The 72,089-nt window shown below is 43.4% G+C and overlaps 1 protein-coding gene across 18 annotated transcripts; it reads left to right on the top strand.

The window, feature by feature from the left end:
* The first annotated feature begins 4,231 nt into the window (after positions 1-4,231).
* LOC147465581 (uncharacterized) lies at positions 4,232-58,723 on the top strand. Of its 18 annotated transcripts, none has more exons than XM_086520651.1 (10): positions 4,235-4,467; positions 4,644-4,696; positions 28,178-28,238; positions 29,117-29,195; positions 56,002-56,081; positions 57,253-57,319; positions 57,480-57,551; positions 57,665-57,919; positions 58,016-58,193; positions 58,269-58,723. In XM_086520651.1, exons 1-10 carry the CDS (start codon positions 4,392-4,394, stop codon positions 58,275-58,277), a joined length of 930 nt encoding a protein of 309 aa, XP_086376777.1. In that variant the 5' UTR covers positions 4,235-4,391; the 3' UTR covers positions 58,278-58,723. The 18 variants fall into 18 exon arrangements, 17 of the variants coding, with proteins under 17 accessions (XP_086376806.1, XP_086376828.1, XP_086376777.1 ...); XM_086520647.1 differs by lacking the exon at positions 4,644-4,696 and adding an exon at positions 5,655-5,820 and having other exon boundaries at positions 4,237-4,467; XM_086520629.1 differs by lacking the exon at positions 4,235-4,467 and adding an exon at positions 5,655-5,820 and having other exon boundaries at positions 4,656-4,696.
* The last annotated feature ends 13,366 nt before the right edge of the window (positions 58,724-72,089 follow it).

Here is a 72,089-nt window from a genome sequence, read left to right on the forward strand (position 1 = left end):
AGAGAGAGAGAGAGAGAGTAAGTGATCTCGCTCGCAACTGTCAATGGCTTGAACATGAGTGAGTGAGTGAGTGAGTGAGTGAGTAAGTGTGTGTGTGTGTGTGTGTGTGTGTGTGTGTGTGTGTCAATGGCTTGAACATGAGTGAGTGAGTGAGTGTGTGTGTGTGTGTGTGTGTGTGTGTGTGTGTGTGTGTGTGTGTGTGAGAGAGAGAGAGAGAGAGAGAGAGAGAGAGAGAGAGAGAGAGAGAGAGAGAGATCTCACTCGCAACTTTCAATGGCTTGAACATGAGTGAGCTTGCAAGGCCTAGACATGAGGAAATGTAAGGATCGTGACCTCGATAGTTATGGGTAGTATGGTATGCAACCGATGGACTCAAAGTACAGGGAAAGATGACACAATGACAGAGGTGGGCCACAATCCATGCAACTTGTGGAGGACCATGTGAGAAGTTTGAGATATGAGGACAGGATGAGAGCAGACCTAAAGAGATGGCACTTAAAGGCATATTGATAACCCTAGAGAGAGAGAGAGAGAGAGAGAGAGAGAGAGAGAGAGAGATTTTATTATTATCCTCGGAGGTCAAATATGACCTATGGACCAAAGTTACATGTCATGTAGTATGTGTGTTGTAACATTTAATGGCCTAAAAACTTGTGTGTAGAGGAAATTAGCATGAACATGGTGGGCATTTCATTAGAATAGATTCCTAATGAGAATTACAAGAGTGCTTGGGTGGAGAGAGCAACAAAAATCATAACACCTAGTTAGATAGCATGAACAATACTTTCAAAAGAGAGAGAAATTAAGCTATTGACAATAGTTGAGGACCGGATTTACATGGAGCCGGTCCCCCCTCCAAAAGGCTTTGTATTATGGTTTCTCCCATCAAGAGAGACATTGTACAATACAATTCTTTGTGTTCCTTCAAGACTAGCTAGTGCAATGAAGATGAAAGCTTCATGCACTAAGCAAAACATTAGCAAACACAACATCAATTATCCGTGGTCTTAGACCCAAGACCTCACACACCTTCAAAGATGGTGAGAGCTAGCAGGGTATGAGAGTAGATTGAGAGGAAGTAGGAGTACTCTTACGAGAAAGATGTACATCTCCTCACATAATCACTCATATTAGCATAGCTTAGCTTAGTAATTAGCATGGTAGAGGAGATGAGCATGCATTGAAGCTTGGCTCTTGGTTGGATTTGCATCACAAAGCCAAGAGTTGTTGGTGTAGGCCTCCCTTCTCACAAGCTTGGAGTAGGTGGTAAGCTTTCCATTAAAGCTTGAGAAGGAGAGAGAGTCTTATTTTCTTCACACATGAGATTGTGTGAGTGTGTGTGTGATAATGCCTTGCAAAAATCAGCCCCCTCTCTCTCTTGGGCGAGCCCTCTTGCTATTTGCTCTTGCTATCCTCTCATTGGACCTCCCTAGGGCTAGCCAATGACAATTAAGCATCATAAGTGATAGCCTTCTGACATGTGTCCCCCTTTCCCCTTTTGTGAGAGCTTTAGGTAATTTAATAATTCAACTAAACTCTCATTGGACCCTTTGCCTCCTGGCCAATAGGAATCAGGCAAGCCATTGGGTTGCTGAATGCTCATTGGACCCCTTGGGAGACTGTCCAATAGTCTTCTAGAGGACTTAATTCTCATTGGTTCTTTTATTAAGTGTTTTTAAATTAATTAAACTAGATGTACTCTACCCTAATTCTCATTGGTCCACCTCCAAGGCCACCAATAGGAATTGGGTACACCTTGTGGGCATCTGGGCTAGGGAGCTGACATGTGTCCCTCATTCCCTTTGTGTAAAGGGAGCTTGTGTGTGTGTGTGTGTGTGTGTGTGTGACTTTCTCTCTCATCTCCTACTCCCAAGGCTCGCCCCCTCCTATGTAGGAATTTGTAAAGAATTTTTGGGTCACACACAAAGCATCCAATTCCCCCCATGGTTGACCTTTGGACACAACGTTTGAATTTTGGAACCTTAGCATTTTGGAAGTCTTAATGGACTGAACCTTAGGGTCTTTTTAGCCCATTGTTGCACATGGCTCTTTTGCAGATGGCCCCCCCTTTGGATCCCTATTTTCCCTCCTTTGGATCCCTATTGTGACCGGTCTGCTAGCTTAACCAATATTCTAGCTTTTTCTCCCTTGGCACTTCCCCATATTAAATGATCAGTTTAATCATTTAGGAGAATTAGATATTGATTATTATGACAAGTGTGGTTGATGAGTGACTCTCGAAGCTCCAAAATTGTGGTGATGAGAGTCGCAATGGAGAGCCCACATTGTGGTTGGGAGAGGAAAGTGTGTAGGTCTAAGTCATGGCTAAAAATGTGAGGGAAGAAAGTTTGGATGTGACCAAAAGTTGAGCACTCTAGTAGTGTGTGGTACTCAGACTCTCGAACTTGCAGTGAGCATAATGTGCACAATCGATTTGACTCTTCTCCATTGCCCCAATGCCCTGTCTCCCATCGAAGGGAGTGGGAGCTAAGTTGAATGGCTGCGATAGTGCGTATCGCTGGCAAGGGGATAGGCTCAAGCATGTAAGTATAGTTTTTCCTTTCAGCGAAGAACATGGTTTTTGTAGTTGGGGGCAATATAGATGGTGTAATGTATGAAGTGTGACCCACCGGATTCCTCCCAAGCTGTAATACATTGGCGTTGTAAAAAGCTTCATTCACTTGCGAGTCAAGTCAGGCATCATGTAGCAAGTAGGATGCATTGCTAGAGATTGCTACACAAACAACCCATGTCCTCACTATGGAAGGGGAAATGACCCAAAATTCAGATGCTATTACAAGGAAAAGAAGAAGAACATCCAAGGCACTGAACAAGGTGAATATAGAAGAAGAAGAACAACCATGTGTATGCATTTGGTAATGATGTTTTGTAGAGGAAATATGACACTTTCAACTCTTTGCCACCATCAGAATTATATTGTTGGGATATGCCTTGTCATAATGGGATGGTGCTATTATGTTAGCCTATTTTTGGAGTTCTTATTGTGTTATTAGCTAGTCTACTCGAAGGAGCGAGTAATAAACGTTACCCTTTGCTTATATACCCCATGTGTATCCCCCTCCTTCCCCCCTGCGTGCCCCCCCTCTCTCTCTTTGTGCAGATCAAGAATTGTATATCTGTTGCATATAGTCTTGTATTCAGAGCCGCTAGTAATAGAGCTTCATCATCCCTCTATCCATCATGGTTGCCACTCATTGTACACCCCATATCACCACTTTATCACTTAGCTTTAGACACACTCTTTAGTTTCACTTAATATTTCCTTTTTTTTTTTTGGAGATGATAGAGGATACACCACATATGCACATCAATTTGTCTCATAGGCCAAGTTGAGCCTTTCGAAGACGCTAATAAAATCTCTCTCTCTCTCTCTCTCTCTCTCTCTCTCTCGTGTCTCTCCATTTTTTGGACTGCATAAGGCCCTACGAAAGGGTTGCCTTTTGAGTGCAATTGCGGACCATTGGATAAAGCGTGCTGATTAGTGCTACATGGCAACAAACTTTCTTTTTACCATTTCTTAAAGGCTTTTGTGAGAGGCTGTTGACATTTGTTTACCTCTCTTTAAAAAGGGGCATTAAGTAGTCCGTCACACACAATCTTTCTCATCCTCTTTCATCTTGTTTGTGCTCAATTTCTTAGAATGCTTCGAAGTGTTTTGTTAGTCATTAGTTCTTATGCTTTTGAAATATATTGTAATTTCAATAATTCATTGTTACACGTGTTTTAAAACTACATATTATTCCATTGTAACAACAAACATTTTTAATGTTTGTTTACTGTTTTCTCTCTTACTCTTATTTTTAAATTCTTGTTGATTGTCTGAGGCCCCTGTCACACTGGGCCGCCTGCCCCAACATGGATTTTTTGGGTGGGCGCCCAGTTTCAATCACATTGGGATTTAGCCTAAAAGATGTCATCCGGATTCAACCAACCCCCGTAGGCCAGGTGGTAGACCATCCGCCTCTCGCGTCGATTGTCAGAGCTCAGTGCCCACGGCGTGCATTCGTGCGCTCCCTTTTGAGGGTTGTCCATCACTTTCGAAAGTGTGCCGGGTTGGTGAGGCCGGCCATCTAACAAAGCCTCTAGACCAAAACTACTTTTTGGCGGACGAATGAGGAGGCGCCACATTTGATTGTCCGCGCATTGGGTGCCCCAGTGTGACAGGGGCCTGATATAGGCCATAGTGAACTTGTCTTGTCTTCTCTTCGTCTTCTTAATCTGGAGGTGACTTAACACATGCCACCCTGATCTACAAGATTGGATCGACGGTCACGCAGCGCCTAGAACGGTTAAAGAAAGAACTGAGTCAAACAAGAGTAGAACAGATAGAGCCACGGCCATAGCTTTCTTCAGCGAAGAAGGAGGTTGCCATGTCTCACTTTGGGCGATCGGGTCCTCCGGACATTCGCGACACATACTCCCTCCTCGTCCTCAACATCAGTTTCAGTAAGTGCACATACTATTCGAGAAGGAACTTTGTGATAAAGAGAGCGCACTTTAGAGAGTGCATTGTGTCATCATCAACCTTTTATTATTTGCAAGTGTCTTTGGACATCCATTTTGAGCAATGGCTTCCGAAGTACAGTTCCTCCTGAAAAATAGGTGTTTTCCTTGCCTGGCAGACAACTACCTCAGCCTCAAAACTTCTAATGGAAACAGCCTTTATAATGGTTGGGTAAGAACCCTAAAGTCTGTGGCGAAACTGCAAAAGAATCAGCATTGTCTGTATGGAAGTTTAATCTATTATGAATCTAAGCATAGCAATGAGGTAAGATCCATGGATGTCAGAACTTTATGAGTGGTAGGCAGTGGGTGTTATAACTCGTGGTAGGCTGTGGATGGTGGTTGACTTCATCAATGATGTGGAATTTTAGTTGTAGACCTCATTTATAGAGCTCGAAGATCTTGTTGGAGATTCATTCATCATCAAGATTAGTGTAGTCAAGAAGTTCTGGGCGTGCATCATTATGAGCAAACCATTGCAATGCTGATTGTCTTAAAGTTTGGCATAGTTATGAGCAAACCGTTACGATGCTGATTGTCTTAAAGTTTGGCAAATTGACATTGGGATATAGTTTTTTCGGGGGGAGAAGTGTTATCGCGAGGTAATAATGGACATATTTTCATGTGGAGAATCAGAAGCAGGCCAATTCTAAGTATGTAAATGGTTGGGAAATCTGCAAGATTCATACAGCTTGTTGCTCCTTATTGTCTGAACATAGAATTTAGTTGATATCTTTTAGCTTGTTTGAATTGTTCTATTCACACGATGATAAATTAGAGTACAATGAATGCTTAAGAGGATGCACGTCTAAAATAACTTCTTATGCTTATAGAATGATTCATTGGGAGTGCTTTCAAGTTTCCTTTACTAGAATTTCACCTGCTTTTGTTAGCAAAGACCATGCTACTTTTTTAAATTGAGTGAATTCGTGAAGGAAAATTGTGCCATTTGTGACACACAATTGGATTAGTCAAGAGTCTTGGAAGCATTACAATATTGCATTTCTGTAGTGATAGAAATTTAGAGTGAGCTTGCTTGTGTCCTCCTTGTTATCTCATTCAAGTGGGGAGGAGTTTTCATTTTCTAGGGATAACTGTAGCAACTTCATGAAACGGTTGTGTACTTGAAGGTTCAAATGCGTTGCAACGCTAAGGATGCGTAACTTGGAAAATCAGAGGCAGTTCATGCAAGGCAAGATGTCACAAATGGGAGCGGAGCCCACACGAATAATCAACAAGCTTCTTTCAACTAAAATAGTCAAGGGAGAAGATCGACACAGTATTTGGGACCCGAAGGTGAGATGGGTCTCCCCCCTTAAAGAGAATCTTTGTGACAGGCTTGGGCACCCCAAGTCGAGAATCCGACACGACACACGAGAGAATCACTTAAAATATTTCACAACTTTAAAATCATAGTTCAATTTGGTCGACACGGCCCGGCGTAGATCGGTGCCCAGAGAGATTGGCCCCAAAGACTGGCGCCCCTTTTGGTATTTCTTTTATATTAATGCTTGATCAAAGTACAACTCCCACGGGTTCTCGACTCTCAAACTCTGTGTCTAGATGCTATATGGAGTGAGGCCCTTGGGTCCTATTTATTCTTACAAGGGATGCGAAAAGCAGAGCCCCAAAAGCAGTTAAACTCTATAGCAATGAGTCCTAAAAGTAATAATCTCAAAAGCAACTGGCTCCAAAAGTTGCCATACAAAGCACCAGCGCAATTTGCGGCAGCCCTGCAACGTCAAGAGCCAACGTGAAATACGGAAATCCGTAGAATCTGCCACGTCAGCTTGTTTGTACAGCTCTCTGCCACGTCATCAAGTCTGCACTATCCTCTGCTATGTAAGCATTTCTGTCTGGTGGTCATGCCACGTCATCATTTTGTGACATACCCCCCTCTTGAAAGAATTGTAATCGCCCTCGATTACGCCTGCAAAATCAAACATAAGTCATAAACCAGTTTAGTAGACATTGACTCTAAGTACCGATGCACTAGACGACACAAATTAGCACTTGTACAAAGACGAGTCACATTACACCACATCACATGACATATCAAATCAATCACAGAAAAATTCATTCCAAATCTCAGACCATGATTGCGAGCAACGTATTTAGTAATCGCATCTAGATCCATCCCGGACCTCACTGATGTCGAAGTAATTAAATCCTTATTGGGATCATGTCTATAGAGATTTTCAAGACCGAAATGCTGGAGTCATTCCGTCAGTTATTCCACTCAAGCACTGTCGTGTGCGAGTAATCATTTTTGGGATCCCATTTCGAAGTACTTCTTTCATAAAGTCATCCAGCGGAATACTGTCAGCACATCAATATCCCCGAAGTCCAGAGGGGAAAATCAGTGACTTTATTCCATCCAGGTAATTTGTGACAACTGAGCGGAGTAACTCCCCTCTTGTGCAGTCCCACATGCACTAGATTCAACTCGCTGACTTTTGGGAACTCTTGGAATAGCCAAAGCTAGACCAAAAGCGTCGAGGTAAAGTTCTAAATCTGAGGAGTATCTGCTAGGTCCTTCTCCTTCATTCATTCCGGCAGTCAATGCCGGATGGTTCTCAACTAAGAATCACCGTTCACTTTACCTTTTCTCTTTCCTTTCCACTATCTGTTCCTGAACGAGTATCTACGTTCATTCGGGAGCTGTCACTGCTCCAAAATCATCATTTCATTCTTAACCCTATTATCTGTTCACAAATAGGAGGTACTTCCATACAACATTAGTTTCATACTTAAATCAAGATCATCTTCCAAAATGTCCTATTTTATAAATTCACAAAGCAAAACAATGCTAGTTCATCCATAATTTTTTTTAAAAAATCTGTTTTGGAACGAGTATCTCCTCGTCCCGTTGTCCTTTCAATCTGTCAGTCATCTTTATTCTTGTGCCCCTTTTTGGGGCACCGTGCGGCAATATGTCCTTGTTCTCCAGATTCAAAACATTTTCTTGCTTTGAAATATTCCTCTCGTTGTTCTTCTGTCAGCCTCTGTTCCTCTTCCAATCGAGATCGTGTATCTCTTTGTCATATGTCTTTGTTCTGACTTGTCGAAGGTTCATCTGGTGGGTAAGTCAAGTTACCCGAATGCATAGCGAATCCCCGCTTAGCATGTCCCATCAATTGTTGAATGGACTTTGACTTCTTCTCCAGATAGTACTCTTGAATTTCTTTAGGAAGTCTAGAATAAAACCTCTCACTCTGCTCCTTAAAACTAATCTTCTTGAAAGAAGAGGCCGGAAAGGAAAGCATCCCAAAAATTTTCACAGTAAGTGTAACAAACTCGGACACTCCAAGTCAAGATTCTACCGCGACACAGCAGAGATTCACTTCAAAAACAATTCCCAAAAGACGACATGGACTGGCGTGGCCAAGAGGTATTGGCCCCAAAGATTGGCGCCCCTTTCGGTATTTCTTTTTATATTAATCTGTGTGCAAAGTACAAGAGAGTCCGCAGGTACTCTCTTAGACTCTGCGTCCAGATGCTCTAAGGGGTGAGTCCCAAAGGACTTATTTATTCTTACAAGGGATGCCCAAAAGCAGAGCCCCAAAATCAGTTAAGTTTCAAAAGCAAAGTTTCCAAAAGCAAATGATCTTCCAAAACAGCCAGCATAATTTTTGAAAATCCGTACGTACTGCCATGTCAGGCAAATTAGTGCGTTTTGCAAAAATCTGCCACGTTAGCAGTCAGCGCAAATTGCGGAGGTTTGCCACGTCAACCTATTGGCGCATAATACTACTCAGCCCTTTAGTATCCCTGAAACCCAAAGGGGACATCAATGACTCTATTCAAAAATGGGGGTAATCCGTTGACAAAGAAGCGGAGTGACTCCCCTCTTGTGCAAACCCGCTGCAATAGATTCACTCTCGCTGAAATCGGGGTTCTATCGGAGTAGACTATGCTAAACCGAATGCTTCAAGGATCCCGTTTGATCGTTTTCTTGACTGGAATAAAGTGAGCTTGCTTGCTAAATCTGTCCACCATGGTCCAAATTGCATCATTTCCAGTCCGAGTCCTTGCGAGATCCATAATAAAATCCATGGCAATACACTCCCAGGGTTGATCAGGCACAAACAAAGGTTGGAGTAACCCAGGCGTCTTATGCTGATCGTACTTTACCTTTTGGCAAACTAAACATTCTTTGACATATTGATCAATGTCTGCTCTAAGGCTTGGCAAAAGAAATACCTTGCCAATGCTAAAGTGGTAGGGAGAATTCCCTGATGACTTGCACAAGGTGAAGCATGTGCTTCTTCCATGATTTTGTTCCTCAATGGTTCCGCTAGGCAAATTGCTTGGTGGTGATAGAGGTAACCTTCCGGAATGGAATAGGGATATTCATATTCTTCGTTCTGTAACTTACTCCAAATGGAGGACAACTTTGGGTCGTTTGGATTCTGGAAGTGATTCCAAGTTGTTGGTGATATACAAAAGTAAATGCATTAATCCTAGGCCGTCTAGACAATGGTCTACATCCACATTCTTACTCCCAGTTGTGTGAAGGATGTGGAAGTGAAACATGGACAAAAAGTTAGCCCATCTTATCTGCTTTTCAGGTAATGTCCGTTGCGTAAGGAAATATCGCAAACTTTGATGACCGGTTTTGATCACAAAATTTGTTGCTAGAAGATAATGCTTCCAGGTAGACAAGACATGAATCACAGCCATAAGTTCCTTCTTGAGATCGAGGCATGCAATTCTGCATACTTTAGTCTATCAAAGGCACCTTGTTGTCTCGATCCCTATTTGAAAGGGATCTTCTTCCTTGTTAGGTCATGGAGTGGTCCTGCTACTTGAGCAAAGCCTTCGATAAACCTCTGATAATAGGAACACAATCCCAAAAAGCTACGTACATCATCGTAGTGGGATTTGGCTAATCTTGTACGACCTGACTCACTTGGTTGTGTGAGACTATATGGTCGAGATAGTGTATCCCAGTGAGAAAGAACTCACCCTTCTTTGCATTCACATGCAACTCATGCTTTCGCGATTCTTGAAACACTATGTCCAAGTGCTTCCAATGTTCTTCTGCGGTCTTCGAAAAGACGAGTGTCACAAACTGATGACGTGGCATGCTAATAAGTGTCCCAACTTATGGGCACCTGTCGACAGGGCCCTGGGGACACCATGATAATTAAAAAGTGGCGAGCGGCTGGCTGTGCGGATTTTCGAATATCGCGTTGAACTCCTGACGTGGTTGGCCTTACGGATTTTCGGAAAATGCACTGCTGTGCTGACATGGCAGGTTGTACGGAATTCAGTCTTTTGCGCTGGCTGCTTTTGAGAGCCAAGTTCTTTTGATTTTGAAAGCTTTTCATGCTTTGCTTTGCCCATGGCCAAGGGCCTTAAAAAAAAGTCCCTTGGGCTCTCTCGAGCTCAGCGTGCGTTGAGCGCTGTTGACGAGCCAGTGAGCAGAGGAGTCCCAAGGGCAATTGTACTCTGCTTAAGCATCAATATGAAAATAAATACCGAAAGGGGCGCCAGTCTTTGAGGCCAATATCTCTAGGCACGGCACTACACCGGGCCGTGTCAACTCTATTGAAATGTGAATTAAGTGTGAAGTATTTTAAAGTTATTCTCTCTCGTGTGTGGTGCTAAATTCCATACTTGGGGTGTCCAAGTTTGTTACAATGCCATCAAAGAATACTCTTGTAAAACCCTACCCGACTCCGAAAACAAAGAAATACTCCTGTGAAAGCTCGGTGTGGGTTGAAAATTCGATCCATCATTCGATTGAATTTGGCAGGAGCCTTGGTCAAGCCTGTTGGAATTAGGGTTGCAGAGAAACGCACAACTTGGAGAAGACGAAGAAAGCTCTAGGCACACAATAGAGAGTGTGTTACTTAGTGTGCGATGGAAAGATAGATAGCCCTAGAGAGATGGGCGTATATACAATGCTCGGGGGAAAAAACCTCCTAAAGAGGGAAAAAATGCCCGGGCGGTCCTAGTGTGTTCACACACATCACTACCACATGTATATGGTAACAAACCCCCCCTGGAGTGATGCGGTGAATGAGAGCTGCACATGAGTAAAGGAAAGTGCCATGCCCTGAGGACATGATCAGTCCACAAAGGGGAGTAAGCCCAAAGCTTTGCGGAAAGCTTCAAGCTTCTCACGACACAATGCCTTTCTGAAAAGATCTACAAGGTTGTCCTGTGTTGGAACATAAGCCAAGCTGATCACTCTTGCTGAGAGCCTCTCCCTGACATAGTGGTAATGCACCTCAATGTGCTTTGTGCGAGCATGAAAAACTTGGTTCCTCGCAATTGCCAATGCGCTCTGATTGTCAGTGTAGATAGTGCTGGCAGTGTCGTGTCCAACACCCAAATCAGCCATAAGGCGTCTGAGCCATATACACTCAACCATAGCCCTGTACTCAGCCTCACAACTCGAAGTGGCCACAGTAGGTTGCTTCTTGCTCAACCATGATATACATGAACTGCCAAGCATGAAACAAAAACCACTTGTGGACACTCGCGTGTCAAAACAACCAGCCCAATCTGAGTCTGAAAAAGCATGTAAGTCTGGCGGCAATGATCCCCCCTTGGGATAAAACAAGCCAAGATGTAAAGTGCCATTAAGGTAGCGGAAAATCCTCTTGACAACCTGCCAATGCTTAGACCCTGGGCTATGCATAAATCTGCTAACCTGTGAGACTGCAAACTGAATATCTGGCCTCGTGTTGCATACATAAATGAGACAGCCAACAACAGTTTGGTAAAGAGTGACATTAGCAGGATTGCCAGCATCATGTAGACTCAACTTCAAACGTGTTTTCATGGGAGTGGCAATAGGTTTGCAATCCTCAAGTCCAAACTTGCATAGCAATGTCTCTATGTAACTTTTCTGACACAAGGCAAGACCACCATCACACTGCTCAAATTGTATACCCAAGTAATGATGCAACAGTCCCAAATCTTTCATCTTGAAAGTGGCATTCAAATCAGCCTTAAATTCAGCAATATGACTCTCATTTGGTCTAGTGATCAGCAAATCATCGACATAAAGAACCACAATGAGAAGTACATCACTCTCACGCTTTAGATACAATGTGCGTTCTGTTGGACTATTACGAAAGCCTCGTTTGACCAAATGAGTGTCAACTTTCTCATACCAAGCACGAGGAGATTGCTTCAACCCATACAAAGCCTTCTTACATGTGCACACTTTGTCCTCTTGTCCTTTTATGACAAAACCGCGAGGCTGCGTTACATAAACTTCCTCAAATATGTCCCCATTCAAGAAAGCAGTAACAATGTCTGATTGATGTACATCCCAACCAAAATGAGATGCCAATGCACATAGAAAACGCACAGTAGTCATACGACAAGTGGGAGCAAAAGTCTCTTCATAATCAATGCCTTTTTGCTGTGCATAACCCTTTGCAACAAGTCGAGCCTTATGGCGATCGATCTCACCATCCGGCTTGCGTTTCAACTTGTAAACCCACTTCGTACCAATGGCCTTTTTGCCAGGAGGCAAATCACATAAAGTCCATGTGTCATTTTCTATAAGTGCATCATATTCTGATTGCATGGCAGCCATCCAATTTTCTGAATTCTGTGCTTCATCAAAAGACATAGGCTCGTCAACATCATGTAAGCTAGACACAGCCAAAGCATAACAATCTGATGCATAAGATGCATGGCGAGAGCCTGAACGAGTACGGCTAGACAAAGGTGCATCCAATTTACTGTCACGCAAAGTGTGCACCAGCCATTTTGGCATACCTCTAGCCTGCTCATTTTCAGCCCTTTCCTCATTAAGTACATCATGTACATCTGCATCAGTAATAGGCTGATCTATAACATTTTGAGAAACCCCCATAGGCTGCACATTTGCCTCATTGGAACTTACATTCGTATTTCCACCACTGAAAAGAGGCAACAAAATGTCATAAATGTCATGTGAGCTTACATTACTGTCTTTAGTACATGACAGCAAGGGCTGAACATAATCTTCCACAAACACTACATCCTGTGAAACGAGAATACGTTTTGTTTGCGGATGATACAACCTGTAACCTTTGCTTTCAGCACTATAACCAACAAAAATACATTTGAGAGCCTTATCATCCAATTTTCTGCATTGTGTTTGTGGCACCAAAGCATATGCCAAACAGCCAAAAACACGCATGTGCTCAATAGAAGGCTTTCTATCATGCCATGCTTCATATAGAGTAATAGACTGCAAAGCTTTCGTAAGACACCTGTTAAGTACATAAGTGGCACACATGATGGCCACAAGCCAAAAAGAATGCGGCAAAGCTTGACTTTTGACCATACATTGTGCCATTTCCGTAAGTGGACCTGTTCTTCCTCTCAGCAACACCATTTTGCTGAGGTGTATAAGGCACTGTACATTGGTGTTTTATCCCTCGACTAGCCAGAAATGCATTAAATTCATGAGACATATACTTCCCCCCTCGATCGGAACGGAGGGTGCCCATAGTACATTTCGAGACATTTTCAGCCATAGCCAGAAATTGTTTGAAGCACATAAAAACTTCGGACTTCGCTTTAAGTGGAAATACCCATGCATGCCTGGAGTAATCATCAATGAAAGTCACGAAGTAAAGGTAAGGACGGAGTTTGCATGGGCCCACAAACATCACTATGCACTAGCTGCAACCTGCATGTGGCCCGAACTGAACTATCCTTTGGAAACTTAGAACGCTGCATCTTACCCAAAATACAGCCTTCACAAACATGTTTGACAGGTGCTTCAAGAGGCGGCAAAGAAGCAACCATATGAGATTTCTGCAAACGCAGCAAACTGGAAAAATTCAGATGACCAAAACGTGCATGCCAAAGTTTTGCATCTGAAATAGCCCTTGAATCTGTAACAACATTTGCAAAATTTTTTGTCCACACTTGTCATACAAAGTGAGCTTATACAGCCCACGGCACAAAAGGCCAGATGCAACAATTTCATCACCAAAACTGAGATCATGAACTGTACATCTGTCATCCACAAATTTGACTACAAGTCCAAGTCTAGCAAGTGCGGATACAGACAAGAGATTCTTCTTGATCCCAGGTTCATAAAGTGTATCAACAAGTGCGAAAGAACTGCCAATATCAACAGTAAGCACAATCTTTCCAACTCCCTGAACTGGATAAGAGGCGTTGTTGGCACAAGTGACAGAATTCCCATGAGGGACAGACTCGAGAGAGGTAAACAATTCACGATGTGAGGGAATGTGCTTTGTAGCAGCACTATCGAAATACCACACATGTGAATCTGTAGCAACTGACAAGCATGCATCATGGACAGCAGGATTGTAAGTGCACTCTGGGCTAAAAGCCCATTCTGCATCAACATCAGCATTACAGTCTCCTTTCACAGAAGACTCAACAATGGCTGCATTTGTAGTGGAACCAGCATTTGCAGTGGAACCACCCTCTTTCTTCTTAGCCTGTTTGGCCTTCAACTTAGGACACGACTTGATCAAGTGATCATTAGCTTTACAATAATGGCAACGCAACTTCTTTTTGCCCTTGTCACCAGAATTGCCCGACGAAATGCTGCTAGCAGAAGCATTAGAAACAGAAGTTTTACCACTCGCAACAGAACCATAAGAAGTGGTTGCATTGCTGTTACCACCCTTTCTTTGAGAAGAAATAAAAGCCTGCTTAATTGCACGCTGTCTAGTCCTGTTTTTTCTGGAAAGTGACTCTTGCAACAACAATGTGCATAATGCATCAAACTTGACAACTTCTGGATTTCCTTTGGTCATAACTCTCCAAGTACTAGCAAAAGTCTGGTAAGAATCTAGTAAGAATCTAGTAAGGCATCAGGAATAGTCTGCACAAGGGAACTGTCTGAAATGACTTCTCCTTTAGAAATAAGTTGCTCATTGATATCCTTGACACTAGCAAGGAAAGTGTCCACCAGCCAAAATATCCCAAGCCTGTTTTGCAGATTTTGCTGAACGGATGTGAGGAACAATGGTGCGCTTCACAGACAACTCAATCAATGCATGAGCCTACGCATCCTTAACATCCCAACGAGCTTGTTCTGCCGTAGGCAAAACAACTCTAACAGCAGCAATCCTTGCAGCAAGACCTGCAACATCCTCAACATCGCCTACATCCTCAGAACCAGGACGTACATCAATGCCTGCACAATATTCCAGACGCCCTTTGACACAAGAACGTGTTGCATCATATAAGCCCACATAGGGTAATTGTCCCCATCCAACCTGTCCTCAACAGCAAACATCTTGAACACATCTGTGTTGTTGTTGTCAGCCATGGTAAATGCTGCACCTGATGTGAAAACTGCCCGAAAATAGGAGAAATGGAGCGGGAACAACACGTGCTATATAGCACAAACCGTAGAAGACTGTAAGGCACCTGATATGCAAAAAACAACACTAATAGAAATTCTGTACAAAATGACGAAATTGCGTGTGTAGACCTGCCTGTAGTGGAAACGGAGGCCGAAATGAGCCCGAATCAAAAAATCTGAGCAGACTAAGCTCTACGAGCTTACTCGAAATATTTGTCGACCTGCGAACGCTCGCCAAAGCTCACTGAAATCGGAGAAAGTGAGTAGGCGTGTGCTGGAGCAGTTGGCGACTAAGCCCGGGAGGATGCAACCTGCTCTGATACCAATTGTTGGAATTAGGGTTGCAGAGAAACGCACAGCTTGGAGAAGACGAAGGAAGCTCTAGGCACACAATAGAGAGTGTGTTACTTAGTGTGCAATGGAAAGATAGATAGCCCTAGAGTGATGGATGTATATACAATGGTCGGGGGAAAAAACCTCCTAAAGAGGGAAAAAATGCCCCAGCGGTCCTAGTGTGTTCACACACATCACTACCACATGTATATGGTAACAAAGCCGAAAGGCATTACCAAAAATTTATAAAGTCGGTTGTGCGAAAGGCAGTCTTATGGACATCCTTAGGGGCTATGTGTATTTGATGATACCCGCTCTTTAAGTCAATGCGACTAAAGATGCTTGCACCTTGTAGCTTATCAAAAATATCATTCAATGCGAGGAATCGGAAAGCGATTCTTGATAGTGATCTTGTTTCGAGATCGATAGTCTATGCACGTTTGAAATGTGCTGGCTTTCTTCTGCACCGGTATGACTGGAGAGTAGTAAGGCGAAGTACTCGGTCGTACTAGACCTTTTTCCAGAAGCTCGTTGACTTGCTTCAAAATTTTCTCTTGCTGAGGAAGACTTACCCTGTAAGGGGGTTGGTTCAGGGGAGAGCTACCCGATATGAGATCAATTTGATGATCTTTCGAATGTTCCGGAGGTAGCTTGTCCGGCATAGTATCCATGAAACAATCTTTATACTTTTCAAGAAACTGAAAACGTTCAATTTCGAGAGTAGAGAGCGAACTCTCCTTAGTTTTATCTTTTTCTCGTGGGAAAATCAAGTAGGCAGAAACACACTTCTTTATTTCCTTTTTAATGGAGATATGGCTTACAATAGGGAATAGTCGATCTCTTGCATCAACCAAAATTTTCTACATAATCTGGTACTGGTTGCATATGGTAGTGCCATGGCATACCCAAGATGATATCACATCCCTTGATGGGTGGCATAAAAAATGGTTCGCGGTCCTTGTACTCGATAATTCGAAGATTGAGCTGTCCTTGCAGAGGAGTTGCATTGGTGGTCAACTCCTCGAATGCCAATCTGGAAGTGACTGGAGTTCCAAGCTGAGCCCGTGTGAGGCCAAGCGTTCTGCAATTTCCAGTGAGATGAATTGTTCGTCAATTCAGGGTTGTAAAGGATCAACACCCGCTTGTTATTCACGGATCCCTAGCCTTTACGGAGCTGGCGCTTCCCTTTTTTGGTTTCTGTATTCCCTTGCATATCAAGAATAAAATTCAAGCTTGGTGGAGCGGGTTCCTTCTTCGATTGTTCCTTCTTCGAAGATGCTTGTTCTTGCCGTTGCTGCCGAACAGGGCAGTCATGCTTCATGTGTCCTTTCTTACCACAGTCGAAGCACCTTCCTTGCTCTTTGAAGGTCTATACTTGATTCGACATGAGATACTTGAGCCATTTGTCGGTACCCTCTGGCTTCTTAGGCTGATCTGCCTCCTCTGGGGGATGCTTTTTGCTTTGGTCGTCATGGTTATCATAAACTGTTCTTTGCCTTCGCACAGTACGTGCTATGTTCCATCTGTCTGAGGGTACCAATGGAATGTAGATCCTCGACAATATTGCCGACTCCATCATCCATTGAAGGGTGTCATGTGGGTACACCTTCATACTCTTCCGAAGCGGTGGTTGAAGGCCTGCTTAGAACTTTTGTATCTTTTCCCCATCGGAAATCTTCATGAAACACGTAACTTTCAAAAGAACCGACCAAAACTAGTAAACATAAGCAGTGACTTTCTCATGTTCCTTTTGGGCGAGCCAGTCCCATTCCTTTGGAATGTCCTTCTCGAAGTCAAACAAAAGAAATTGTTCTCAAAATTCAGCTTTAAATTGAGCCCACGTTCTAGCTTGGGTACCTTCTATAACAAACTTGGGCACCCGAAGTCTAGAATCTGTCGCAACACGAGAGAGGGATTCACTTATAACACTTCACATAATTAAATCACAGTTTAGTTGAGTCGACACAGCCTGGCGTAGTTCCGTGTCAAGAGAGATTGGCCCCAAATCCTGGCGCTCCTTTAGGCATTTCTTTTTGTATTGCAAGTACAATTTTGCCATGGCTCCCTTCTGCTCTCCGGCTCGTCAGCTCTGTCACATCTAACTCTATGTGCACATGGACAAGCTATCCCAGTTCTAGGGTTCAGGTTAGCCTAAGAAGTATTTTGGCACCCTTGTGAGACTGTGCGCAGGCCGTTCATGTCCAGGCACTTAGAATAGTTGCATATCCTCTGATTGCACACAACACGATCATTAGCATGAGATTCAATACCCATCATGAGCATTTTCCAGAGCATAGAACCCTTTTTGCCAAAGTACACATTTTTCACTTATTTATTAAAAGTGACTTTTGTTGGAAAGTAAGTAGGGCAATTTGCTAAGGAACTATAAAAGAAAATCATTGGGCACTCAGTACAAGCAGAAGAAGCAGGGACACAGAAAGGGCAGGCACCACAGCAAACCGGTAGGCAGCCTCACGCTCCCAAGCGTTTTCAGCATCAGCAGTTCAGTGTTTTCAGCCCACAGCCACCAGCGTTTCAGTTTTCAGCCCTTAGCTTCGCTGGACCGCAACTCCCCATTGCAATTCCTCGCCGCATTGACCAACTAGAAGTAGATCAGCCTGGTGTTTTCAGTTTTCAGCCAAGACAGCCAGCGTTTTGCAATTCCAGCCCAGATCAGCCAGCATTTTGCATTCTCAGCCCTTGCACGACTCGGCGGTTGCAGATCAGCCCCGCAGTACCGCCACAGTAGTAGATCCATAGCAGAGCATCTAGCGTTTTCAGTTTTCAGTCTTGACACCGTCGTCATCGACACCATCGTCATCGTCATCACAGATCCCTAGCTTGATGCCGACACCTTCGTCATCGTCATCGCAGATCCCTATCTTGACGACGACACCTTCGTCGCCATCGTCGCAGATCCCGGACTTGACGACGACACCATCGTCGTCATCATTATAGTCTCCATCGTCCATAGTCACATGGGGATGAGGACGGGTCTCGGGGACGTGACGGGTTCTATACTAGACAACACTAGGAGCACAAGATTGCAAAGAAAAAGTGGGGTTTGCACTCATTAATACCAAAATATAACATGCGGTAAGAACGCGGCGAGCACGTGCCGCACATGTTGACGTGATGATCAATCATCATACTCAAAGGGGAAAAAGTAATGATGTACAAGTGAAGAGTGGATTAGAAGAGTCTGGTGAGAGACATTGGCATATAGCTCAAGACTCTGAAAAGCCTAGAAAACAAGTGTGGGGTCCCCGGCTCGCTTGCAAGTGTCACCGGGGACCCGCGTCCTGGGACGCGTCCCCTCTGCGACCCATGTGAGGGACCGTCCCCGTCGCGTCTCCCTGTCCCGTCCCGCGTCCCCCGTTCCGTCCGTACCAAAAAGGTCCACGTCCCCGGGTCCTCTGTTTCTATGCCATCGTCGTCGACATTGTCATCATCAAGTTCACAGCATCCCGACCATTTGTACCAGATTTGTGCAATCCATAGCATAGACCTCTCTCGCCATAGAGAGGGGGGCCCTTGGAGGGGGTTTGAGAACCGCTTGGTGTCGTATCTCTCTCTCTCTCTCTCTCTCTCTCTCTCTCTCTCTCTCATTCTCAGTCCTATCATTGAGAGTAGCATTCACTTTGTTTGCGATCATTGCACTTGCACTCTCTCTCTAAGGAGAACGAAAGGCTCTCCCTTCTGTTAGTAAAAGGAACCCTTGAGCATAGTTCGGAGCACTCATCCTGAGCACCATCAACGTTCACTTCTCCTGCACCTTACATTGGTATCAAAGCTCCTTGGCAGTGTGCTGTATCACTCAAGAAAAGAACCACATAATTTTTTTTGCTTGTTGCAGTCGCACGTAACCCAAGTCCACTTGGGCGTGTCGATTCCTATTCGTGTTTTTGAAGAGTGGCAGGTAACCGAAGAAAGAAGGGCTTGTCCAGCCTCCCCTTCTTTCTCTTTTCACTCATTGAGAGCGGACCGTGCACTTAGCGACTGGCTAATCGACGTGAGGTGGGATAAAGCAACTTTGGTGTGAGCACAAGGCCACCATGGGGTGCACCCGCAGGGAAGGGTCGAGCTCGGGTAAGAGAAAAGCCTTCTCAAACACCAATTGTAAGCTAAGAACCCATGTCTTTCAAGAACCCAAGTACCTCAAGAATTCAAGTCCCTCAAGAACCCAAGTATCCAAGGTCTCAGTGTATGGTCATCACCTGAAGGGGAATGGATACTTTGCGTGAAGGTGATGAGAGTAGAGTTGGAGAAGAAGAAGTTTCTACCCCAAGAGGATTGTCCTCCGATCCTCCCCCATCCCCATCTACGCCACGGATTGCACCAAATCCTATGGAGGCTTTGGTCAAGTCAATGATGGACATGATGCTACAACAAGAGGCGCAACGTGCCGCGAGGGATCGCGACCGCGAAGAAAGAAGGGCAGCTATGGAGCTTGAGCGCGAGCAAGCGCGCGAAGCTCAATGCATGCGCGCGAAGCTCAACGTATAGCGACCGACGACATAAAGGCGACTATGGAGCTTGAGCGCGAGCAAGCGCGCAAAGCTCTATGCATAGCGGCCAAAGAAAAGTGAGCGGCTATGGAATTAGAGCGTGAGGCTTAAAGAAACCAACACATGCAAGAGTTGGTCCTACATGTACTCACCTCGAAATCCGAGCCACTCAAGGACATAGGCGATTCATCAGGTAGCACAAGTAGAGATGCAGATTCCAAGAACACAGTCACTGAGAAGTTGACGTTCAGTAAGTATGACGGTAAGATGGATGCTAATGTTATTCATTCATGGTTGCATCAATTTAATGCTTACTTTGCGACAACTAAGAAAATTGGGAGTAGCAAAGTTTTGACGGCAGCCATGTATCTTGCCGATGATGCCATTAATTGGTATCAAGCGTGGCAAGAGGCGGAGTTGGCCGCGCACCTAAAGGAAGCCGAGGAAGGCGTGCCCCTTTCTTTCAATTGGGCTGACTTTCAAGACAAGCTCAAGGCGCGGTTCATGCCACCTCAATACCTAGCGCGGTCGAAAGAAGATCGGCGTAACCTCAAGCAAAATGGTACTCCAATTATGTCTTTTCCTAACCGGGTTTTGCAGCTCGACACCCAATTACGCAAACCGGATGAAGAGCGCAAAGAGGCATTCCTTTTCGGATTGGACGATTATATTAAGTTTGATGTCGAAGTCCTCGACCCAATAGATCTCAACAAGGCGGTAGCAATTGCTCTTGCACAGGAGATGAAGCACAACAAAGACCTTAGCATTGTAAAGATATTTCTTTTGGCGAAGCCTTAAAGCAGACATTGATCAATATGTCAGGTAATGCTTGGTTTGCCAAAAAGTAAAGTATGATCAGCATAAGACGTTGGGTTACTCCAACCTTTACCTGTGCCTGATCAACCTTGGGAGAGTATTGCCATGGATTTTATTATGGATCTCCCAAAGACTAAAACTGGAAATGATGCGATTTGGACTATTGTGGATAGATTTAGCAAGCAAACCCACTTTATTCCAGTTAAGAAAACAATCAAAGCAGACCATATGGCTAGAATTTTTCTAGCACAGATCTTTAAGCATCATGGGCTGCCCAAGTCTATTGTGAGTGATCGAGATCCTCGGATGACAGGCAACTTTTGGCGTGCCTTGTTTGATAACCTTGACACAAAGTTGAATTTTTCTTTTGCATATCATCCTCAAACAGATGGGTAGAGTGAGATCGCTAATTCCACAGTATTGGATATGTTGAAATCTTATGTGTCAGAAAGACAGTCTCACTGGGAGAAGTATTTGCCCCTTGTTGAGTACACGTATAACAATACCGTGCATTCGTTTACAGGGAAAGCACCTTTTGAGATTCTCTATGGTAAGCCTTTGCTTCCACCGATCCTTGTCACCAAGGATAAGATTTTCGCAGTAGACGAGTTTGTCCGGGATTTGGACACTGCCTACGGGCAAGTTAAGAGATCAATTTTGCGCTCTCAAGAAAAACATAAGAAAGCTGCAGACAAGCACAGAAGGAATATGGACTTAACAGTCGGTCAATTAGTCTTACTCAAGTTTGAAAAGGCAAGACTAAAGAAATAAGCGACTCATAAAGGGAAAGTGGTAAAACTTTCCAATCGCTATTATGGGCCGTTTAAGATAATTGACCAAGTGAACGATGTGACGTTTTGATTAGACTTACCATCTAATTGGAAGATCCACAATGCTTTCCATGTTAGTTTACTACGGCCATATGTGGGACCGCCTCCAAGTCAGCCTATTGTTGAGGTACCTCCTGAGGTTGAGGAAACGGAAGAAATACTCCAACCAGAGCATATCATTTATCATCAGGAGCGGCCACTTAAGTCGGGGAAGATTACACGAAAGTATTTGGTAAAGTTTAAGAATTATTCTACTCTAGATGCTCAGTGGATGACCGACTAGGAATTAGCATCCTATCTCGAGATTCTGGAAGTTATGTACAAGCACTACAGCTGAGGACAACTGTTTAGAAGCCAGAGGGATGTTGCTGAATGGACTATTTTCTTATTTTCTCGAGTAATTTCTTGAAATTAGGATATTTAAAGATGTGCACTTGAATCGTAAGGTTAGGAACTGTAGATCTACTGGAATTATTAAAAGCTATCAGGAACGAACAACTCTGATGCGTCATATGATGGGTGACATTAAGCATCGCGAAGGGGTTTTACCGTTAGTTTAGTAGGAGAGACTGGAAAACGAATATTCGTGATGCGTCACGTAATGGGGTGACAGGAGCATCGAAAAGGGAATATCTCGTTGGTCTGACAGGAAACCCGAACTGGAAAGAGGAATACGCGTAAAGACGCAAGCACAAGAATAAAGATGGGTTCTGAGAAGCTTTTCTTAAAAAGCAGAATATTTTAACGAGTTTTCGAGAAGAGCAGACGCTTTCCCGCGAGGAATCTATATCTGCATTGCATTTGTGCATGTGGTTGCATCCAGGGACGCCTGGGAAGTGCTGTGAAAGGCATTGTTTTTAACTTATAAGGTTTTATTGAGTTTTTGGGCAGGTTCATATCAATTTAAAAATATGCCGGCCGCCCACTTATTAAGTGGGTGGCCACTTAGAAAATAAAGCAACAAAACCAACGAACGAATTCTCTCTCCCTATTTCCGATAGAACATCCAAAAATAAATAAATAAATAAAAATCCGCCGCGATCTCTACGCGGCAAGCCTCTGCTCAGCTATTCCTGCTGTGGCCAAGGAGCTATAAAAGCACCACATGCCCTCACTCACAGGAGGAGTTGCCAGCGCTAGCAAGAGAAGACTCAAGCCGTCAGAAGACGCAAGAGATCGCGAGATTGCGAAGCACGGAAGTCGCTTTTCCTGCGCAAGAGCGACAGGTATCTATTGTGGATTCGCCATACGAATTGTTGTCCCGTGTTTGTGTGTTTTTGCAGGTACTTCATTGCGAAGGAGAAGCGGGAAGGCTCCGGCCTACGCTTGGGAATTTCGGGAACGGAATTTGGAAATTGTCTGCGGAGTCTCGACTCCGAGTACAGACGGAAAAAGGATTGAGAGCTTGTCTTTCGGATTTCCCTTACGAGAAGGAACGACCATCGAGTCAGAGAAATAGAACGGAGGGGTTTTCTCCGGTTTTTGTGCTTGTAAAAAGATTCTTCCTAGTAAAGGATTCTCTTAAAGGGGGGGGGGAGGGGGGACCAGCCCATCTTCTGGTACCAAACATTGTGTCGAACTTCTCCCTCAACTCTGTTTAGTTAAAAGATTATTTATTTCCATCGTGTGCGCTCCCGTTTGTGACAATCCGAATTCAACAGATACCAGATTTGCAGATTTCAGCCCCTAGCGTTTTCAGATTTCAGCTTGTCTCGTCGTCGTCGACATCGTCGGCAAGTCCATTGCATTCAGACGATTGTACGAGATTTGTGCAATCAATAGCATAGACCTCTCTCGCCATAGAGAGAGGGGCCCTTGGAGGAGGGTTTGACAACTTTTCTGGTGTCGTATTCTTTTCTCTTTATCTCTGAGTCTCATCACCTTCATTCACAGTGTTTACCACTTTGTTGTGATCATTTGCGCTCTCTCACTAAAGGAACGGAAGGCTCTCCCTTCCGTTAGTAAAAGGAACCCTTGAGCACAGTTCAAAGCACTCATCTTAAGCAAAGCTCAACATTCACAACCGTTGCACCTTACAAACGGTTTGACACTCCGTCATTTTGTTCATCTGCATTGCATGCACATTCACTTAGGGAGAATAGTATTTTTTCACTTTACATGGAATGGGTACGAAATGGTTTTAGGAATTTTCCTCCTCTGAGATTCTTAAAGAAGGTGGACCCATGACCATAGACGCAGTTGGAGCATTGAAGCCGCAACATATCATTTTGTGCCGCTTTCGGCGCGACCCAAAGAAGCAAGCATTGCAAACCTTCATGAAGTTCAACTATCGCATGACCCACGCATCAGAGTGGGCTGGCAAAGAGTTCTTCGCAGGATTCTAGGAGTTGTTGGCGCACTCTCTCGACGCCCTACAGCTCGATACCGGTACCTCACTTTAAAAAGGAGGGGATGTCACGTGTACATCTAACCCTATGTGCATGTGGACAAGCTATCCCAATTCTAGGGTTGAGGTTAGCCTAGGAAGTGTTTTGGCGCCCTTGTGAGCCTGTGCGTAAGCCGTGCATGTCCAGACACTTAGAATAGTTGCATATCCTGTGATTGCACATAGCATGATCATTAGCATGACATTCAATACCCATCATGAGCATTTTCCAGAGCATAGAACCCTTTTTGCGAAAGTACATATTTTTCACTTGTTTATTAATAAGTGACTTTTGTTGGAAAAGTAAGGCAATTTGCTAAGGAACTATAAAAGAAAACCATTGGGCACTCAATACAAGCAGAAGAAGTAGGGACACAAAAAGGGCAGGCACCCGTAGGCTCCCCAACGTTTTCTCAGGAGTTCAGCATTTCGGTTTTCAGCCCTTAGCTTCGCTAGACCGCAACTCCTCGTTGCAGTTCCTCGCTGCATTGACCAACTAGCAATAGATCAGCGTGGCGTTTTCAGTTTTCAGCCAAGACAGCCGGTGTTTTGCAATTCCAGCCCAGATCAGCCAGTGTTTTGCATTCTCAGCCCTTGCACGACTTGGCGGTTGCAGATCAGCCTCACAGTACCGCTATAGTAGCAGATCCATAGCAGAGCATCTAGCGTTTTAGCCATGACGCTGTCGTCATCGACACCATCTTCATTGTCATCGTAGTCCTTATCTTGAGGACGACACCTTCGTCATTGTCATCGTAGATCCCCGTCTTGATGACGACACCTTCGTCGCGATCGTGGCAGATCTCGGACTTGACGACGACACCATCTTCATCATCGTCATAGTCTTCATTGTCGTCGACATTGTCATCATCAAATCAAGTTCACAACATCCAGACCATTGTACCAGATTTGTGCAATCCATAGCATAGACCTCTCTTGCCATAGAGAGGGGGGCCGGGGCCCTTGGATGGGGTTTGAGAATCGCTTGCTGTCGTCTCTTTCTCTCTCTCTCTCTCTCACACACACACACACACACACACACACACACACACACACACATTCTCAGTCCTCTCATTCATAGTAGCATTCACTTTGTTTGTGATCATTGCACTTGCACTCACTTTTTAAGAACTACAGAAGGCTCTCCCTTTTGTAAGTAAAAGGAACCCTTGAGCACAATCGGAGCACTCATCCTAAGCACTATCAACATTCACTTCCGTTGCACCTTACATCTAAATGAGCCAGAGGGGAGCCCAGGGTCTTATTTAAAGGCCCTTGGCCTTGGAAAAGCAGTTTACATAAAAAGCTTGAAGTCCAAAAGCATCTGGTGCCAAATTCATAAGTTTTGGAACAACTTATTAGGTGTTCCCCTCGGCATTTGTCTATTAATTGGCATGCCATGTCAACAAATTTGTGACACCTTCCAGAATCTTGGCTAACCACTAGTTGCTTGCTGTCTCCTTGAGCGCATCTCAACATGACGCAACTTGGATTTTTCGGTGAAGTTCTTGTTGGCAAAAGCAACTTCAAACTGCCTAATGAAAGATAGTGCCTCGGAGATATCTCTCCTTCCTGTGTAGTTGTCAAACTAACACATCGTTGCCACCGGATTTGAAAACCCGCATCTAACCACCAGTTGCTTGCTGTCTCCTTGAGATGCATCCCAACATGACGGAACTTGGATTTTTCAGTGAAGTTCTTGTTGGCAAAAGCAACTTCATACTGCCTGAGAAAGTTCTTTTTCTTGGCCCTTGCTTCTATAAGGCCGTTTATCTTGATTTGAGCTCCCTTGTGCGCTTCTACACCTCTTTCCGCATCATCCTCCTGCGGGTTGCTACCACCGACAAGACTTTCTTGACGCCCATTGGCGTCTGTTCCTTGTGGCTTCTTGATTCCATCCAAAACCTTTTGGACAGCTGGCAGCGAAATAAGTTGCTGCAATCTGCAAATTGGACTCGTACTTGTTGAAGTTCGTCTTCATCGGTTTTTCCGTGGCTCATCATGGTTCTTTTCGTTCCTTCCCGGAATCGACCTCCTTTGCAGAGAAAGAGAGGAATCTGAGCTCTGATACCACTGACAAACGGGAGCGCACACGAATAATCAACCAGCTGAAAATAGATAAACTTTCAACTAAAAGAGTCGAGGAAGAAGATCGACAGACTATTTGGGACCAGAAGATGGACTGGTCTCCCCCCTTAAAGAGAATCTTTATTAGGGAGAATCTTTTTACAATCACAAGAACTGGAGAAAACCCCTCCGTTCTAATTCTGAGACTCGATGGTCGTTCCTTCCCGTAAGGGAAATGCAAGAGACGAGCTCTCAAACCTCTTTCCGTTTGTACTCAGAGCCGAGGCTCCGCAGACAATTTCCAAATTCTGTTCTCGGAATTCCCAAGCGTAGGTCGAGGCCTTCTCTTCTTCTTCTTTGCGATGGAGTACTTGCAGAAAACACACACACAAGGCAACAACTCGTAGAACATGTACGCAAGCTTCACTTGTCGCTCCTTGCACGGAAAAAAGACCTCCGTGCTCTGTAGTCTTGCGATCACTTGCGTCTTCTCGAGGCAGAGTCTCTTCTAGGCAGTGCCGACAAATTTGTGTGCCAAAGGAGAAATCGCTGGTTGTTTATATTGGTACTGGGGGCCGACATGAATAGTCGGTGGCTATCCAGCAAGAATAGGTGGAGTGGAAGAGGGCGCTAGAAAAACAAGAGGGAGAGAGATAAGGTTGGCGGTAGCTTGTAGAGAGAGAGAGAGAGAGTAGCGCTGGTTATATTCAGCGTAAGAAGATACGTGGGTCTATGTTTGAGAAGCCCTTCCTTTAATTTAAGTGGGCGGCCGGTCACTTGTTTAAATAAGTATGAACCCGGACAAAACTCAATAAAACTAAGCGAGTTGAAACTTGATGCTATGCAATCATATTCTAAGCGTCCCCGGATGCAGTTCTCAGGCACAGATGCAATGCAAACACAGATTCCTCGTGGGAAAGCATTCGCTCTTCTCGAAAAACACTTAAAAATATTTCGTTTTTTAGAAAAAGCTTCTCAGAACCCATCTTTATTCTTGTGATTGCGTCTTTGCGCGTATTCCTTTTTCCAGTTGGGGTTTCCCTCCGTCACCCATCACATGATGCATCAGGAATATCCGTTTCCCGGTCTTTCCTACTGAACTAACGGTACAACCCCTTCCTGATGCTTAATGTCACCCATCGCGTGACACATCATGATTGTCCGGTCCTGATGGCTTTTATTTATTCTAGTAGATCTACAATTCCTAACCTTACAGTTCAAGTGCACACATTTGAATATCCTAATTTCAATTAAAAGAAATTACTGAGAAAAATGAGAAAATAGTCCATTTGGCAACACAAGAGGACATGTAAGGCCAGATGACCCCAATACAAGAGAAAGATGTGCAAGGAAAGGCCCGTGGGCTACATTCTAACAAGGGACTGAGTTGCCAAAGGCATTACCAGCCAAGTTGCTTAGTTGCTTGGGCTACCAACTTCAAATTGGCATAGTTACTTCATATAGTGAGCCACAACTATTTAAAGGCAACAAGCCAGTTGTTTGTAGGTTAGGTTTGGAGCGGCATTTCTTTGGGAGAGCTTCATTGTACTTATGCTAAATTTTTAATATAAAAAGAAAATTTTGTCAGTGCAAGGAAAGGCCCGTGGGCTACCAACTTCAAATTGGCATAGTTACTTCATATAGTGAGCCACAACTATTTAAAGGCAACAAGCCAGTTGTTTGTAGGTTAGGTTTGGAGCGGCATTTCTTTGGGAGAGCTTCATTGTACTTATGCTAAATTTTTAATATAAAAAGAAAATTTTGTCAGGGGTGTGTATTGAGGGGCCAACGACTGTGAGGAAAACTCTCCCTGTTTTATCACTTAGGATCTCTCTCCCACTCATTCTCCGCCATTCTCTCTATGTGTGTACTGAAAATTAAACGTAGCTCTTTTCCCCAGCCTCACTATTAGCACCAGCCGTTACAGAGGGTGGAGAAGAGGAGAGAGAATGAGAATGTCGACATGCCTTGGGGGGCAATGGCTGCAGTAGAAGAGAGAGACAATGCTTTGCTTAATTCCAATAGTGGGGCGCCTCCCCTACCTTATATAGGGGTGCTGTCAATATGCTCCCTCCCCCACCCCACCCCCCGAAAAAAAAAACTGCACTAGTTTCTCTTGGTTTTTGTTTGTTTACCTTGCTTGCTTGTATGCACCTTATTTCTTTTGTGTGTGATGCTTGTGCTTGTGGAGCTGCATGTGCTAGGGATGAGTGCGTTTTGCATGGCTGCTTGTGGTTGAGGTGAGTGTGCATGTATGTTTGCCATCTCTGTCTGTTTACTGCTTTTTTTTTTTCCCTCCTGCTTGATGGGTGATTTAGGTTTGGAATTGGTTTGGTGGTGTGGGCCGATGGGTGTCTTGGGGGGTTTTGTGCCTCGCTTTAAGATATATTGCTTCTGATTGCAGGTTGAAGAATGCCATAGCTCTGTTGATGGCCAGAGGCCATCTCTCTCTCGGATTTTTGGTGGTAGACTCTTCTTGCGGTGACGATGTCTCTTTGGTTGGGTGCGCCGTTGTAGGAGATATGGAGTTGGCTATTGTAGATTCTTTGGTGGAACTTTTGGCCTCCTCTCGACGTTTCAATTCTCCACTACTTTCTTCCCTCATTTGCTTGCTCCTAGCTTTTGTTGTATCACCTATCTTTTTTAACTTTGCATCACCGGTAGTTTTTCTCCTACAGTTTGTAATCATTGAATATCTCAGGTGTTTTTTCACTATCAGATCCGTTATCCTTGTATGCCTACGGGTTGATGTAATGCCTTGGGGCTTGTAATTTTGATTACGTCATACAAAAGGGTATCAAGCCCCACTTCTTTTGCGCGCGCGCACGCGCGCACACACACACACACACACACACACACACACACACACACACACACATATATATATATATATATATATATATATATATATATATAGAGAGAGAGAGAGAGAGAGAGAGAGAGAGAGAGAGAGAGAGAGAGAGAGAGAGAGAGAGGGGGGGGGGGAGAGGGAGAGATTTACATTTAAATTTTTTGAGCATCGAGGACTAACAAATTGCAATGCTGAAGCAATTGTCTCAGCTCACAATTTACAGAAAAAAAAAGGAACGATGATTAGTTATGTAGCCATGTGAGGCTATAACTAAATTATGTCTATGAAGCCATACTAGGCTGCAACAACAAATAGAAATAATGTTGATCAAGCTTTACTAGGCTATAGTTAAAATGAAAATTGAAATGAAAGACAAAACTCGAATAAAGTCAATTTTGTAAGACCAAAATGTTTTTGTATGTTGTTAGAAACACGTTCTAAATTTTTTTAGGCAATGGTTAATGAATCGATTGATTTCTTTTCCTGTGATAGGGACCAGTGCAGATGATCTCTTTCCATTGTTTGACAGATATGGGAAGGTGGTGGATATTTTCATTCCAAGGGATAGAAGGTTAGTACTTACATCTTCCATATGTTCCCATTTTGGGTCTATCCTTCGCATACTTTGACTTCTTTTCCAAGAAGCTTGTTTTATTTTTAAAAACTTAAAAAGTTAATGATTATTGGGCATGGCTTTCAAATTAAAAGGCATGCCCTTTTCCTATTTATAGACAACTTTGTCTCAAGAACCTGACATTGCACATGTTATGTCCAATGTCTATAAGCAAGCGTATTGTCGTATGGTTTACAAATCAAAGCAAATTTGATGGTCGAAAAAGGTTTTTTGTCTTCTTATTTAGAAAATCCAGATGATGTTACAAGGAATGAAATATATGGACATTTGCTTAAATGAGTCCCTTATCACTTTAAGGAGATAATAGCTTAGTCTTTAAGTTCTATGTTTTAGGCAAATGCTTGTGTTCCTTCATAAGAAATAACGTTAATGCACCTATGTTTGAGTGTCTTATTTGGCTATTTTTTTGGATTGGCCATTGTGTTAGAGTTTTATGTTCACCTTCCAGACGGTGTCACTCATGTCATGGCTTTTCTCATGTGCACTCAAGCCCTCCTGGTAGGGATTCTAGGCGCACAGGGTTTGCATCGGCATTTTATCAAATTTTTATTTTTTCCTTGTTTTTTGTATTTTTAATGCCGGGTATTTTTAGAGGTTTTGCCCGACCTTGCTTTGGCACACTAAATTAGTGTTGCTGCTGTCCATTATCTGGGCATCTTGTATCATTATGCCTCTACAATTATTCGTACACCCCTCTCTCTGTCACAAAGATGGAAGCATAAACGAACATTCAAATGAAAATCATAAGTTCAAGAGAACTGAAAGCTGAGAGAAAAGTTTGATACATCATTGGGGACCAGAAGACGGGTTGGTTCCCCCTCGTAAAGAGAATATCTTTATTACTAAGGGAGAATCTTTACAAGCACAGGAGCGGGGCAAACACCCGTCCTCAATTCTTTCTTGTTCTATTCTTTCTACTGACTGAGAAAGTGTACCCACTCGCTATTTGCTAAGAGGATTTCTCCTCTTCTGTGAGACCTTTCGGACGTTCTTAATTAGAAGTCTTATCTTTCAGAATAACCTTGGAAGCTCTCATAACGAGAGTCTTATCTTTCAAAAAAACTTCTCGGAAGCTCTCATAGAAGAGAGTCTATCGTCCGCTAACTAGTTTCCTTCACACCTAATCATTCCTGCAATAAACACAAGAGAGAAACACGCAAAATGCACACACATACGCTTGCTGTAATTTTCTGCACATAACCTGAAATTCTTACCTGTGCATGTTCTAATGCCAAAACGGAGGCCTTTTTTGTGATGGAATTGTATCAAACTTTGTGTATGCGTAGGATAAGTAGAGAAGATTGAAGTTCTACAAGGGCTCTACTAAAAACCGCCCTAATTGGGATGGTCAAGGGCTGAAAACAGAGAAATTATAGTCACTACACTGTAGGAAGAGAGTGTCTGCTGCAACTTCTCGCGACAAAAACTTCTCACGAAGGTGGCTATGATTGTGAGAACCCTTGTTCTAAACAATGGGAGCTCGGAGCTACCACATATGTCACAAGGGGCTGCTCTCAAGCTCTAATGGAGAGCTCCACCTCGTAGACATTTGGGGGGGGGGGGAGGGGGAGGGGGTGGGAGCAATGCCAACCTCAGAAGAGGGAGGTGTGCGGCTCTTAAATAGACAGGAGGGAGAGAAGGGGGTGCTAGAAGATGAGGGAAAGTGAGAGAGAGAGAGAGATTGCATGAGTAAGTGTGCCCTTCAACTTTTGAATTTTAAAAGTTCTTAAGTCACTTTAACAATGTGCAACTATTTTGCAAATGTTAACATGAATTCTTCCCATGTGAACATCAAAGGTTCTCGACACAATGCCGCACCGGCATTGCTCCTGCATAACGTGTTCACGCTTGTTCGGCCACTGGCCCTAGCACAAATAGTTAAAGCTAATGTAACTTGCTTATCCTAAGGCCTTATTAAAAATAATGAAGGCCTTCGGATTAGTGTTCTACCCCATCTCATTCTTGTGCTCGTACTGATGCACTTAGTTTTTCTGAGCCTAAAATTTGAGGCTACTGTCTACCCCTTTTCGAAGGCCTGATTTCCCAATCACTAAGACTTCAGGGTATTTCCTGCTAGGGTCTCCCTGAGGTGTTCTAGCGTGCATTTCGGCAACTAGTTCTATTTTGATGTGCACACAACTAATTAGAAAATTATTTCTAGTAGCAAGAAAATGTTTTGAATATGGAGAACAAGGACATATCGTTGCACGGTGCCCCAAGAAGGCACAAGAATGAAAACGGTTGACAAATTGGAAATAGAACGGGACAAGGAGATTCTTGTTCGAGGATAGATATTAGAAAATTATGGATCATTATTTTGCTTTATGAATAAAATAGAATTCTTTTGAAGATGATTTTGAATTTTGAATAAAATTAATGTTGTATGAAAGAACCTGCTATTTGTGAAGAGATAATGATGATGATTTTGGAGCAATAACAGCTCTTGAATGAACCTGAAGTGGAAGAGATACTCGTTTCGGAACAGATAGTGGAAAGAAAAGACAAAGGTAAAGTGAACGATGATTCTTAGTTAAAAACCATTCGGCATTGAATGCGAAATGGATGGAGGAGAAGGACCTAGCAAATACTCCTCATATTTGGAACTTTACCTTGACGCTTTTGGTCTAGCTTTGGCTATTCCAAGAGTTCCCGGAAGTCAGCCGCTCATTTGTCACAGATTACCTGGATGGAATAAAGTCATTGATTTCCCTTTGGACTTCAGGGATATTGATGTGCTGACAATATTGTGTTGGATGACTTTATGAAAGAAGTACTTGAAATGGGATCCCTAGAAATGATTACTCGCACACGACAATGCTTGAGTGGAATGATTGACAAAATGATTGCAGCATTTCGGTCTTGAAAATCGCTATAGACATGATCACAATAAGGATTAGTTAATTCAACATCAGTGAGGTCGGGGATGGATCCGAATGCGATTACTAAATACGTCGAGCAAGGGAAAAGGCAAGCTTTTCATTAAAGCTGTGAGCACTTGCACCCACTACTCACACACACTATAGCACCCCCAATGAACAAAAATCAGCCTCCACTCTCAAATTGGGCGCCTCCAGCTGGGAGGAGACTGCAAATTCGCTTGGAGCCGCCATGTGTCCCTTATGCGTCTATTGAGTTAATTTCCTAGTACCCACCAACTTATAAGTGTCGCGAGGGGCCTAAATGACTTTGAACTGAGCCTAGACACCCTTTTACTGCTCGGATTCTTGTGCCGATTGGCCCGACCAACTCGTGGTGGCCTGTCCTTTCCGATTGCGGGTGAAACTCTCGGCCGGCGGCCGTTTCACACTGGCCATACAATGTTCGACCATTTGCAACTTCAAAAAGAGGGTCCCAAAAATTAAACAAAAATCATCAGAAAGAAACCAACAACTCAAGTTAGCAATTGCCACGTCCTCGTGACACTTAGATCTGTTGAAATGTTATGTGTCAGATAATAAGGGTAAGTGGGAACAGTATTTGCCTATATGCTTGAGTATGCGTACAACAATATGATGCATTCGTCCACATGCAAGGCACCTTTTGATATTGTTGAAGGTGGAAAAAAAGGTTCCTCCCATTCTGCATACAAAGGATAAGATCTTTGAGGAAGATCGATATGTTGAGAACATGGATGAAATGTATAAGAAAATCCAAGTCGCCTTGGAGAAGAATCGGGCAAAGCAGAAAAGGGCTGTTGATTGTCATCGATGTGAATTGTTATTTTCACGTGGTGATTGGGTTCTATTGAGGTTTGAAAGGCAAGGTTAAAGAAGATGGAGGGCAAGGAATGGTTGTTTCCTAAGCTCAATATGCGTTACTATGGGCCTTTTCAAGTGCTTGATAAGATCAACGATGTTGCTTATAGGTTGAGATTGCCTGACACTTGGAAGATTCATAATGCGTTTCACGTGAGTCTTCTAAGACTCTTTGGGTGATGTGCCAGAAGATATGCCACAGGAGGATCAGCCAGAAGTTGATGAACTTGATGAGATTTTGATTCCTGAATAGATTTTGGCACATAAGGAAGAAAAGTTAAGGGACAGGGTTCAAGATGCTATTTGGTGAAGTTCAAGAACTATCCACCTATGGATGCAAAGTGGATGGAAGAGCATGAAGTGTCAGAGTCACCAAATATATTGCAACTCTACCTTGAGGCCTTTGGGTTACAACCTACATATGCCCCAACCCAACGTGTGCAAAGGAGGGTAATGACGGAGCTAACACATCAAATGTACATATGGATTTAGTGTAATAGAAGTGTGCATCGCTGTTCAAGTGTTAAAGGTATAATCTTCACTTCTATAGTAGATGGAAATGACAAAAGTATGAAGGTCTCATTCAATCATTTGTATCTATGTGTTATGAACTTTCTTGCGGGTATATGCGATGATAAAAAGGTGCTAACAATACAAGATCATCAATGGCATGTATATATGGCATGCAATCGAGGACGTTTCAGATTTCAAGAGGGGGGTATGTCACAAGGACGTGGCAATTGCTAACTTGAGTTGTTGTTTCTTTCTTATGATTTTTCTTTAATTTTTGGGTCGGGCCGACCGACAGTGGAATCCGAGCAGTAAAAGTATGTCTTGGCTCAGTTCAAAGTCATTTAGGCTCCCTCGCTACACTTATAAGTCGGTGGGTACTAGGAAATTAACTCAAAAGAGGCAAACTGGACACTTGGCGGCGTGTGAGCCATTCTCCAAGCACATCAACTGGGGGCGCCTATTTTTTAGAGAAAAGGTTGTTCTGGGCTGCCATCCTTCTCATTGTGACCTACAGAGTGTGTGAGTCGTTGGTGCAGGGGATGAAGCTTTAATGGAAAGCTTGCCTTCTCCCTTGTTGTCACAAATTGCTGACGTGTCAAGCCCTGAAGAATGGAGCCAACTTGCAGATCACGACCGAAGGGCCTAAACCCTAAGAAGAACAAGCAACAATAGAAGAAGAAGTCCTACCAACTTATGGACCCCGTCCGATGGGGCCCAAGTGACATAAAGGATTACAATAAAGCAGGACCCCCACACACACAAAGAAGGATTTGCGTAGCAGCTGATGACATGGTAGTTTTTCGGATTTTCTGTTGACAATGCTGACGTGGTAGATTTCCGCAAAACCCGTTGACAATGCTGACGCGGCAGTTGTACGGAATTCCGTAATTTACATTGGCATCTTTTTGGCATTGCTTTTGGACCATATGCTTTTGAGTTTGAAGGCTTTTCATATAAATTGCTTTTGGGCCTAGGGCCTTTAAATATGAGGCCATGGGCTCATTCTCTGTCATGCTTCCTGGAGAAGGTGCAGAGTTGGAGTACCGGCTTGTACTGAGTTGATGCAATATAAAGAAATACCGAAAGGGGCGCCAAGGTTTGGGGCCAATACTCTTTGGGATGGAATTCCGCCACTCCGTGTGCCTGGGAGACTATTTGCGCGGCATAATGCGCTATCACTTCCTGGGAGAAGGGGACCTTCAAGAGGAGTTCTATGCCCTCTTCCGGGGACATGCTTAAAGGGAGAGATACCCCAGAGATGAGCAACAAGCCAAGAATAAGGTCCTTATGGAACGACGTGAACAGACGGGAGTTTACCTCCTTAAACTGAACCGAAATCTGAGCCCATTCCTGCATTGTGGCTTCGCTGACTATGGAGGGGTTTAACTTGGCAGAGATAGAGTTTACTAGATTGTTTATTTGCGCAGGCTGCAATTGTGAAACGAATTCATAACCGTTCTCAGCGTTGGGCAATCGAAACAGCCCAGAACTTACGCTAAGGTCCTTAAGCAATCACTTAGCGGAAAAGGAAGTGATCAAGCGATGACAACCAGGGGGTGGGGCCGTGGGCTTGGAAGGAGCCATCTTTCAAAGAAAGCGCTTGTCGTCTCTCTCTCTTTCAGTTCAGTTGTTATTGAATTGCTAAAAGTCTCTCTCTCTTTCAGTTCAATTTGTTCTTTTCTATTGGTACGTGGTGCCCGTCTTGTGACAGTGGGATCAGAGCATCAAGCGTGTGCTTTTCTGAAAGCATACTAGTCCTACCAAAGAGCATACAGAGCAAGATCGCACTTTCAAAGTTCATTGGAAATTTTAGCTTCGTGCTCCGACCTCGGACTTATAAGCCACTCCCACCCTTACTTCATCGCGCATCGGGCGCGCTCTCGTCTTCACCGCTCATGTCTTACAGGGCATAAGCCAAAACGATCACTTGCAAGAGAAGGATCCAAGATTTGTTTCGAGCTGCTGTTTTTTTTTTCTCAGAGGCAGTGCCATGCACTAGTGGAAGTCTATAGCTACCAAGCCGCACACTCCAAGGACTTAGCAAGCTTTCAAGAAATTTTTTGCCCGAAGTTGTATGGTTTCTGTCATCTTCCTTCGGAGTGCAACTTCTGGCAGAGTAGGGTATCTTGAAATGCTTGCCATGGAAACCCTAGCAGATTATAACTTGAAATTTCTCGACATCTCTCAGTAGATGTCTCTTCACGAGTTGATGACCTTGGAGGTCCAATGCGATTAATGTCTTGGGACTACCATCGTTGTCATAGGAACACAGTCTGTCCAAGAGTTGATGGACGATGCTGTGGTTGTCTACGACCTTATGGAAGAAACCTAACCCTAATTTTTGACGCAGGTTTCAGGATGGAAAGTCAATCGACTTTTCGAGCTCGACTGATGTCGAGATTTCTTTTTAAGTTTGAGTTCTGTTTGAACTTGTTTAGTGATCATGTTTGAAATTTGTTTGAAATGGATGGTATCTGTTTTGAACCTGTCTCGGTGCCGATTTGAATTGTCTGACTCTAGCTTTAATTTTGGTTTCAATGATTGGTTATTTTTACTCCTGGTTGGGGTAGTTAGAAACAATGTTTGAGAATGCTTGTTCATACTCATGGCCCGAACCCTTGTGGTTATTTGCGGGGGGAGTATTGAATGATTGAAAAGTGTTGTTGTTACTCATGGCCCGGACCTTTGTGGTTATTTACGGGTGGAGTACTGTTGTTGTTACTCATAGCCCGGACCCTTGTGGTTATTTACGAGGGGAGTATTAAGAAGTCTAAGTAGTGGTTACTCTCAACACCTCCAAACGACGCAGGCTGCAGTCTGGGGGGCGTTTGGTTGTAAAAGGCCTCTATATCTCATGGCTCGAACCTTTTTTAGGTTATTTGCGGGAAAGGTGATGAGGGAATCGTTGAACAGCTCATGGCCCCGACCTGGATGGTTATTTGCGGGGGGAGTGTTCATCGGCGGCTTTATGTTTCTATGTCTTATAACATGCATATGTGAGCATTTGTGTTGCATTGTGATGTGCCAACCACTGAATATTCCTAATTGGATGAGATTGCCTGGGTATGTAATTTTAGTGCATAAGACACCTGTGGAAGATCAGTGCCGTTTGGGTGTGATGGCTAATTTTACTACGCCAGAATATCAAGAGTTCCGATCTAGACGAAAGGAGAAGCCAAGTCCTTGATCAAAAGAGCCGAAAGGAGAAGCTAACTCCTTAACAAAAAAACTAGAGCAAACGGATTGTCCCTTGGAATGTCCCTCATAAATTTTTTGAGCTAACTTGAGTTGTTTTGCAGATATGCTGTAATCGCGGACGATTACTTTCTTTCAAGAAGGGGGGATGTCACAAATTGCTGACGTGTCAAGTCTTGGAGAATGGAGCCAACTTGCAGATCATGGCCGAAGGGCCTAAACCCTAAGAAGAACAAGCAACAACAGAAGAAGTCCTAACAACTTATGGGACCGCGTCCGATGGGGCCCAAGTGACAAAATATTAAATAAAGTAGGACCCACACACACACAAAGAAGGATTTGCGTAGCAGTTGATGACATGGCAATTTTCTGGATTTTCCGTTGACAATGCAAACGTGGCAGATTTCCGCAAAACGCGTTGACAGTGTTGACATGGCAGTTGTACGGAATTCCGTGATTTACGTTGGCAGCTTTTTGGCATTGCTTTTGGACCAAATGCTTTTGAGTTTGAAGGCTTTTCATGTAAACTGCTTTTGGATCTAGGGCTTTTAAATATGAGGCCATGGGCTCATTCTCTGGCATTCTTCCTGGAGAAGGTGCAGAGTTTGGAGTACCGGCTTGTACCGAGTTGATGCAATATAAAGAAATACCGAAAGGGGCGCCAAGGTTTGGGGCCAATACTCTCTGGGGTGGAATTCCGCCACTCCGTGTCGCATGTCGTCTCTCTCTCTCTCTCTCTCTTTCAGTTCAATTGTTATTGAAGTGCTAAAAGTCTGTTCTTTTCTATTGGCACGTGGTGCCCGTCTTGTGATACTTGCACTATGTAGCACAGTGATTTCGCTCTCGCACACCTCTCTCCTCTATTGAATACAGAATCGTGATGCCTTGCTCGAGGGCTACTCATATGTATGTACAGTTATGTGAGTTCATTACGTATGTCGAGGCAAGAGCCTCTTGTCCAGGTACTGGATTAGCTAATTGGTATTCCCCCGCAGGTACAAGTGAATTCGGAGAGATTTCTCATGAGAAATCTCGTCCGATTCAGAGGGCAAGTAGGGCAACAGGTGTGGGAGTACGAGGGCTTGCTACGGATGCGTTCGGCTCGCGGAACAGAGCCCAAAACAGGAAATTACAGCCTGCTGTGTAAGTTTGCAGGTTTTGGGATCGGGCCTAATCGGTCCCTTATACCCTCAGGAGGTTCTCGGGGATCAATAAGTAGGTGATCTGGCGCAATTTCAGGGCACAAAATAGAGAATTTAGCGTGCTGCAGATTCTTGCTAGGTTTTGTAAAGTGTCCGTATTTGCGCCGGAAAAGTCATCCATTGCGTGGGGATTTTATTTGTGAAGTTTCGTAGTACAATTATGTTGCCGAAATCGGGCCAAAACAGGTCTTTTTAGCCCGGATTATGCGGGACAGCTCATAGGAAACTGCAACATTTATTCAGTTTTTGATAAGAATAAAGAAATACCGAAAGGGGCTCCAGTCTTTGGGGCCAACAGATTGTCGGTGTTTGTCTAGGTCATTCTAGCTTCCAAGCCGTGTGTGATCGAAGTGTTAATTCTAGTTACAGGTTTTATTTGCAAAGTCTCTGTGTGTCCTAAAGTCTAAAGTAAAGTTTCGGGTGAAAGCCATAGTCCACCACCCTACGGGCCGGTTTTAGCTTCTGTGGTAAACTCGAGCTTTTCTTTCATCAGTTTGTAGCCGACTACGGCATGGTCCATAAGGTCTTGCATGGTTGAGACTTGCTTGGAGAGAGAATATTCTTGCAATGGTGATGGTAGTCCAATGGTGTATCCCTCGCATTGGTCGTTTAAAGGGAATGAACTTAAAGGACACTGGGAGGTCCATTCCGACAAGATTTGGATTTCAAAGAGAGAAGTCATATAACTGCGTGCAAATATTGCTCCTCCAAGGTAATGAATTTAAAGAAGGACACCGGGAGGAAGACGTCGAGAAACCTTTGGTTATAGTCGTCCATGGTCTCTGTGGCAAGCTTTTCAAGTTGCCCCATTTCGACAAGATCTGGACTTCAAAGAGAGATGTCATATAACTGCGCCTTGAAAGCTTGCCAAGTCCTTGGAGCATGTGATTGTGTCGCGATTGTACTCCACCAGTGCATAGCATTATTTTAAAGAAATCCAGCATTATTTTTAAGAAATCCAGCTGCTTGAGAAATCTTGGACTCTTCTTTATAGTTCCCCAAAGCATAGCTGTTACCACTGCATAGCATTATTTTTAAGAAATCCCGCTGCTTGAGAAATCTTGGATTCTTCTTTATAGTTCCCCAGCATAGATATTGTCGAATTCCTATAGGACCTGCAATGCTTTCTTTAGATCTTTCACCTTGATGCAAAGTGGATGGAGGAGGAGAACATCGCAAATTCTCTTCAGAGAGAGTTGTACCTTGAAGTTTTTGGATGATTAGCAGTGTCTATGCCAAGAGTTATGGATGAATCAACATGTTTAATCTGTTGCAGTGTGGACTGCACAAGATGGTAGCCACTCTATTATTTGAACTTAGTGCATCTAGACATTTGTTAGAGATTAGCGTGATTTGGATGTGATGGCTATCTCAAAACCATTGGCAATAGTCATCCAATATATCTTTCTTAGTCATTCTCAGATGATGCCAAGCCGCGATGACATCTTCCTTATATTCTTCTTATATCCAAGTTGACTTTCTTGAATTTTACCCATGTCATAGATGTTTCTCTATGTAGCAACTAAGTAGACCTCCATGTTTGTGTATTTTTTTTCAAGTAAGATGCCCTTCGCACCTTGGAAGCGTTCCAAGAACCGACCTCCCGAGAAGGGGACGTCAAATCGTCGTATAAACTCGGCTCGATGGGCGTCCTGGTAGCCTTAAAACGTGTCAAACCTAACAGCCTGACCCCCTTCCTTGAACTCCTTCATCTTCTTGCTGATCTGTTTACTGTTAGAAGAGGACAAGCTCTCCTCCTCTGAACTGCTAGATGGCCTCCCATGCCTACTAGACCTTTTCAAAAATCTACTTTTCTTGCTTTTCACATCCTCACTGGAACTAGAGGACAAATTGTCGAATCTCTCTGAAGACGAAGAAAAATCTGGGTCATCCTCGAAACGAGCACGCTTCTTGGCTCTGCTTGCCACCTCAAAGTTGACCTCCAGTCCAAGTAAATGGAGAAATCCACCGATTTCCTCTTCTTTCGAGAGTGCTTCAAGCCTTTCATTATTTGGTTCATCTTCTTTTCAAGAGCTCTGTCCAACCCTTTCTGCAAGTACAGTTTCCATTTTTCTACACTCGGATTGTCTCTTAGCTTCCTTCCCGACTTGAGAGGAGAATCAATGGCCTCCTGCCATCTCAAGTGAATCTTATCCATCGGGTAAGTCTTCAAACGCTTCACATATTCGGTTTCTAGGAGTACTTTATCAATCCTTTACACACTTGTCAAACTGCAGTTGACGTTTGTACTTCGCTCTGGCGAAGTTCCCCGCCAAAAATTTGCCTAAACGTTCGTTGGATTCTTTAGTTCCCATGCTGGGTTTCCACTTTTCTTCATCTCTCCGCAGAGGGGTGTTGTCTCTGTCAGATTCTTCGCGAGAATCCATGTGTGCTGCAGAAGGGATCGGACCCTCCGTAGAAGAAGAATCTTTTTGATCTCTGATACCACTGTTACAGGCTTGGACACTCCAAGCGAGAAATCAATAACAACACATGAACAGAAACTGCAAAATCACTGAACTTGACAAGAAAGAGAGAGAGAAGGAGAGTCGATAGGCACGGTGGTGTTCCGAGCCAAGACACACTGACCCCAAAGACTGGCACCCCTTTCGGTATTTCTTTATTATTATACTCAAAAAGTACAACTCTTGAGGGTCAAACTCTCTCCAAGACTTTGCGTCCAGATGCTCTGTAGAGTGAGATCCCCGGGGCTCTTATAAACAGTACAAGGGTTTCCCAAAAACAGAGCCCCAAAAGCACTTCACCAAAGGCACTAACCCCAAAAGCATTTGATCCCAAAAGCCCTAAACAGGTAGCAAAAGTTGTGGAAATGCTTACAGCCTGCCACGTGGCACAGCCAATGCAAAATGCCGAAAATCCGTAGAGCCCTGCCATCTCAACATTCGTAGAATTTTCCACGTTTGCATATCAACGCGTTTTACGAAAATCAGCTTCAGAGTTCAAGCATTGGGATTTTTAGGGCTTTAGGCCCCTCGACCGGTGCTCCATAAGTTGAGTGGGAACTAGGATTAAAAATCCTTTCTTCTTTTTAGTTTTAGGCCCCTTAGCCATTGCTTCTAAGTTTAGAACTTCCTTTGCTTCTTTGGGTTCAGCTTCTCTTGTCTTCTCGGCCATTTCTTTATAGCTGGCTACGCAATGTCATCACTTTGTGAAAATGGCCCAGGCCAGGATGGTTATTTGTGGGGGGAGCGGAGCGTTCTTTGACGACTTATTTGTTTCTGTGTCTTGTAACGTGCATATGTAAGCATTTGTGTTGCATTGTGACGTGCCAACCAGTGAATATTCCTCATCGAGACACCCATTACACATTAGTGCGGTCTGGGTGTGATGGCTAATTTTGCTATGCTAGAATATCAAGAGCTCCGATGGAATGAGAAAATTGAATGTCCCTTGTAATGACCCTCGGAGTGACCCTCGGATATTTTTGAGCTAATTGAGTTGTTTTGCAGATAACATGTAATCGTGGACGATTACTCTTCTTCCAAGAAGGGGGGATGTCACAAACTGCAGACGTAGCAAGCCATTGAAGACGTCGCGGGTTAGGGTTTCCGAGACCTAACCCTAGCCAACTTGTAGATCCCGGCCAAGGGGCCTAAACCCTAGAAGCAATACAAGAAGTCCTCGCCAACTTGCAGCTCCTCGTCGAGAGGCCCAATTATTAAAGAATTCCAAACTTAAATGGCCCGGGCCTAAAATACTGAAGACACAGACACAAAAAATTGGCTAGCGCAAAAATTGGTGACGTAGATGCTGTGTGTTGCAAATCGTGGTGACCCGTTGATGTGGTAAACTGTACGGAGAGTTCTGCAGTTTGCGTTGAATGCTTGTTGACGTGGCACTTTGACCGGACAGCCCATGGGGCTCTATGCTTTCGAACTAGATGCTTTTGGATTTAATGATGGGCCGGCTCTCTCTCTGGCAGTCTTGCGGGAGTAGATGCAAAGCAGAGCCACTAGTGTTGTAATGTGTTCAAGCAATATCAAGAAATACCGAAATGGGTGCCATCGTTTGGGGCCAGTGCTCTCTTGGAATGGAACCCGCCACTCCGCTTCTCGTGTGTCGTGCATCTCTTTCAGTTTAGTTATTGAAGTGCGTAAAAGTTTGTTCAGTCTGTTCTTTTCTATTGGCACATGGTGCTGTAACAGACTTGGACACTCCAAGTCAAGAATCAATCGCGACAGCACCAAATAACCACTTCAAAACAATTCACAGATCACAATAGATTTGCACTGGCTCGGCGAAGTTCCGTGCCTAGAGATATTGGCCCCAAAGACTGACGCCCCTTTCGGTATTTCTTTATGTATTAAATCAATGTCAAAGTACAAAGAGCGGTTAGGGTTTCACTCTCAGACTCTACGTCCAGATAATCTGCAGAGTGAGCCCTAAATCGTGTATATAAAGATTACAAGGGATGCCCAAAAGCTTGAAAGCAAAAGCAGATTCTCTCTCTCTCTCTCTCTCTCTCTCTCTCTCTCTCTCTCTCTCTCTCTCTCTCAATGAGAGCAACAAAAAGCAATCATGCCTCTCTCTCTCTGGCAAAAATTAGGGTTTGCAGGAATTTTAGGGTTTCTAGGAGAAATTAGGGTTTCTGCTGTCGGTAGCCACGTCATCACTTTGTGACATACCCCCCTCTTGAAAGCATTGTAATCGACCGCCATTACGCCTGCAAAACCGACAAAAGCCATAAACCGTCATAGCAGACACTGACTGTTAGTACTTGCGTACTAGGGACACACATCTAGCACATGTACCAAATCGACAGTCACATCACAGGACATTCAACATCCATTCGGATCTTAGACCATGATTTATCGGCAATGTAGCTAGCAATCACATCTAGGTCCAATCGGGACCTCATTGATGTCCGATTGACTAACCCCTATTGCAACCATGTCTATTCAAGATCAATCAGACCAAAATGCTGTAGTCATTTCGGCTATCAGTTCCTGCACTCAAAAGAAGTCAAGAACAAATCAGTATCTTTATCAGGAATTCCATTTCATAAAGTCATCCAGGAGAATACTGTCAGCTCTCAGTATCCCTAAAGCTCAAAGAGACATGAGTGACTTTAGTATCAAAATCAAGGCATGTGTTGACAAAGGAGCGGAGTAACTCCCCTCTTGTGCATCCCACTGCACCAGATCTTCGGCCAAGCTGAATTTTTGGGTTCCGTTTTGAGTAGACTATGCTAAATCAAAACATCGAGGTAAAGTTTCACGATCCAAGGAGTATCTGCTAGGTCCTCCTCCTCCATCCACTTCGCATCAAATGCAGGAAAGTTCTTGAACTTAACCAAGAACCGCCTTCGGACTTTACCTTTCTTCGTATCATTATGTGCCAAAATCTGTTCAGGAACAAGGATCTCCTCGTTTTCTTCCACTTTGGGTTGCTCATCAGGCTCCCCATCATCAGGCACATCACCCTTAAAAGGTTTCAAGAGACTCACATGGAAAGCATTGTGAATCCTCCAAGTATCTGGCAGTTCCAATCGGAAGGAGACATCATTTATCTTTTCAGTGATCTGGAAAGGTCCGTAGTATTGCATACTAAGCTTTGGAAAAAGCCTCTCCTTTCCCTTTTTCTTTCTTAGGCGTGCCTTCTCAAAACGTAAGAGCACCCAATGTCACGAGGACGTGGCAGTTATTAACCATGTCACAGAGATGTGGCAACTGCTAACCTTGGTTGTTGGTTTCTTTCCAATGGGGTTTATTTTATTTGTTTAAGACCCTCTTTTTGAAGTAGCAAACGGTCGGACATTGTATGGCCAATGTGAACGGTAGATTCACCCGCAGACGGGAAGTGGTCGGCACTGGAATTCGTATGGTAAGAGGATGTCTAGGCTCAGAGCAAGATCATATAGGTCCCCCCGTCGCACTTAGCAAGTTGGTGGATACTAGGAAGTGAACTCAATTAAGGCGTAAAGTCAAGGTGGGACTACCAACAAAAAGTATCCGACAGTTGGGCCACATTGCATTTTTGGATGCGGTCCCAATGAGGATAGATGGTCAGAAGACCAGTGGGAGCCCAACGGAAGCATCTCCTAAAATTTAGGGAACTGCTATTTTGGGCCGTGAAATGTGTTCGTGTCATTACCTCCGGTATGACTAGGGGAACACTTTATAACTCTGCCGCGAAGTCAACTGACGCGTCGGTTGGGATATTTTTAAGCGGCGAACCCGAAACGGGAAAATGCTTGAAAATGCGCCAAGTGTCAACTTTTTGTGAACTTTCCTCTTGCAGAAAAATGGGCGCTGATTTTTATGCTGGGAGAGGCCTCATTTGCAACCTGTCACAGGTTAAGAGCTATGGAGTGCTTTCTTTCCCTCTCATGTACAATGTGGTGCTAGGAGTGATGCCCTCCCTGCACACTACACACTGCTCTCTCTCTCCCCTACGTGCAGTTATGTGATGCCCCACAAGAGGGCTACTCATTTGACTGATGTACAGTTGTGTGGGTTCATGCTTTTGTGCTGAGGCAAGAGCCTCCTTGAGCAGGAACAGGGGTAGCTAACTGCTGCCCCAAAGCAGGCACTGGTGAGGGTCATAACCTCACCGTACAGGTGCAAAATCAGCGCTGTGTATGCGCTGTAAATTCACTGTTTTTCAGCCGTACGGACGCCAGGATCATTGGGAATCGTGCCCCACTGGCAAAGGACAGTTAGGGGATTGTTTGGGGCTGAAAACAGGGAAAAAACCAGTAAATACAGCGTGCTGAATTTACTGTTTTTGGACAGGAATCAGAGGGTATACGACAGTGCAAGCGAGTTCCAGCAGGGGAATTGGTTTCGCGCAAGTTTTGGGGTTGTTATGCTGCCGAAATTTGGCCAAATCAAATGGTATCTAGGTGGATACACGTGAAGGATTCCCAGGACCTTACCTTGTAATTTACCCTCCATAAGAATAAAGAAATACCGAAAGGGGCGCCAATTTTGGGGCCTACAGGTTGTCGGCGTCTGCTCGGAGCATTCTAGCTTCCGAGCCGTGTGTGCGATTAAGTGTTAATTCCCATTACAGGTTCTCTTTGCAAAGTGCTCTGTGTGTGTGTGTAAAGTAAAGAATTTCGGGTGAAAGCCAACGCCTACCGCCCTACTGGCCGGTTTCATGGTTCCGTTGCCGGGATATCAATCACTTTTTCCTCAAAGAGTGAGCCTGGATTGTTCAGGGTAAAGACACACAGCGCAAGAACGCGGGGATTACACTATGGCCGACAAGGGGAAGGGAATTATGGAAGAGGGTTCCTCTCCAAAGGACAGGCAGGAGATTCCTATGGTTTTTGAGATTGGCGAGAGCTCACGGCCACGTCAATCTGTACCTCCTGTCAACGTGAATGTCCCTCCAGTAGTACAGGGCTTTATGACAGGGCAACTTGAGGATGATGCGTTTAAGACTCAGTTAGTTGCCGCGGTGAATGTCTTTTCGCAGCTGGTGCAGAATCCGAGGTTTATGGAATTCTTGCAAGCGCCACCAGTGCAACAGCAAAATAGGCAACCTACGCCGCGTACGGAGCTTGTTGAAGCTCAAGCCCAGGTACTTCATGAGGCGCAGGAGGAAAGGGAACACTCGCATGTTGTGGAGTCGGGGGCTCCAAAGCAGGTTCCTCCCGTGCTTGAACAGGTGGCTAGAACGCCTATTCCACAGGTTATGCCAGTTCAGCCCGCCACCTTTCAGAGCCAGCATGCTGTCTTGAATGGACAGGGAGCTGGATACCAGGCTAGGCACTCAGTTTTTCCACCACCCACGGTATATCCTGGGTATTTCGGGGGTCGATCAGTGTTCCAAAGTATGGCTGGTTATGCGTCTGGAAGTCAGCCGTACATGCCAGGAACAGTGTTCGGGGGTATGCAAGGCATCATGCCAAACCCCATGTATGGTACTATCGGCATGCAGCAAGGTTTCCACGGCAACTAGGGCCAGTTTGGGGTGCCACAGGGTCATTTTGGCATGGCTGGTTTTTCTGGACAGCAGCCAGATATCGCACCTCTGACGCAAAATGTGAATGGCCAACATGTGCCGATCATGCCTAGTACAGTGCCCATGTTGCAGACCATTCCGTATGACAACTTGGGGGCACTAGAGAAGCCGAAGGCTTACAAAGAAGGTGGTGCAGCGGTAAAGTTCAGTACCTTCAGTGGTTTCGAGGACAAGACAAAGGCACTCACTTTCCTCCAGCAGTTTGATACAGCTTATGCGGGAGGGAATTTTACAGAGGCCTCGAAGGTCAGGAAAGCTGCCACTTTCTTAAAGGACAATGCGCTTACATGGTGGACGACATTGTTAATGCAAGGACAGGCACCCGCCACTTGGGTTTACTTCAAGCAAATGTTTGCATCTGCTTGGCTATCAAATGAATTTGAAGCCGATGTCCTGACAGATTGGCACCAGCTTACGGCAGCTTCGTGCAAGAGCTTGCTGGAGTACAATAGGAGGTTTTGTAAAGCGTTACTCTCAGTGACCTCCTACAGATTTGTGCCATTAACAGAGCAGATAGAGAAGTATTGTTGTGGGCTGCCTAAAGGGCTTCGCGATTACTGTACAAAGAATAGAGTGGCTACCCTTACTCAGCTTATGGAAGTTGCGAACACTGGTCTTGCCCTGTTGAAAGGAGAGGACAGTGGATTTCCGAGCAGTGATAAAGGAGGGCAGCAAAAGAAAAATTCAGCGAAGAAGCCCTTTGTGAAAACGGCTCCTGATGCGTCACAGGGGTCAGAACAGGCCACCAAAGACAAGGATTCAGCTGGGACTTCTGGAGCGCAAGCAAAGAAACAAAAAAGGAAGCCTTTTGTGCGCAAGTCGCTCGAGGAAAAGAAGGTCCCAATGGCTGAGAACAAATGCTTTATATGCGAGCAGCCTGGTCATATTTCTATCAATTGTCCACAAAGGAAAAGGCCAGCTGACTCTGAGGATAAAGAAGACCAGAAAGGCAAGAAGCCTAAACCCACGGCAAGTTTAGTGCCAGACATGGTGGGTGACAGGCCCAGCACAGATGCCAGTGAGTTATGCAGGGCATGGGGTAAAGTTAGGGATCAGACGGCACTCATCTTCTTTGATCCAGGTGCCAAAGCCAACTTTATCTCACCAGAGTTAGCTATGAAGCTGGGCATCAGAGCTGAAGAGATGGGGTACACAGCAGAGTCAGGGTTGGCATGTCCTGGTCACTCAGAGTGTGTTACTCACATCATTGGAAAACTGCGTCTGCATATTCAGTCATATGTGGACACTGAAGAGTTTTACATCATGCCGCTGGAAGGTTGTGACGCCTTGTTGGGGATCCCGTGGATGTTCCGAGTGCATGGAGTCTTGGATGCCTACAACAAAAAGATCACTGTACAGCATAGGGGCAAAACTCACATCTTGGATGTAAAGCTTAAAGGAGAGTCAGTCCCTATTGTATCTGCTTCTGCTATCACTTCTGTAATAAAGAATCATCTTTCTGTGTACTTGATTTTTGCACGTGATGTCTCAGATAGGGATCAGTCAAATTTATCTGTGTTAGATAAAGAAAGGTCAGCATTTTTGCAAAAGTTTAATGACTGTTTTTCTGATTCATTACCGTCGCAATTGCCGCCAGAGAGACCTGAGGACCATCGGATAGATTTGGTGCCAGGGTGTAGCCCACCAAATAGACCTCCCTACAGGGTTAGTGCGGCGCAGCAGAAAGAGATTATGGGCCAGGTTGAGGAGTTATTAGAGAAGGGGCTGATTCAGCCTAGTTCTTCACCCTTTTGCTCCCCAGTGCTCCTAGTGCAGAAGAAGGATGGCTCATGGCGCATGTGTATTGATTACCGTGCGTTGAATAAGAATACCATCAAGAATAGGTTTCCTATTCCTCGCATTGATGATATTCTCGATCGTTTAGAGGGTGCTGCAATTTTCAGCAGGATAGACCTGAAGAGTGGGTACCATCAGATTCGTATAAGCCCAGAGGATGTGCACAAGACTACGTTTAGAACGACATTTGGTCTTTATGAGTTTCTAGTGATGCCGTTTGGGCTAACAAATGCTCCTGCCACGTTCAACAGAATGATGGACCGGATTTTCCGCTCGTATCAACAGTTTGTTGGAACATTCTTCGATGACATGATTGTGTATTCGAAGAATGAAGAGGAGCATAGGCGTCACTTGACCATTGTGTTCGAAGAGCTGCGCAGTCACAGGTTACTTGTCAATCCTAAGAAAAGTGAATTCTTCCTCGAAGAGATCCACTTTCTGGGCCACATAGTCTCAAAGGATGGTGTTAGAATGGATCCCGCAAAGGTCGAAGCTATCAAGACATGGCCAGACTTGAAGACTGTGCACGATGTCAGAAGCTTCTTGGGATTGTGTTCCTACTATAGAAGGTTTATCAGAAATTTTGCAGAGATAGCATCGCCTCTTCACGCATTGCAAAAGAAAGAGGTCACTTTCAGATGGACCCAAAAAGAGATTTCAGCTTTTAGTCTCTTAAAGGAAAAGTTGACTTCAGATCCAGTTATTGTTTTGCTAGATCTCAGGAAGTCATTTGTAGTCCAGTGTGACGCGTGTGGCAGTAGCATCGGAGCAGTGCTAATGTAAGATGGACGGGTAGTAGCCTATGAAAGCCGAATTTTGCAAGGGCCAGAGAGGACTATGCAAGTCTATGAGAAAGAGCTATTGGCCGTGATTCATGCGCTTTCTAGCTGGAAGCACTACCTCTGAGGTGCTGATTTTGTTGTCCAAACAGATCATCAGACCTTGCGATACTTCTTGACACAGTCAACGTTATCCGAAAAGCATATGCGATGGGCAAACATTCTTTCCATGTTCCACTTCCAGATTATGCATGTGGAAGGCAAGAAGAATGTTGTGGCTGATGCGTTATCAAGAAAGCCACAAATTTCAGCTGTGTCAATTCCTTATCATCATGAGTTAGATGACATGAAGGAGCAGTATACTACTGATGAAGATTTTGCAAGGATCTTTGAATAGTTACAAGAGGGGCAACATCACGAGCACTACCTCCTCAGAGATGGTTTTATGATGATGCATGGCAGACTTTGTGTCACTAGGCCATTGCGACATAAGGTCATGGAAGAGAGTCATGTCCCACCGTATGCAGGGCATCGTGGCATTGATGCAACAGTTAAAGCGGTAGAGACGTTCTTCTATTGGCCTACCTTGAGGAGAGATGTGGATGCCTTTGTGCGAGCATGCATAGTTTGCCAAAAGGTCAAGTTTGACAGGCAAAAGGCACCAGGGTTGTTACAACCACTACCGATTCCGGATAAGCCATGGGAAAGCATTGCTATGGACTTCATCTTTGATCTTCCAAGAACGCCAACAGGGAATGATGGTATATGGACCATTATCTGCAGGTTCAGCAAGCAGGCCCATTTTATCCCTGTCAGGAAGAAGATAAAATCTGATCAGATGGCACGCTTGTTCATGTACAATGTGTTTAAGTACCATGGTATGCCACGATCGATTATCAGTGATCGTGATCCTCGCACGACCAGTTTGTTCTGGAGAGGATTGTTTGAGAACATGGGTACTACGCTCAAGTTCTCGTCTTCGTTTCATCCACAAACTGATGGACAGTCAGAAGAGGCCAATTCTACTGTCTTAGATCTGCTGAAATGCTATGTGTCAGATAATAAGGGCAAGTGGGAACAGTATTTGCCTATGCTTGAGTATGCGTACAATAATACGGTGCATTCGTCTACTGGCAAAGCACCTTTTGAAATTGTTGAAGGCGGCAAAAAGGTTCCTCCCATTTTGCACACAAAGGACAAGATCTTTGAGGCAGATCGATATGTTGAGAACATGGATGAGATGTATAAGAAGATTAAAGTTGCCTTGGAGAAGACTCAGGCAAAACAGAAAAAAGCTGCTGATTGTCATCGTCGTGAATTGCTACTATCACCTGGTGATTGGGTTCTCTTAAGGTTCGAAAAGGCAAGGTTAAAGAAGATGAAGGGCAAGGAACGGCTGTTTCCTAAGCTCAGCATGCGTTACTATGGGCCTTTTCAAGTGCTTGACAAGATCAGCGATGTGGCTTACAGGCTGAAATTGCCTGATGCGTGGAAGATTCATAATGCGTTTCACGTGAGTCTTCTAAGACCCTTCGTGGGTGATGTGCCAGAAGATATGCCAGTTGAGGATCAGCCAGAAGTTGAGGAACTTGATGAGATCCTGGTACCTGAGCAAGTTTTGGCACATAAGGACAGAAAAGTTAAAGGACAAGTTGCAAGACGTTATTTGGTGAAGTTCAAGAACTATTCGCCTATGGATGCAAAGTGGATGGAAGAGCATGAACTGTCAGAGTCACCAAATGTATTGCAGCTTTACCTTGAAGCCTTTGGGTTACAGCCTACTTATGCCCCAACCCAACGTGTGCAAAGGAGGGGGAATGATAGAGCTAGTACATCAAATGTACATATGAATTCAGTGCCATAGATGGAAATGGCAAAAGTATGAAGGCCTCATTAAGTCATTTGTATCTATGCATGTTACGACCTTTCTTGCGGATACATGCGATGATAAAAGAGTGTTAATAGCACAAGATCATGAGTGGCGTGTATTTATGGTATGCAATCGAGGACGTTTGCGATTTCAAGAGGGGGGTATGTAACGAGGACGTGGCAGTTATTAACCATGTCACAGAGATGTGGCAACTGCTAACCTTGGTTGTTGGTTTCTTTCCAATGGGGTTTATTTTATTTGTTTAAGACCCTCTTTTTGAAGTAGCAAACGGTCGGACATTGTATGGCCAATGTGAACGGTAGATTCACCCGCAGACGGGAAGTGGTCGGCACTGGAATTCGTATGGTAAGAGGATGTCTAGGCTCAGAGCAAGATCATATAGGTCCCCCCGTCGCACTTAGCAAGTTGGTGGATACTAGGAAGTGAACTCAATTAAGGCGTAAAGTCAAGGTGGGACTACCAACAAAAAGTATCCGACAGTTGGGCCACATTGCATTTTTGGATGCGGTCCCAATGAGGATAGATGGTCAGAAGACCAGTGGGAGCCCAACGGAAGCATCTCCTAAAATTTAGGGAACTGCTATTTTGGGCCGTGAAATGTGTTCGTGTCATTACCTCCGGTATGACTAGGGGAACACTTTATAACTCTGCCGCGAAGTCAACTGACGCGTCGGTTGGGATATTTTTAAGCGGCGAACCCGAAACGGGAAAATGCTTGAAAATGCGCCAAGTGTCAACTTTTTGTGAACTTTCCTCTTGCAGAAAAATGGGCGCTGATTTTTATGCTGGGAGAGGCCTCATTTGCAACCTGTCACAGGTTAAGAGCTATGGAGTGCTTTCTTTCCCTCTCATGTACAATGTGGTGCTAGGAGTGATGCCCTCCCTGCACACTACACACTGCTCTCTCTCTCCCCTACGTGCAGTTATGTGATGCCCCACAAGAGGGCTACTCATTTGACTGATGTACAGTTGTGTGGGTTCATGCTTTTGTGCTGAGGCAAGAGCCTCCTTGAGCAGGAACAGGGGTAGCTAACTGCTGCCCCAAAGCAGGCACTGGTGAGGGTCATAACCTCACCGTACAGGTGCAAAATCAGCGCTGTGTATGCGCTGTAAATTCACTGTTTTTCAGCCGTACGGACGCCAGGATCATTGGGAATCGTGCCCCACTGGCAAAGGACAGTTAGGGGACTGTTTGGGGCTGAAAACAGGGCAAAAACCAGTAAATACAGCGTGCTGAATTTACTGTTTTTGGACAGGAATCAGAGGGTATACGACAGTGCAAGCGAGTTCCAGCAGGGGAATTGGTTTCGCGCAAGTTTTGGGGCTGTTATGCTGCCGAAATTTGGCCAATTCAAATGGTATCTAGGTGGATACACGTGAAGGATTCCCAGGACCTTACCTTGTAATTTACCCTCCATAAGAATAAAGAAATACCGAAAGGGGCGCCAATTTTGGGGCCTACAGGTTGTCGGCGTCTGCTCGGAGCATTCTAGCTTCCGAGCCGTGTGTGCGATTAAGTGTTAATTCCCATTACAGGTTCTCTTTGCAAAGTGCTCTGTGTGTGTGTATAAAGTAAAGACTTTCGGGTGAAAGCCAACGCCTACCGCCCTACGGGCCGGTTTCACCCAATCATCCTTCTTCAATTTCAAGTCGCGACGATGGCGATCCATTGCCTTTTTGTGTCGTTCTTGAGACTTCTGCAAAGTCTCGCGAACCTTGGCAGAAGCCGTATCCAAATCTCGCGAATATTCATCCGCTTCAAATATCTAATCTTTCGTGCTCAGGAAGGATGGAACCTTCGCAACACTTTCAACAATCTCAAATGGCGTCTTCCCCGTCGAAGAGTGTATCTTGTTATTGTAGGCAAATTCCACCAAAGGTAAGTTCATTTCCCTTTGAGTCTTTTGATCCGAGATACAAGACTTCAATAAATCTAAAACCGGTGAATTGGCAATCTCAAATTGCCCGTCAGTCTGCAAGTGGAACGATGATGAGAACTGCAACTGTGTCCAATGTTCTCCCAAATTGCCTTTCCAAACGAACTCATAAATCTGGGGTCTCTGTCGGAGACAATCGTCTCAGACATGCCATGTTATCGGAAGATCATCGTAACCATTCTGTGTTCTCGAGAGATAAAAAATGAAATCCATTGCAATACTTTGCCAGGGGCGGGTGGTTATGGGTAAAGGCTATAACAATCCCTGTGCCTTATGCCTGTCAAACTTTGACCTTCTGGCATACTAAGCAATTGCACACAAACTCTTCCACATCCTTTTTGAGTCTCGGCCAAAAGAAGTGTCTCTCTACCCCCTTCATGGTGGTAGCAATGCCGCGGTGACCCGTAAAAGGTGGACAGTGGCATTCAGTCATAACCTTTTCCCTCAACGGTTGTGTAACACACATCATGGTTTTTCTCATCAAGTAGCCTTCCCGAAGGGAGTATCCAGCTACTGTCTCCCCATCCCGTATCCTCGTGAAAATAAATCTGTAAAATCTATATCTTTCTCATAAATCTATGCTGTCATCTCCAGCCTAGAGAACAATCAGCTCTCGTAAGCAATGACATGGCCTTCTTGCATTAAGACCGCACCCAGACTACGACCACAAGCATGACAAAATATTTCAAATGACTTTTGCAAGTCCGGCAAAGTCAAATCTGGTTCTGTAGTCAATTTCTCTTTCAATGTCTGAAAGGCAGTCACCTCTGTGGATCCCCACGAGAAAGGGACTCCTTTCTGTATCAAGAATATGCAAAGGGGAAGCAACCTCTGCAAACTTTCGAATGAACCGTCTGTAGTACGAACACAGTCCCAAGAAGCTTTCAACTTCATGGACGTTCTTCAAATCGGGCCAATCACGGATAGTGTCTATCTTGGCCGGATCCATTTGCACTCTTGTTGCTGAGACAAAGTGTCCCAAAAAAAATGTATCTCTGAAGCATATGATCTCTTTGTTCTGCTTCATTCTTGGAGAAAAAAATGGTATCATCAAAGAAAGTGTCAACAAATAGCCTGTACTCTTGAAAAATCCTGTCCATCATCCGGTTTAAATGTCGCAGGAGCATTGGTTAAGCCAAAAGGCATCACCCAAAAAAACTCAAATAACCCAAAAGTCGTCCGAAAGGCTGTCTTGTAGACATCTCCCGGCGCGATTCGGATTTGATGATATCACTCGCGTGCCCTGAACACCCCTGTCATTGCAAACGAAGTTTGCCAATGCTCGGTGTAATGGCAAGATCTCATCCGGGTGCCAGTCGAACTACCTCCGCGTGTGGCGTCAGTCTGTCGAGCGTAACTCCGAATCGAACCGCCAATTCAAAGTGAAAAGAAGTTGGCCTTGGCTCCTTCAAAGGAGCTTCCTGATCCTTCACTTTGCCCCAAAAGCGTTCCCCTGAAGGATTCTGATGGGAATGCTTATGATCATGCTGTGTGCAACCAGAGGATATGCATCTACACTAAGTGATTGGGCATGCACGGTCTACGAATAGACTCACAAAAGTGCCAGATCACTTCTAAATCTAGATTGACTGGACTGACTGAACCCTTGTCGTACTGTAGCTTGTCCACGGACGCGTAGGGTTGGATGCAAGGTTGTACCATACGTACTGTACGGGTCGTGACTGTATGTACTGTACGTCATGCTGTATGGATAAATTTTTTAGGTACGTAAAAATACGTACCTTTGTAAAAAAACAATGAATGAGAGGAAATTTAAGAAAATTTTATTTTCCTCGTTAGAGGGTTAACCAATCTATATCATGCAAAGTACTTGGGGACACATTACTACACACATTATCCACTAGAGATTCACTTAACCCTCGTTAGAGGGTTAACCAATCTATATCATGCAAAGTACTTGGGGACACATTACTACACACATTATCCACTAGAGATTCACTTAACTTCAAAACAAGTACCAACCTTCAAGAAACAATATACATTGAACAACGTAAAAACATTTCTACCTGTTGACAAGAGAACTCAGAACAATGACAAACCTTCAAGCATGAAGCAATTGAACAAAACAATAAACTCAAACTGTAGAAACATTGCTTCAAATCGATATCCAGAGTCCAGTAGCCTAAAAGGGCTTTAAATTCTTTTTTAAAAAAAATCACCGTACTGTACGATCCATATGCGTACTGTACAGATCAATACGGACGTACCGTATAGTACGGTTCCACACGTACGTATTGGTACAACCTTGGTTGGATGTGTCACGTGACACTTATAGGCACTGATGCAACTCGTCGGTTAATCACGTGTGTCTGCTCCTCTATAGTGAAGCTACGTTACCTTTAGCTCCACAAATTAGGGGTATTGCGTTCTATGAGAGGATGTTAACTCTTGACTTAATCAACCTTATTAATTGAGGTAATGAGATCCTATTAGCAATTACTTACTATCATGATGGTTTAGTGAAGAGCCCTAATGATCTAGCATAGCATCTAGCCTAAGGTCTAACGGGTTTAGGAAATTCTAATCACGTATAGGCACTGATATCGGTTGTTGGCTTTTATGGATGGTAATTAGGGTTGCATTCATAATGGCTTGATCATCACTTAGTAGATACTTGATTAGTTGATTAAGGAAGTAACAGAGTTGACAAATCACTTAGACAAGAGATGGACAAAATGTACATCATTGATTTACTCAAAGGTCGTTCAATCAAGAGAGGGTAGCGAAGGTTTCTGGGATTCAGGGTTCCTTCCACCTCAAAGTAGACGGAATTTAGGGAGATAAGCTTGGGGTTTTGTGGCTTCTCCCTTGAGGTGTACAAATGGCAGTAAGTAGGTAAAATATGTCTCTTCCAAAAGGCAAAGGGTTACACACCTCAAGGAGTTTACACATGACTACATGGACACATACATAACCATGATTAGAGAGGGTACACGTGGGAAGTAACAAAGAGCTGTTGACCATGATGGTGATGAGCATCTGCCATCAACTCTTGATTGATACCTTGGATGGGCAAGCATGTAATAGAATGCACGTCGCTACTAGACGTGATGGCACAATTCATGATGTAGAGGGTGGCTTACTACTTGTTGCTGTATTATGGGAACTTCCCATATTTGGCCTGCGTACCAGACAAGACTATGCTTAGTTGTTAACCAATGGAGAAAGTGACGTAGTTAGCGCTCTCTCTTGTGAATGTTTTTCACCGATTGTAGTAAGACATGGAGTGCTCTTTTTTATCTTGCTAAAAGTATGACACATTTATTGGTGGATCACAGAAATTTCAACTTGAGTATCTCTTTTGAAATCATAAAGGAAATTTCTTTCACTCAAAAGTGGCAATGTTGAATGTTCCTTGTTTTGGAGGTATATGTGAATGGTTTGATTGTTGATTTTGTGCAAGTGTTTCAGCACTCCTATAGTTTTGCCTGTTTTCTGACCTTATGAAGATATATCTTCTAATTTGTTGTAGCCTATTGGTATCGCAAAGCTACCATATCATGGACAGGAACATTTTTGAGTTTGTGTGAGCTAAAGTAGGTTGATTGTACAATAACTTAATGAGCTGAAGTAGGTTGTTCTCTGTACTGGAGTATCTATGGGCGCACAGCCTCACACCAACCAAATTATGGAGTCTCACTCTTGGTTTTGACAACTGCAGAACTGGAGACTCTCGGGGGTTTGCCTTTGTTAGATATAAGCACTCGCATGAAGCCCAAAAGGCGATCGATCGTCTTGATGGTACGTTTTCCATGTTTATGTAAAAGCAAACAAGCCTTTCTTGCATCGTCCAGCTTGCATCTTATGACCTGAAATAAGGACATTCTGTATTTGTGAAGAGTAAAACTTTGAAGAGACATGGAGTAGGGCTCCTAGGACAATAGTGGGCTGAAGGTGAGCTCTCCAATATATAGAGTAGTGAGAGCTCCTGGAGCATAGTCATCTAGAAACCCGCTTCTTATTTTGATCCCAAATGTTTGAAAACCAAACAAATAAGAATGGGTTTCTTCCTGTTCAAGAAAATTGGGTACAAAAGTAACGGTTAAAATTGGGTACAAAAGTAACGGTTTGCTCACAAGAACCTCAAAGTTTCCCTCCACTCCCTCTCTTGACCTGTACAAACAAAGGAATATATACTCACATAGACGATCAAATTGATTGCATTTGTGCATACACGAGCAAAAGTAAGGGCTCAGTGTTTTAATCATTCAAGAAATAATGGATCTATCTGAAATTGGAGTACTTTTTGAAGCACAAAAATAGCTTCATAATATTCTTTGTGATCACAACTAGAGAGGCTTGAACTAGTTTGTGGGGTTTTGAAGGCCTTCTCATGATTGGGGTGATAGGTCTCATGTCAGGCTGAGATGTTAGATTGTGGAAGTTAACATGTCGAGTGGTTTGACCATTGGCTTGGGACTCTGAGCCTTTTGGTACTTTGCTGCAAGCATTTTGTTTGGAAAGATGCTTGCTGAAGCAAAATCTTGATTTTACATCATTGTGGGTCTGTGGTGGGTGGACATTTCCCAGCTTCCACATCCCTTTTCTCTTGGGATCATGCGATTTTCCTCTTCCTCGATACTGTTTCTCTGGATCTATTCCAAACTTCTTGGGATGTTCTTGGTCTTGTTGGTTCTAAGCCCTTTCTTGTTTGTTGTGGTAGGCATCGAGCCTGTGTTTTGTTTGCCCCCTTAAAGAAGATGCTCATGATCCACGATGTGTTGTGAGGTTTGTTAGACAATGAAATGAGAATGGCTTGAGTGGTTCTTCTTAGTGTGCTACATTTCCAATTTTAATGCCACGGTCTTTTGAATGTGTAGATCATGGAAAGATTTGTTGTATGGGGGAGCTCTAAGGTTATGTCTGTGGCTACCTATAGCTGCTGTTTGAGGCATGGTGTGGAATGTTGCAGGCAGGAATGTTGATGGGCGTAACATCTCAATTCAATTTGCAAAGTACGGGCGAGAGATGGAAAATATGTAAGTTTTTGAACCCCCAGCATCTTCCAAGGGATATTGATTGAGTGTTCTTGGCAAGGCTCTGGTATCGCATTGGTTTCACTTAATATAGGGTGAAAATATGAGAAGGATGCAAAATCTATTTTGATCTAGCTGAGGATGTGTCTTGTTCTTGTTTCAGCAAGAGGGGGAGGATCACACGGGAAAACTTTAACTGGAAAAGATCGCGAAGCAGGAGTCCCAGAAGGCCAAGGTACACTCCATGTTTTTCTGCCGGGTGTTTTGCTTCACGAGCATTTCTGCCTTAGGCTAGAAATCTAAGTTTCTTAATAAAAGTGGTGTATGGCCTGTTTTTGGGTAGTTCAGGCACAAGGATGAAAGTGATAATTATCGTGGTAGTGATAGGCATGATCAAGATCGATATCCAAGACATGAGAGGGGCTCTAGACGCGCGCGTAGTCAAAGTTGGACCCGCAGTAGAAGTCGCAGTCTCGATCGTAGAAGAGCTGACAATGATCGATCGAGAGAAGATGATCGCCGTAATCCAAAACGCAGAACCCCAGACAGAAGGTCTTCACCTCAAAGCAGCAGGTCAGCCAGTCCGACGAAAAAGCCTGTGCTGTGAGGCATTAATCTTGTCCCGAAACTTGTTATTAAATTGCACAAAGAGTTTATTAGTATTATGTATGAATTCAACTCACGTAAATCTTCTTGTAGAGATTCATCCCCAAGAGAGCAGAGTCCGTCTCCAGCCATGGAGGGTTCCCCTAGACCCTCAGCAGAGAAGGACAGGGTATCTCCTTCTGGGAACAATGGTAAGGAACACGCTGGTAATAGCAGGACTCCATCTCCTGAACGGCGTTCAAGAAGTTTGTCCCTGAATTCAGATGCAGAGGTGAGACTTGATTGGTATACAGATTTTGTCATCTTGTGAGTGTATTCAGGTCACTTATTCTAATGCTTTATGCAGGATCAATGATATTGAAGGGAGGGTGCTTGGCGCGACTCTTCTTGACTTGGTTGCAGGGGAGGTTTATCAATTGTGGGTTGTTGACATATTGATAATGAAACCGGAGCTTGGGCCAGGCAATCAGCAATGATTCGACTTCAAATTTAAAGCGACAGGTCACAGGTGTAACATAGCTTGTACCCTCTGGAACTAATCGTATCAATGTAGGTGTATTCTCTTGAAGTAGAGCATTGCCAAGGTCCATAGCAGAGGGTGTGCCACGGAGAAATCATGATCCTGATCTGTGGCTGAAATGCAGTACATTGGGAGTCTTTGAGGAGTCCTCAGCTGGATCTCTTTTGTCTGTCTGTCTATCGGTGGATTGTCGTGTGAATAAGAACAGTTAGTTGGCTTGAAATTGTAGTGTTCAAGTGTATTACAGCTCCAATTTAAGTGGTGAAAAGGTTGATTCTTGAGAGAGGGCCCCTAGTGTCTTGTGTCCTTGCGAGACAGCAGGTTGGAGGTAGTGGGTGACTTTTGTCTCCTTTTGATCGTGTATTCTTAGTCGCTGAGGTAGTTGATCTGCAGGAGGTAGCATTGGAGTTTCGAGTATGTGGTTGAGGCTTGATGCCTCAATGCATTGATTAAAAGTGATGATGGTTCAGTTAGACAACTAGTTGTGGTGTCTTTGGAGTAGTGTTTGATTCCTTATTATGTCTCGTTTTCAGTGCTTGATGTAGTCAATCTGCAATGCCTTGCATTCATCTTTTGACCTTTGCTTTCAATATCGGTGGTTGGTGACTGGATACCAATTGTCAGATTGAACATGTGAATTGGAGCTTATTATAAATTAGGAGGACGAAGAGCTCACTTGCAATTGTTGGAAGGGATACACCATCCCTCTTGATGTGGAGATCGGGAAAGAGAGACAAATGGGGAGAGCAAGACTCATCGTTGTTGCAATGGGGTGTGCTGTGTAGTAGCAGCAGCCTGTACTTGCCCACTAATGAATAGTATAAAGGGTAGGTAAGGGGGGATCTTTTGAAATCTCATCTTTGGGATGAGAATAAGCTATGGATTTCTTGAGGAATTGTATAGTAACCATTATGTTTGGATGGGGATTGTCACTTTCTTGGATCATGATTTTAGTGAAACTATAAACATCGTTTAGCTTGAAAATAGTTGTGATGTGAAGTTTATCACTATTTATGATGCTTGAGTTTTGTTCTGCTGTCATCGCAGTAGAAGTTTACTGAGTATTGTCTTGAAGGTTGAAGGTATAAACTATTGTACCTAAAGGGAAGTATGTGGTGTATAGGGAAATTGCAAACGAAAGTACGAGCGAAAAATCTCTTAGAGAAGACTTAAAAAGCCCTCAAATGTAAATCAGCTATAAAGGCCTCTTTGAGCTCGAATGTAGCTCAAAGAGTCTTTAACTCTTTCGATGATCAGCAGTAGGGGGGTTTCGAATGAACTTGGCTACCAAAAAGAAAAATGGGCACCCTTTTCGTTTGTTCGTTGAGAGTTATTTGTACGGTGTCATTCTAGAGCGAGTGACTCGGGACTTCATATTGAATGTGTTTTCTCAGTGGTCACCATTTCAATGTACGAATTTGGAAGGAATATGCGGTGGGTATCTATCTTCAAAATTTCAAGGGTGTTAAAAAAGTAAGCAAATTTTTCAAGCATGGGTCAAGATACCTTGAGTCAATAAATGTGGAGAATCATATGTCGGATCAGCTTGACTGCGAAAATTCAAATTTCTACAGGGATTTACAGGTTTGATTAGCTTTGCTACTGGTAAACTGCAAGAATGAGATGGAGTGTCTATGTATTCCTTGTGTTGCCTTTTTTTATTAAATAGGCCTGAGAATAGTAATACTAAAGAACGGAGTGACTATTAGTCATTGCTTGGGGCATTTATTAAAAAATAAATCAATCAATCAATCAATGAAAGAATAAAATGTTATGCTTTAGGAAGTGTCTGCTAGGTGGTCAATCGTCCCCACATGGGGTTAGCAAGCATAGCATAAGAATTTATAAGTATTTTGTCCATGTGTAAATTGATATCAAAGTTAATCGAAAATTTTAGTGAGAGAATGGTACCTTGTGTTTTCTTCTTTAATTAGTGAATATGTTGTGCCAAGACTAATATTGCTTGATTTTTAAATCATAAAAGGTTAAGTTTTAGTTGCTCATAAAGAAGAAATTTGTACTTGTATAGCCTTTGGATAGACAATAATAATCAAATCTTGCCATGTAGATTTTATTATTGTGAGTAAAGTGTGTAAGTTATCTCTTCACTCGTTGTTTGTGGCTACCTCCACCTAGTTCATTATTTGCACATGCACGAAAAGAAATTCTATTGTAGTGTGCTCATTAAGTATTAGTATCATTGGACATGAGCTTCATAAAGAAAATCTTCCACTAATAAGTATAACAAACTTTCTCATTATTGTAAAAAGGAGACTTATGCTATGGTAGCATTAAGAGGAAAACGAACTTTATTGAAAACCACCCAAACACCTTGTGCTACTCCTCTTGCCCTTTGGTTGGTTTGGGACTACGGGTAAGACTGTATAATGCATATGTAGGAGTTGATTTAGTAAATGATACCCCAATTAGTATATATAGTAAGGCAAGTGATTAAGTGTTCTCTTGGTTGTTTTCCCCGAAGCAGTAGCATGTACTTACAGGTAAGATAGGCTTACCCCAAAAGCCTAGTAGTATATACTAAATCAAGTGATTGAGTGATCTCTCGATCCCTATCACCAAAGAACAACTTTCTTACAAGTAAGGCAACTTACCTAAGAAGGCATGAGTAGTCGTATTCAACTTGTGTATTTGGGTTTTTTTAAAGAAAATAAAATCAAAATACTCCACACTTTCTATCATCATTTTGCCTTTAAGAGGTTTTGAATAGTCTTTCTTGCACATAAGATCCCAAAGAGATTGTTTCACGAATGCCATTAGGACAAGGATATTAAAAGGAGATAATACCTTGTGATGATTGACTTACCTTATAACAAGGGAAATTCAACTCATTATCAACATTATCGACAAGAGAGGATTCAATTGAGGGCTTAATCCAATATAGGATGCCAAGAAAGCCTTGTAAAATTGTGCAATGATGCAAGCCCAAAGATGTAAATAGGGATGTTTCATTAGGGATGTAAATTTCCTATTTGAGCAATGGACATAACTGAATGCAATGAATGTCTTTGGGACTCTACGACAGACATGATCTTTGCTACACCAATTGCATGTATGTATGTGAAGTGTGGCGATTTCTTGGAAAAAAGGTTGTGTTCAATGTAACCTTGACAAGACAATATCTCTTTAGGATGTGATGATTTTTGCATTGTGGATCTACAAGAAGGGGAAGAAAAGTATCTGTTACTCTAAACGCAAAACGTGAGTTTTTCTCTCTTGTTGCATTTAGCAAGACATTGACATGCACAAAGTAACAATTTGTAGAGAAGGATGGAAGAACTACAAGTGCCAAGTGAGTTTATGCTTGTGGTTTCTAGAATCTATGAGAAGGTGATTTCAGACATTTTTGTAAGCACTATTGGGGTTAAACAAGGATGTCCGTTGTCACTAACTCTCCTTGGTCTATGCATCGATCAATTGGAACAAATAATGTTACTTGACTTTATGCAAGAAGAAGGCATTGAAGAGGTCACTATTTGCAATGCGGTAATCATGCTTTTGTTGTATGCGGATAATGTAGTGCTTCTAGCACACACTTTAGAAGATGCACAAAAGCTAATGGTTGTCCTTGAGAACTTTTGCTTGCATAGTGGGCTGATTGTGAATGAATCCAAAATAAAGGTTATGCTTGTGAAAACCAATCATAAGGAAAAGCCATGCATTGTGTACAACAATGAGACACTTGAAGTTGTTGAGAGCTTTAAGTACGTTGTCCTTGAGGTTGTAGCCAATCACAAGTGGCATGAATGTGCTATGCGTCGTGGGGAAGCAGAAAAGAGCATACTATGCATTTGTGAACATGTGTAATTTGGGAAACATCGAGTGTTGGGCTCTCAGCCTGAATTGACTCACAAGTGAATGAAGCTTTTCTACAACGCCAACGTATTACGGCTTGGGAGAAATCCGTCTTAGAAACTTCTCCAAGTTAATACACAAACACCATATATGCTCCTACTTCTTGAGTCGGGATCTCTTCCAATTGAGGTTATGGGCATGGAAAGGGTTGTGGAGTACATGATAAAGATGCGTCAAAACCCCTCACATCTACTACCTACAATTGCATGGGAAGCAAGCAAAAAAGTTCAAAAGACGCATAAAAGCAAGGTCTTGAGTACGGGATGGATGCAAGATATAAAAAAGTGGTTTGGGAGATAGTTGTAGATTGGTTCACTATCAATGTGTTGTGGTGCTTTAATAATAAACCTTTCTTCACCAAATAGCCTTTCAACTTAGTCTACTAAGTGTGAAATTCACTTTCACTTGATTCCTCATTCCCAGTAGTATATGTGAGAGGTGGTTGCAGTTGGGAGGCCCTCCCCATCATGTGTGATCTTTTTATGACCCAATCAAAATTAAATCGGCTACCAAGGATAAAAATGATATCAAACATTGCTGAATTCTTGTCCTTGTTCACTTTCAGACATAAAAATAAAGTGCATTGAATTTTCTTTGTGCGAATTTGTGTCATAGTCCTCTAGTATGTAGTAATGCTTTTTGTTACTCCTTAGTGCTTCTTGAACCTATGTGGGGATGGTCTCTTGATTGGATATGTCTCTTCCAACTCTACAAGAAAGCTCCCTCAGTGAATTTGGCCAAATAAATTACTACTAGTTGTAATTGGATTTGAAAAAGCTACCCCCTTGTGAACTTTGACTATTGAGGAGCAAGTAAGAACTCATGATGGCCTATGTTATGAAAGTGGTTGAAGGAGGTGAGGAAAAGTTTCAATAGTAGATTGCACTTCTCTTAAGACCTCTCTCTAAAAATGGAACAAATAAACACCAAAAGTGTGGAAGGTGAACATGTGTACGCATGAAGAGCGAGAGAGAGGAGAGGGCACATAGACTGTGGGTGGAGCTTCACTACAATAGTGTGTCTTGTTGTAGCTCCTTATTGATATATTATGTGGTGATAAGTATAAGTGAGTAAGTAAAGGGTTAGCGGACAATTGAACATGCCCACTAGTCCTCTAATTGCATCAATGTACCTTCAAGAAAGCTATGGACATATGTACAAGGTATGTAAGTCTAGATCTCTACCCAATTCTTATAAATACTTGACGGTGTGCAAACATTTCAAAGGGTAGACCTTTGGTTAGTAGATTAGCAGGGTTATCATTTGTGTGAATCTTGACAAGCTCTATGCACTTTTCCTCAAGCACCTGATACATGAATGTGCATTGTCTTTGCATAATACACTGGATTCAATGCTAGTTGGATAACATCTAATTATCACAATGCAAAATTGGAACCTTTTGCATTGATGTCCAAATCTCTTCACTAGACTAGTAAGCCATATAACTTCTTTGTTGACATATCTGGCATCGCAACATACTCTACTTTTGTGGTAGACTAAGACATACAAACTTGTAGACAAGATTTCCATGAAAATGCACCATGAGTGTATGTAAAGACATAAATTGTCATAGAGTTTGCGTTGTCCATGTTCCCCCCATAATCTGCATTTGTGTAGCCAACTACACATGCGTCTTTGCCTCCAAAGCAAATGCACAACTCTTTTGTACCATTCAAGTATCTAATCACACCCTTAAAACTACCTTTCCAATGCTTCTTGCCAAGTTTAGCCACGAATCTGTTAACAACTCCCATTGCAAATACAATGTCTAGGTGGGTCCCACTCATGGTGTACATCAAAGAACCAACTACGTATGCATAAGGAATCTTGATCATCTTAGCCTTTTCCTCATGACATTTGAGAAATCCTCTTGGCTTAGTTTCACATATGGAGGGAATGGAGTAGATAAAATCTTCCTTCCCTTCATATTGAAATACTTTAGCACATGAAAAATGTACTCTTACTATGAGTAAAGAATCCTCTTTGACTTTTTTACATAATCTGCATGCAAACAGTGTGGTTTGATTTGCCCAAATCTTCCATGTCAAAGTTCTCATGCAACTTTGAATTTAGTGCATCTACCTCAAGATTGTTCTACCCTACAATAAGCATATCATCCACATAGACGATCAAAATCAAAAGATTACCATTTGCAGCTTTCTTCATGTAGAGGCAATGATCGTTTTTTCTCTATTTATACCATTGAGACTTCATAAAAGCATCAAAATTATGATACCATTCCCCTAGAGCCTGCTGTGCAGACCATAAATCGCTTTCCTTAAGCTTATACACCAACTTCTCTTTGTCTTTCTCACCAAAACCCTATGGCTGTTGAGCAAGTAGAATGTCACCATCATCTCTGTTGACACCCCTATGAGCATGATTGCACATGGAATAGAGGCAATAATAGAAAGGCAACAAAACAATTAAGCGTCTATCAACAAAAATAAAAATGATGAAAAAAGGTTGTTTGTCATGCAACATATGTCAAACATTATGTCTTATGGTGCATCTACATCACGTGATGATAATGTATGGTATGTGGATTTTGGCGCATTGAACCATATAACTTGTCATGGTGAATGGTTCAAGAATATGCATAATTTGCAACATGTTGGTTATGTAAGAGCTGGGACAACATAGCACACCTTATTGCACACATAGGTGTGTACCATGACCTATGGAAAATGGCAAAGTAAAATACATGTATGATGTACTCCGTATGTCAAACATATAAAATTTGATACCTATTGGACAAGTGGTTGAGCAAGGATTATAGGTCATATTCAATGATGATGGTCTCTATGTAGAGAAAAATGGAAAACTTATCATATGGAAAGAAAGCATGTCCACACTCAATGTGAACATGGTTGAAATGAATGCTACCATGTTTGCATAGGGTTCAAGTATTGCTGCAAATTTAGAAAGATGACATAAGCATGGTGGCCACACAAATGTGCAAAGGCTAAAATTGATGCAAAGTAAAGAACTTGTCACAATTCACAATTTCAAAATTGAAAAAAAAAATGTGAGGCTTATCAACGTGGGAAGCAAGCAAAAGTTTCCTTTTCGTAGGAAAAACAGGTGAGAAAAAATGTATTGAATTTGGTACATTCCAATGTATAGGGTTTACAAAGAATGCATCAATGGGAGAATGCAGGTTTTATGTAACGATCATTGATGATTGCGTGTGTAAAGTGTGTGTTTATTTTATGAGGAGAAGAGTGTAGTGTTCACTCATTTGGGGAGAGAGAGAGAGAGAGAGAGAGAGAGAGAGAGAGAGAGAGAGAGAGAGAGAGAGAGAGAGAGAGAGAGAGAGAGAGAGAGAGAGAGAAGTCAAATGGATTTTGAATTGCATTATATATTGGTTGTGTTGCCATGCATGCGTCAACTGGTTAAGATAGAATCAAGAATAAAAAGTTTTTTAAAAAATCCTTCATGTCACTTGTAGTGATTTGGTTTAAATGTTTCGTGCAAAAACCTACATCAAGTGCCACATGGACCTATCTATGTGGTGTCAATGCCATGTATATGACTACATTGGAGTTTACTGTTGAGGGAATCCGCATGGCAAGCCATGCGGAAGTGCGTATTTCAAAAGAGAGGCACTTGGTTGAGAAAAAGGTGCATGTTTGAGAGAGAGAAAATGAAATGAAATGTTATATTAACGTCTTCGAAAGGCCAAAATGACCTATGAGACCAAAAATTTACAATTGGTGAATCTAATATCATGTCTGAGTACAAAAATTACAAAGAGCTAACACTAAAAAACACTAAGGAAATAGGAAATGAATCTAAAGCTGATTCGAAATTGAGACGAGATGGGGGGGGGGGGGGGAGGTTGGTGGGTTCAAATGAAATCTCTCATTGGTCGCTATCGAATCTCATCAACCTCCTCCATGGTCAGTACTGTGCTTGGCCATCTTGCATGACGAGCTAAAGTGATCTGTATCTTCTGCTGCTGCAGCCTTCGTCGATGGTGGGAGGTCCCCCGAGGTCATGGGCATCTGGATCTGCCTAGCTCAATGGCTCGGTCAAGCAATGTACCCCTAGTGTGGGTGGGCTCTGAGATCTGTTGTGATGACTGCTCCTCTAGCTCTTCCCTGGTTGGTGTAAAGAAATCTGTGATTCGTCTTTGAGACTATCTTTCCCCTGATGTCCTTAGCAAGCTCTCCCTAAGTCTGCGTAGCTCTAGCAGGAACAATCCGAGACATCTCTGATCCTTGTATCTCATGACTCTAGAAAACGGTTCAAAACCTTCTCTGAACAGGCCGTGGCAGCGGCTGCATATCTCATAGTACGTCGGGCAATGACATGTAGAGTGTAGCTCTATCTCTGGCTCTAAGTTACATAGGTGACATATCGTGGCCCCTGCTGGCACCCCTCGGAATCGGCCAGTCTCGATATGGAGCTGATGTGAGGATGTGCGTATCTTCCCAATAGCTCATCGTATCCCATGCGATAAGTGCATATCCATGTATGCATGCCTAGTCACAGAACCATCCTCCGTGAGTTGGAGAAGATGCTGTTTGTAGAAGGCCATCTTCGTGGCCAACTCCTGTGTCGGTTGTATCCATGTGCTCCTGGTATCTAGCTGAATCGGATCTTTGTGTATGAGTCTAGTGATCTCTGTCTGTGTGAGAGACAAGAAGGGTGCATCTAGGGAGAATTAAAACGGAGGAATTCCATCCATGTTGAACCCATGTGACTGAAATCACGCTGTCAGCTGTCCATACCAACATGTTGTATCGGCTTGTAGCGCTAGTTGTCGAGATGACTCCAGGGCAAGCCGAGCGTATCTGTCCCTGGGGAGATCCCATAAACCATGTATAAAGGATACTGATCTAGTCAATGCCTCCACCACGAGGGGGGGGCAGCTAGCTCGGCTCGGATAATCTCATGCGATACTGATGCCTTAGCCCGAATCATTCAAGCGATCATAGAGACCGGAGGCCTCTCGATACATCTCCATCCATATGTGTTGCCAGATCTCCCATGCCAGATCTATTGAGGGTCCCCATAGCTGAACTCCATAGAGCATAACTGAAGTCACTAGAGTGCCAACTGAACCTGCGAACACATCCTCTCCAATCCTCCCAAGGCTACATATGCTCTCGTCAGTCTAGTCTCTGATGCTCTCCTCAGTGAAAACACCGGTCCATTGAAGACTACCCCAAGATAAGTACATGCATGTGTGTACTCCATAGTCTCCTGGCCATACGTAAATGTGGGTGATGGGATGAAGTCCTCTGCTACAAGACCATCATGATCATGTGCTCTCCTTGTCTTCATCTTGTCAATGGCTTTCCTTACCCTCTTGGTAGTAAAGAAAGAACATGTCTTCAGGCATGTCTCTAGTGGGTCCAACAAAGGTAGTTGCCCTGATGTTGTATAGAGAGATGTCGCATATCCCCCCATGTCTCTGTGGATGTGATAGCTGGTGGTGGTGAATGCTCATGGAATAGCCTCCATGCTTTGCCTGAGTCTTGACACATAAATAGATGATACAGTTTCCACTCTATCTTAGATAGATAAGCCCTTTTTTTTTGTCGCACTAGGCGGCGAAAGATAATTCGTGACTCTCTATGTGTGGTGATACCCATGAGCACTTCCCTCTGTAATTTGATCCTCGTCTCTCTACACTCCTCATCATACCAGCTGTTTTGGGGCATGCTCCTCAATCGTCTCCGTGTAAGCTAGCTGTGGGGGTATGCCTCTGATGCTGCAGCATGGAGTGTCTTTGTCAATATCTGAGTGAGTTTAGCTAGTGGCCGTCCCGGCTCCTGAGTGCATAGATACTACCTGTATATATCATCCATATACACAGGATCCGTCTCCCTCATGAAGGTATACCAAGTGTGTGTGGGGACCTCTCCTAATGGAGCTGCGTTGAGCTGAAACGTCAGGGTGAAAGACAAGATAGCATGATCAACTGCTACTCCAACTGGCCCAGTGCCCACCATGAAATCTTGAAAGAATGGAATGAGACCTAGCTGGGCAATAACATAATCCATTGTGCTAGCACCATGTCGCTGTGGAAAGCAAGTAAAACCTCCAGCTGTCAAAAATCTTTGTAGGCCATTCAAAATGGCCAATCTATGTGCAGTTCCCATATCTATCAAGTATTTGCCATACTCAGTGTATTCCTCATCTTGTGATAGTCTGGATAGGCCCATCTCTATCACGTCCATCTCCCTAAGCATCTCCTTGGAAGTATCATAAAATATTGTTTGGTGAAGGGAAGTCCTAGCATTAAAGTCCCTTAGTATGATAATGTCACCATCCTTGGAAAACTCCCATATGTCATTATCCAAAATAGCAAAGGGGGAATGTCCTCTAGGTGATGCATATACTGACGTACTAGAGGAAAGTAACAGATAGCAATGTAGAGGTATCTTCTTGTCTCTGCCCTGAGCCTCACCCACATGTACCTAGCCTGTTCATCCTTGTGCGCTATATATATCAATGGGTACAACTCTCACTCTTGACCTAATTTCATGCTCTTCAACATGCATGATTTTCTCTCTTCATATACCACAAATCTAATTTCATCATACAGGGGTTGGAATTCCAAGTTTTGATGCTCATTCTCTAAAGTTATCTCAAGAATAGGGGTATATTGGTAAGCCATGCTTCCCTTCTTTGCATTTCTAATGGCTTCGCATAATTCACTCGGTCATGGCTCCTCTGCCTCTAGGATAAGTACCATAGAATATGACCTACTATCATTTGTGGTGTTTGCAACTACACATTCGGCCAAGTTGAATCTTTGTGATGAATCTTTTACTTCCTATTCCTTTTGTGGTTTTGATTCAACTCTCTGATGTTTGGTTTCAAGGTGTGGAATGGCTTGGAAAAGTTTCATCAACGCTTGGCTAGCTTCTATAAATTTTTAACACATTTTTCATCTTTGTTTTTCACCTTCTAGGTAAGGATAGGTTAGCCATCATTTCTCTAGGTTAGACTTCAATTTAGCCTCATATGCTTGCAATAAAGCATCCAACAGCCCCAAAAATTTGTCTACCAATACCAATCCTTCCTAAACTAATTGTTGGAGTTTTGTTTAGCTCTACCAAGTAATTTTCCTTTTCTTGGTGTTGTTTCAGTTGCTCTTGAGCTTGAGAAAGTTATGCTACCATAGTTTCTTGTTTGTGCGCTCATTTGGCTTTTAGATCTTTTCTTTGGCCTTCCAAGATATGCATTGGGTCCTAATAGATTTGGTATTAGTTTCTGTTGGGTTTATCTCAATATATCGCTCTTTGTCACTCTTTTCATTCATGGATTCTTGAGCTTAAGCTCTTGTTACCATGCTGATAGGAACAATCTACCATAAATCTGAACCACTTGAACTTGGTAGAATGTCTATCATGTTCATTGGTGTCTTTCCTACCCCATGAGGATACTATGGATAATCTAGAATAAGATGTGTTTTGCCACATTCTGCACAAAATCCAAACATCCTTATTGTTTCTCCCTTGTGTGGGCAATTCCTGGCCCAATGATCACCTCCACACTCATAATGTGGTTCTATTTATTGGAATTTTTGTTGTGGCTATTGTTGCATGAGTGGACATGCCTTTGGTTTGTAATTCAGGTTGGCTATAAACATCAAATTGTTCTTGCCGATCAAGTAGTGATCCCTTACTAGCTGAGGCACGTATGATGGGTGGTCATTTTTATCTATGTTTTTCCATAAAGAATATGAATCTCTCCCATATTGAATAGTTTTTGTAGCTACACCATAAACCTCACTAGGCCCTTCATAGTATGCTAAAATCAGCATAGAGCTTAGCTTTTATGCACTTTTGTAGGTTGAGTGAATCTAACAGCAATTTGATTTTCATTAGGCAGTGGAGATTTCCATCCTAGCACTGGCTATGGCTTCCTCGTAGTAAGATCCCCGATTTTTGGGTCTTTTAAAAATAAGAAAAGTAGATTTCAATGTCCACTTTAATAATTTTTGGTTTAGAATGCTTGTTCAATAGTATTGTAAGGTGAGAAAATGAAAATCAAGGTCGTTTTCATGTTCTGGTAGGTCACAAACGTTAGGTTCAATTTTGTAAAAATGTGTTTTTAAAAAACTTTTTCTTGTTTTTGGTGCTTTTCAGTGCTTTTTTGTGAAAAGCAGGGTCGGACCCTTAATTTACAAGTTTCGAGAATGTTATGGTTCAATTTTGTAAAAGATTACTTTTTGAGTGCTTTTCACGCTTATTTTAGCTTTTCATGCTTTTTGGTGAAAACCAAGTCCGTTTCCTTGTTTGGGTGGAAAAAGGGGAAGCCGTGATTCACTTTTAGAAATTTTTGCCTTTTTCTTTGCTTTTTATGCTATTTTTATTTTTCGTACTCTTTGATCTTTTAAAAAGAAATATGCTTTTTATGTTGGAATTAGGGTTGCAGAGAAACACACACAGCTTGGAGAAGACGAAGGAAGCTCAAGGCACACAATAGAGAGTGTGTTACTTAGTGCGCAATGGAAAGATAGATAGCCCTAGAGTGATGGGCGTATATACAATGCACGGGGGAAAAAACCTCCTAAAGAGGGAAAAAATGCCCCGGCGGTCCTAGTGTGTTCACACACATCACTACCACATGTATATGGTAACAAATCCCCCCTGGAGTGATGCGGTGAACGAGAGCTGGCACATGAGTAAAGGGAAGTGCCATGCCCTGAGGACAGGATCAGTCCACAAAGGGGAGTAAGCCCAAAGCTTTGCGGAAAGCTTCAAGCTTCTCACGAGACAATGCCTTTGTGAAAAGATCTGCAAGGTTGTCCTGTGTTGGCACATAAGCCAAGCTGATCTCTCCTGCTGAGAGCCTCTCCCTGACATAGTGGTAATGCACCTCAATGTGCTTTGTGCGAGCATGAAAAACTGGGTTCCTCGCAACTGCCAATGCGCTCTGACTGTCAGTGTAGATAGTGTTGGCAGTGTCCTGTCCAACACCCAAGTCAGCCATAAGGCGTCTGAGCCATACACACTCAACCGTAGCTGTGAAGACTGCCCTGTACTCAGCCTCACAACTCGAAGTGGCCACAGTAGGTTGCTTCTTGCTCAACCATGATATACATGAACTGCCAAGCATGAAACAAAAACCACTTGTGGACACTCGCGTGTCAAAACAACCAGCCCAATCTGAGTCCGAAAAAGCATGTAAGTCTGGCGGCAATGATCCCCCCTTGGGATAAAACAAGCCAAGATGTAAAGTGCCACTAAGGTAGCGGAAAATCCTCTTGACAGCCTGCCAATGCTTAGACCCTGGGCTATGCATAAATCTGCTGACCTGCGAGACTGCAAACTGAATATCTGGCCTCGTGTTGCATACATAAATGAGGCAGCCAACAGCAGTTTGGTAAAGAGTGACATCAGCAGGATCGCCAACATCATGTAGACTCAACTTCAAACCTGTTTCCATGGGAGTGGCAATAGGTTTGCAATCCTCAAGTCCAAACTTACATAGCAATGTCTCTATGTAACTTTTCTGACACAAGGCAATACCACCATCACACTGCTTAAACTGTATACCCAAGTAATGATGCAACAGCCCCAAATCTTTCATCTTGAAAGTAGCATTCAAATCAGCCTTAAATTCAGCAATATGTCTCTCATTTGGTCCAGTGATCAGCAAATCATCAACATAAAGAACCACAATGAGAAATACATCATCCTCACGCTTTACATACAATGTGCTTTCTGTTGGACTGTTACGAAAGCCTCGTTTAACCAAATGAGTGTCAGCTTTCTCATACCAAGCACGAGGAGATTGCTTCAACCCATA

The sequence above is a fragment of the Adiantum capillus-veneris genome, chromosome 1 (assembly GCF_014529385.1).
Source record: "Adiantum capillus-veneris isolate H3 chromosome 1, ASM1452938v2, whole genome shotgun sequence".
In the NCBI taxonomy this organism is placed as follows: Eukaryota; Viridiplantae; Streptophyta; class Polypodiopsida; order Polypodiales; family Pteridaceae; genus Adiantum; species Adiantum capillus-veneris.

Excerpts from the sequence above, each read along its gene's own strand:
- LOC147465581 (XM_086520629.1), top strand. The coding sequence starts at position 4,671 with ATGGAAACAGCCTTTATAATGGTTGG. Across the intron at positions 5,821-28,177 it reads ACAGTATTTGGGACCCGAAG|GTTGAAGAATGCCATAGCTC; the intron begins GTGAGATGGGTC and ends TTCTGATTGCAG. Across the intron at positions 57,920-58,015 it reads CCGACGAAAAAGCCTGTGCT|AGATTCATCCCCAAGAGAGC; the intron begins GTGAGGCATTAA and ends ATCTTCTTGTAG.